The sequence below is a fragment of the Hylobates moloch genome, unplaced genomic scaffold (assembly GCF_009828535.3).
Source record: "Hylobates moloch isolate HMO894 unplaced genomic scaffold, HMol_V3 SCAFFOLD_13, whole genome shotgun sequence".
NCBI classification, from domain to species: Eukaryota; Metazoa; Chordata; class Mammalia; order Primates; family Hylobatidae; genus Hylobates; species Hylobates moloch.
This window is the reverse complement of record NW_026652288.1, coordinates 15,126,836-15,198,924: the sequence shown is the minus strand read 5'-3', so window position 1 is coordinate 15,198,924 and position 72,089 is coordinate 15,126,836. Positions and strand designations below refer to the sequence as shown.

Below are 72,089 nucleotides of genomic sequence, written 5' to 3'. Positions count from 1 at the left end.
CAACCCCACACTCTGCACTAGAGTTTCCAGCACAGATTGAGGATAGAGTCATTTATTCATTCAAAAATGATGTATCAAGTGTCTTTTTTGAGATAGGGTCTCACTCCATCACCCAGGCTGAAGGGCAGTGGCATGATCACAGCTCACTTCAGCCTTGACTTCCCAGGCTCAGATGATTCTCCCACCTCAGCCCCGCTAGGACTACAGGCGTGGGCAACCACGCTCCCACCCCCAGCTAATTTTTTGTAGAGATGGGTTTTTGCCATGTTGCCCAGGCTGGTTGTCTGCCTTCCTTGGCCTCCCAGAATGCTGGAATAATAGGCATGAACCACTGCAGCTGGCCCTCAAGTGTCTATATCACACCAGGAGTTGGCTGACCATGGCTGTCCTGGCAAATAACTCAGTTGAATCCAGGCAGGTCAGCCCCTACCACCAAGCCATGGGACTGCATGGGATCCAATAGTGTGATGCTGGGAGGTAGCAGTGAGTAGTAAGAGCATAAGCTTTGCAGTCAAAGAAACCAGGGATCCAGTCACCACTTGCCACTCAGCGCTGTGGATGCTGGTTATCTAACCTCTTTGAACCTTATTGTCTTCATCTGTAAATGTTCACACCAATACCTTTTATACCGACCAATATCTAGTAGCAGTGGATATGTGTTGTTTGGCCACCCAGTCTCCACACCCCTTTCCTCTAACCGCAGCTCTCCAAATCCCTTTCAGGGACCATCTTCCAGCCTCATCCTTTTAGTTTCCAGTGGGGCTCCCAGCTCTACAGATGGAGTGAGCATCTGGCCTAGGTCTGGCCAATCACACACCAAATTCCCCCAGCCAGAGTGATTGGTCATGACTGGACATATGATCCAACTCTTCAAACTGTCATAGTATATCCTGGGTCTTCTATGACAGCAGCTCTCAGTTTTTGCTGGACTGAAAAGCTCTGAGCCTGAGACTTAGAATGAAGCCAACACAGAGAACAGCGGACTAGGGAATCCAGAAGGCAGTGAAACCAAGCTCCACTGTCACCACGTGACACCCTGGATTAGGGCCATCGGAGGCCTGAGTCTGGGCTTCTCCATTATGTGAACAAATACATTCCCTTTTTTTGCCTAAGACAGAGTTGAAGTTTCTGTCATTTGTAATCAGAAGGTCCCTAAACTGATGCAAATCAAAGTCTCTCATTTTCTCTTCACACCATCTTGGTGAAGCAAGAATTGCTCAGAGGGCCTTTCTGAGAATTTTTTTGTCATGGTGCATGCTAGCAAAGTGGATTAGTTGACACACACCTGCTTAATTATGCCAGCATTCCTATCTCTAGATACTAACTCCTGCTCATCCTTCAAGGCTCACCATTGTCACCTCTACCTAGAAGCCTTCCCTGAACCCCCAAGCTGGGCCAGGAGCTCTGGGTCCTCTGTGCTCGTTCCATCACTGCACTTGTGACTCTTACTTGCACGCTCTCTCCCATCTACTCCCATACACTAGGGGGAAAGGGGCCTGGTATTCATTTCTTCATTTATGTGTGCATGGCACCCAGTCCAGTGCTTTACAAGCAGATTCCATGAAGAGTAACTGACTAATGAATGAATAAATTTGGTGAGAAAAATGCACATGCCTGGACATGAGATTCACATGACCCCATCATCATGTATTTACACAATGTGTATGCTGCAGAGACCTTTAGTTGCCTCCTCAACATCCAACTTTGCATTCTGGCTTAGACACAGAACTCCAATCTTCCCAGACTTAAAAAACAAAACAAAACCAAAAAAAACCACCCTGCATATTGTAGCCTCTCTTGAGGAGATGTGGCCCCAAGTTCCAGCTAATGAGCTGTATATAGAAGTTGTTGCATCCAACTTCTGGGAAGACTCTTTAAAAGGAGACAACCAGAAAGGGAGCTCCTTTTTGGCTTTCTCTTTTTTTCTCTTTTCTGCTGTCCTTAATGCAGATGTGTTGGCTTGTGCTCCAGCGGCAAGTGAGATCATGCGGCATCTCTGAGGAAGGACGTCATGAGCTACGCATGGAAAAGCGGAAAGCCAGAAGGAGCTGGGATCTCTGATGATGAAGGGCTGATGTTACTAGCTCCTAGCTCCAGACTGCCTGCTCTACACCTTCTTTCTCTTCTTCTTTTTTTTTTTTGGTTTATACCCTATCTGAAAACTCCCAAATACACCTTCTTTTATATCAAAAAGAAAATAAATCCTTTGCATTTGAGCCACCATATTTTGAGTGCATTGCTGTATGTAATTGAACCTAATCCTAACTGCTGTGTCACTAAATGCTATATTAATATTCACTGATAATATTTCTCTATTTTATTCTAATCATAAAATGAAATTTTTAAACCCAACCTTTGGAACAGTGCATGTGTGTCAGATATTGTGGCCGCATACAGCTGGAGACACAGATATAGGGAAGGAGACATTTTACAACTGGTTAAAATACACGTACCAGTTCATCACTTTCTATGGGAAAAAAATATTATTTTACTCATTTTTTGATATGAAAATTAGAGGTTGTTCATGTTAAAGTAGAATTCAAGCTTGTATTTCTTTATTTTTAATTCCAGCTCCACCCCATCATACTGCCTTAACAGCAGCGGGGAGGGCTGTGGGTGATCAGGGATTCCTCCCTGTCTTCCTGCCACAGAGCCTGAGTAGATCAAAAGGCCAAGAGCATGAGGAGACTTTGCTCCTTCAGAATAGCTCCTTGGCCCCCTGAAATGAATGACCAGCTTTAACAGACTTTTCCCCCCCAGCTCACATTCCCCATGGTTGGTGAGGCAGAAAATTCACAAGAACAAAGCTCTTGCCCTAGAAAGATCTTCTTTTCAATTTAGGGTCAATTCCACTTTGGGGACTTCCAGAAGAGTCACCTTTAAATTAAGAAAAGAGAAAAAGAAGCTGTTGCCTATAAGCCAGGGAAAACCACACACGAATGTGAACAGCACCCGCATTCCACCCAGCAGCACGGATTTTTTGTGGGAAACTTATACAGAGCCCCGTAAGCCTCCAAGGAGGTGGGAGGCCGGGGGGCAGAAAGACATTGGAGTCCAAAAAACTGGATTCATTTTTCTACCAGCTGTGAGTAGGGCAACTTCTAAGGGCCTCATCTTGTCCTTCTGAAAAATGGGCAAGCAGCCTGCACCCTGCCTTCCTCACGGGGCCATTGTGAGGCCAAGAAGAGATGGCGTTTGGTGAAGGTTCTGTGTCCTCCCCTGCCCCCCAGGACAGCTGGCCATGTCACTCCAGCCTGAACATGTGGTAGCATCCTGCTCTAGAATCTACCTGGGCTCACCTTCTCCCAGCCTTTCAGGACATATCGACATGTACTTGGGTTAATGAAAGTCAACATTCTTTACATTTCACCCCTTGCGAAATATCAGGAAGCTAGGCTCCATGTGGTCTGGCTCAGCTGGGAAGCCATCACTGAACCCTTGTTCTATCAGTCTGTGGACGAGATTCAGTGTCTTGAGCTCTGCGGGATCAGCTGTCCCTCTGAGCAGAGCCAGCCCTCCCATGAGTGGTGTTCAGCCTCCGGGGCCCGGGACCGGGAACAAGGGCAGACCAGCCTGCGCTCTGCATGCAGGGGCCAGGTCAAGGTGATTGAGTTTCTCTCTCCAGTCACAAACTCCATCACCCCTGGCTCCAGGGTAATAAACCCAATCTCAGGGCTTGAGCTATAACACGGTTCATTTCTGGGCCAATTCTCTGAAGCTGAAGGGTTTATTTTTAAGGACAAGCAGTTTGCTGTTTTCAGCTTTTCTCATCAGAAATAGTGCAATTCAGCTTGATCTGCATTGGAAGCATAATTTATCATCTCACACAGATGGTTGCTAAGGGTGGGGAGGAGGTTTACTTTTCATTTTACTTCAGCAAATATTTCCTGAGCCCCTACGTGTGCCAGGCACACAGCAAAGCACTGGGGATGCACAGATGAGTAAGACAAGCTCCTGATCCTTGAGACTCTCCTAGTCCAGGTGGGAGACAAAGCTACAACCCCAGATTTGACATTAGACAGTCCTGCTTTGGAATCTTGGCTCTGCCATTTGCTATTGGAGTCACCTTGGGAAAATTACCTCACCTCTTTCTAGCTAAAGGTTTGTCAGCTTTGTTGATCTTCTCAACATACCAACCTTTGGTTCTGTTGATTTTCTCAGCTGTTTTTCTATTCTCTATTCATTAATGTTTGCTCTAATCTTTATTATTTCCTTCCTTCTGCTTACTTTGGGTTTAGTTTGTTCTTTTTTCTTTCCCCCAGTGCTTTAAGGCGGAAGGTTAGGTTATTGATTTGGGATCTTTCTTCCTTTGTAATATAGTCATGCATAGCTATACATTTCCCTCTAAGCACTGCTTTACCTACTCCCATAAGATTTCCTATGTTGTGTTTTCCTTTTCATTTATCTCAAAGTATTTCCTAATTTCCCTTGTGATTTCTTCTTTGACTTATTGGTTGTTGAGTAGTATGCTGTTGGTTTTCACATATTTGTAAATTTCCCAAAGTCCTTTCTCTTATTGACTTCTACACATAGGGTCTATCCTGGAGAATGTTCCATGTACACTTGGGAAGGATGTGTATTCTGCTGCTCTTGGGTGGTATGTTCTACAGATGTCTTTTAGGTCTAGTGAGTCCATAGTGTTGGTCACATCTTCTGTTTTCTTATTGATCTTCCGTTTGGTTGTTCTATCCATTATTGAAAGCAGTGTATTGAAGTCTCCAAGTATTATTGTTCAATTGTTACCTCACCTCTTTGAATCTGTTTCCTTCAAGTAAAATAAATATTCCTGACTTGCAGAGGAGATGGAGTGCAAAGCCCTGAGGCACAGCCTGCCTGCCACCTGTGGATGTTGCTGCTGTGTCTCAGAATGAATTGACAGAATGTAGGACAGCAGTGGTGAGGAGATTTCCTTCTAAAGTAACCAGGTTGTCCTGGGTTAAGCCAGTACTGCTTCAGCCTGAAAAACACAAACCCTGTTTAAAGAGAAAGACAAGGCTTAGAACCTGTCTACTTCTGTGGCCTAATTTTTAGGATGTGCAGATCTCCTGCCCAAAAAAGAAAAATTAACTAGCTAACAAATCGTTACTTCTCACCCTAATTATGCTAGCTGGTGTCTAAAATCCCTTCACAAAAGTTTCTTGTGATAATTTACCTGTCCATCCATCTAAACTTCCTTCCAACTCAACAAACATTTACCAAATCACCTTTTCTCAGCCAGATCTGCCCCAGGTATTGAGGATACTGAAATCAGACCTGTCCTAAACACCCTACTCTATCCAGAAAGAGACACTGAGGGAAATTTTATTATGTATTTGTTATTATTTAAGCAGTTAAATAAGATATCGGAAGATAAATGCTCTAATAAAAGAAGGAACAAAAGGTTTTGAGGATACAGAAGAGGCAAGTGACCTGCCTTGTAGGAGCAAGACGGGGGGTAAACATGGCTTCCCCAAAAAATGTTAACCGAAAAGAAGCCGCCAACAGTGGCTTGAGTTCCACAACCCTCTCTGCCCCTACTGATCTCCTAGGTGGGAGGGGGCCCCGGGGAGGAAAAGGAGGAAAACAAGAGGATGTTACACAAAGTGAGTCATCCAGCCTCAAATAACCAAGAGCTGCAAAGGCAGAAAGTTCTTGACTTGGAAGTTTGCCAACTCCAATGCTGCAAAAATAACCGTGATGAATTCACATATTTCTGTGCAAGTGTCGGTCCACCATAACACTGAATACTCAGCCATAGCAAACTGGAGCTTTGGGCCCATATGCTCAAAATCAGGCTCAGGCTTTGGTCAAGGTTTTCTTGAAGAAGCCAAAACCTGTATTTTCCCATGGAAAATCATCCTGGTCTTCTATCCTGTCCTGGATAGGACCATGGAATAATGATTCCTGCTCAGGGTTAAAAGTCAGGTGTTTTCTGTTTTGGGTCTCAGTATCCACAGAGGAACTTTCATTTCTTCCAGGTTAAGTTGATAAACCCTCCCATTTTACGAAAAACTAATCATAATATTTGTTGTATGCCCACTGTGAACACTGTAGGGAGAGAGAAAGAAGGCCATCCAGAAACCCTTCACCAAAGCAGAATTTAACCCACCTGGAAACACAGAGTGGGAAAAAAAGTCATACAGCAGTTTTTAAAAATTAAGAGCTGCAGGCTGGGCACAGTGCCTCATACCTGTAATCCCAACACTTTGAGAGGCCAAGGCGGGAGAATTGCTTGAGCCCCCAGGAATCTGAGACCAGCCTAGGCAACAGAGAGAGACCCTGTCTCTACCAAAAATTTTAAAAATTAGTCTGGGTGTGGTGGCATACACCTGTAGTCCTAGCTACTTGGGAGGCTGAGGTGGGAGGGTCACTTGAGCCCAGGAAGTCCAGGCTGCAATGAGCCACGATCGCACCACTGCACTCCGGTCTGAGCAACAGAAACGCCATCTCAAAAAAAAAAAGAAAAAGGAAAAAAATTAAAAGCTGCATCATAAAGTATAAGGACAAGACAAAGGGTGATGTACAAGAAGGCTTTCCTGGACAGAGAGCAACAGAGCAGAAACACACAGGCTCTGGGGCCTAAAAAACTCAACCTAGGGCCAGGCGTGGTGGCTCACACCTGTAATCCCAGCACTTTGGGAAGCTGAGGAGGATGGATCGCCTGAGGTCAGGAGTTCGAGACCAGCCTGGCCAACACAGTGAAACCCCATCTCCACTAAAAATACAAAAAATTAGCTGGGCGTGGTGGCACATGACTGTAATCCCAGCTACTCGGGAGGCTGAGGCAGGAGAATAGCTTGAACTCGGGAGACAGAGGCTGCAGTGAGGCGAGATCATGCCATTGCACTTTAGCCTGGACAACAAGAGCAAAACTCCATCTCAAAAAAAAAAAAGCATGATGTTCTCATGCCACCACAAGGGAGGTGGCAGTGACTCAGGTCCCTAAGGATGGGTGGAATTTTGACAGGCAAGAGAAGGCAGGAAGGTCTTTGAGCAGCAGCAGGACTGAGCAGGGAGTAGTGGACATGTGCCTGGATTCTAATTCTGGCTCCACTGCTTCCTAGTCACATGATCTTCAGCAAATCACTAATTTCTTGGTGCATCAGTTTCCTTATCTATGAAAATGGGAACACCAGTAAAATTTGTTTTCTGGGGTTGGTGTGAGGATTGAGTTAGGATGGGCAAACACTTAGAACAGTACCTGATATAGTGAAGGGTCATGAATTTTATCCATTGTTATATATGGAGGGGAGTAAGGAGTCCAGATTTGATATGAATTGAGGAATATGGGAAATAGGAATAGGAAGGCTGGAACTAGATTTTAGAGGGCCCTAACAGCCCAAATTAGTCTGGACTTAAACACAATCAAGGCCCATCACAGGCTCTTGAATGGGGGTTGACATGGATTAATAACAAATCTTAAATGGTAGAGGCCAAATGGGCTCCTGTCATAGGTATAAATTATACCAGAAGAGGCTGCTCTTGAACAGTGACTCAAGTCTTCTCCTGCTCCCACCCAAGAAGCTATTCTTTGGAGAAAAGCAGAAGGCAGGACAGATCACGTCTGGCTGTTTTTCCACTTACTATCTCTTAATCCAAAATCCAAAATCTCCGTTTGGCTAGCAGGGAGATTGTGGAAGACTATCACTTGGGGTGTCCAATCATCACTTATGCTTTTCAAATAAGTAGCCATGAGCTACTATTTGAAGTGATGAGGTTCATTATTTGGTCTGTCTAAGCCCACACATCCTGCCCTCACCCCCACCCAAACCCACCCCCAAGCAGGCAAAGTCAGTTGAAGACCATTCCACAAACCTCCAACATGCTTTTGAAGGGCAATGCCATAATGCCTAGGATCCACTGTGTAAGTGGCAGAAAGACTAGCAGGCAGCAGTGACTTGTTGACATGATACTCCACCTGATTTCATTCCATCTGGGCTTTCAGAGACAGGCAGAATCAAAGGAAATGACTGAGAAAAAGCATTCCGAGTTCTGGAGATGTTAATGAGCATAGCAATTAGCATAAAGGCAATTTTGACATGTGTGGAAGTTCTTTGTACACAGAAGTCCCCAGTGCTGAGCCCAGGAGCAAGCTGGTGTGGTGGATGTGCAAGTGCTTTGTGACAGGAGAACACAATGGAGCACAAACTGCACGGGGCCAACTCACAGAAAAACAAAACCCTCATGCTCATTTCTTGGCCTTTAGGATCCAGAAAAAAAGACCACAGCCTCTGTCAAATGTAATGGGAAATAATTCCTTTGAATCTGTGATTTGCTCAGATGAAAAAAAAAAAAGGAGTTGGGTAATCCTTAAGTGACCCCAAGTGGTAAAAATACACCAGCACAGTGTTCTTTGTGGGTATTCCTGTGACACTGGCGCCACCTGGTGCACTCAACTGGGAAATAATGAATACAACCCCATGAAGGCTGGCGTTGAGGGGCCCCATGCATTTGAGTTATTTTGTAAGTAAGTATTCTCTTGGTGCTGGGTTAACAACAGTGGGAAAATGAATAGTAATTTATGGGCAGAAGCATACGACAGAGTTTATTACAACCAATAGAATTAACATCAATATTTTAAGTGAACAGAATTTCATGGTATGGGTATAAGCAAGTCAATGTCTCCAAATTGCTAGCCTTTAAGAACCAAACAAAATACCTCAAGCTTTCAGCCTGTGTGTCTGTAAGTTAGCCAGTTCTCTCCCCAATACATCTAAGGATTCTTGAGAATGCTTACAAAGCCTGGTTGCCACTAAGCCTGATTGTCACTCTTCTGAGCTTTAGACTACTACTCCAGAGAAGTTGCTTGTCCCCTCTCACCATTAGGGACCAATTTCCCACAGAACAGGATCCTAACCAGTTCCCACACCCTGTTCCTAGCATTACTTTGTCTAAACACAGAAAGAGCTTTCCCTTTCATACCCAAGTCATACTGACAGACCTACTTGCCGACCTAGGTAGCAAACATCTGAAGGTATTAAGAGAATCACAATGTAGAAAAGGAAAATCAAAACTCACTATCAAACAACATCGCTCCAATATTCAACTGACCCAGTCCCTACCGGCCTCTCTTGACTCCTGTTCTGATCAGGATTTCTATCTCAGAGTGTCTTCCCCAAGACTCTAATCCACCACAAAAAACTGGAAGCCCTTCACCCCAATTATTGCCCTGCAGAGAAACATCCTCTGGCTGCCTCTTCAAAGCCCCACTTTGGCAGCAGCAAATATTTATCCTTAGATTGGGATTCAGTTCAAGGAAACACAAAACTAGCAACCAACCAGAGTCTTTTCAGGTGAGCAGAATGAGTTACCCAGCTGGAGAACAAGATGTGAGGTAAAATACTGGGTTAAACCAGTGATTTTTAGAGTATCAACTGGTCCTGTCCAAAGCAATGGCAATGTTTTAAATAAAAACAAAGTAGCAATGTCTAAAACAGAGACAAGGCCAAATGGGTTTTGAAAAATTGAAGCATCCTTAAAAAGACTTGCCTCAATCCCCAAAGTGACTATTTTGAAGGGAATTAAACTCACTTGGCTACAGGTGAGTAGCCTCTGAGTAGACTACAGGTGGTGAATAATCTTACCAGTTTCTTGAAAAATGACATATGTTACAATTTCTATCAGTGTTTCTCTATGATAATCCCCACTACATAATATTTCAATAAGGGCTCCAGCTTGAGTCTAACTATATGTAACCTTAAGATACATTGGCTTGGGCGGCTGCAGAGGACACAAGGATTTGCAATAGGACCAAGAAATATCTAGGGTCAGACTCAGTTTAAGGCAGCTGCTCCTAAGCCTGGCAGCACATTAACATCACTGAGGCCACCTAGGCCCTACTCCAGAGCAATTAGATCACAATTTCTGGAGGTGAAGTGCAGGCACTGGTATTTTCTTTTAAAGTACCCTAGGGGACCTTAATGTGCAGTTGGGGTTGAGAACCACTAAGCTAAGGAAACAGAACTCGAGGTGGACATCTTGGGTCCAAAGGCAGTGGACCAGGATACATGATTCTAACACAGCAAGCATCTGTCTTTCAGATGTCATTTTAGATCTTATCCAAATCCTCAAGTAAAATATTGCAGTGAGAATAAAAGCTCTAAGAGTCATTTCTCTATAACAGCGTGTCTTGAATTGTGGTTCAAGGTCCATCTGCATGAACACAATTATTTGAGGAATTTGTTAAAATGCAGATTCCTGGTTCCCACCTTATACCTAATGATCTCTGCATGTGATTTAGCTCTAGAAGTCAGTAACTATTGTTGGGATCAAATCCAGGCCTACCTGAGGATTTGTCTTTCAAATTCCCCTCAATACTTTTGACCAGAAAGAGTGGAATCTATCAGAAAAAAGTAGACATTTAAACAAGTTTAAATGAAAGGTAATGATTTAAAGCAGTAGTAGAATGGAAAACAACTGCAAAAATTCCCTCTCCACTCCTCCCTCCAAAGGAATCCTCTATCAATTACTTTGGAGTAGCAAAATAGTATCCCTCCCTTTCCTTCCTGTTCCACTACATTTTTTCCCTTCTGACACATATTCCTTTTTCCTCCCAAATAAGGTCACTTAGAAAAAATGCCTGGTAGGACTTTAGAAACTGTCAACATCTATAGAGAAATGAAAAAATTACTGCAAGAGAACCTATCAGGGATCTCATTTTATATTTATCTGTATTTTTTGATATTTTACAAATCTCATTCAAATTGAAATAAAGTGTGTCGTTCCCTTTTAAGTCAGAACGAGGAGAGGAATGTGATTAAATAGCTTTACCCATTTGGAATTGGCCAGGAACCAATATTTTTTTTTTTTAATCTGGGCAGTTCCCAGTCATTGCCACATGCACTTCTACCTTTAAAGACAAAAATCAGGAAATAAAAAAAAAAAAGCCTGCACCTTATTTAAAACAAGTCTAGGTCCCTGTTTATCTGATGATGGTGGGACCAGGAGTGGGAGCCCATGGGAGGCAAGAAGTTGCATGTAAGATGTGAGACTACCTCTACTCACCAGCACTAATTCACACACCATATGAAGAGACATCAGGAAAGCAAACTTTCAGCGCAACAAGCTATATTTCAGTTTGTAAAATCAATTGTACAGACTTCTTCCTATATTGTTAGTGTTAACGTCAACCAGCTCAACCCTTTCAGAAAGCAATCTGATGACTCTGAAAAATGTTCATAACATTCAGACTCTTTAATCAATAATTCAATTTCTAGGAATCTAGTTTAAAATAATTCAAAAGACAGAAGATGTTCACTGCAGCATTTTGTGTAACACAAAAAATGTAACTACTATAAATACAGTACACATGCCTCCTCATCTACTAGACATTTTGCTGAATGCTTAACATGATCCTGAATGATGTGAATTTTCACCGTTTTCATAAAGAAATCAAAGCTCAACGGACCTTGCCTTCTGTCGTATTTATAGTATGAGTTAGAGCCAGATTCAAATCCAAGACTAATATTATAAAGTTCACATCCTTTCCAACTCCCCTCAATGCACCTGAGCAGTAAGAGTGCAATGGTTACACAAACAATAGTACATTCAATGTATTATGTAGCCAGTATAGTATTTATAAGAAAAATGCTTATGTTAAATAAAAATACAGAATCATATATAGACCAAAACATTTACAGAAAAAAGAAATGAACCAAAATGTTAGCGATGACTTTCTCTGGAAGTGGGACTATAAATAAAAAGTAAGGAGGAGTGGGGATTACTCTAGTCTGAAATTTCCATGTATCTAACAGGAAAAGATATGTTAAGAATGAGGTATAAATTAGCCATATGTGGTGGTGCATGCCTGTAGTCACAGCTACTCAGGAGGCTGAGGTGGGAGGATAGCTTGAGGCCAGGAGGCAGAAATTGCAGTGAGCCGAGATCATGCCACTGCATTCTAGTCTGGGCAACAGACAACAAAACAACAACAACAAAAATAAAATAAAATAAAATAAAATAAAGAGGTTACAGAAATGTTTTAGCAATCTCATAACTAAGACCACTAGTTAGAATCCTTCAGAATCAATTCTCTTAAGGCAAACATCCTGAGGCAATGAAAGCATTTGGTTCCTTTATTTGGTTTTCTATGCTCTCTTAAATGAAATATAACTTGTTGCGCTTAAATGAGTCTGCCCTAGCAAGGGACTCAAATTAGCAATACAGTAAAGACATAAACCTGAGTTAGAGCAGAACACCTAAGTTTATTAAGATATGAAACAGCCTTTCCCCTAAACCACTTCAGTCACTATGAAAGTCAAGTTCTAGCAATCAAAGCTTGAAGGTAGCTTTGAAGAGAATGAACAGTGAAAGACTAGATTGTGAGTAAGAAGGAATGCACCGAGGCTCCTAAGATCTCAGGCCATGTCTATCATGTGTTGAAGTTGGGGCAAGTCTTGACATTTCTGTTTACAGAGGTTCTAAGACTGACATATAACTACAGACACCAGATCTGTGAGTACACTTAAAAATTCCTGCACTAAAGAATGGACAAGTGGAAGCTCTGAATCACAAATACTATCATATGAAGGTTAATATTTAGCATTTTCTGGACTTTGAAGGGCCTCTAGTGTTTTATATATTAGTTGGGGTAGAGGCTAAAGTTCTGTAAAAAAGAGCCCTAAACATGAGCAGCTCAGATAACATCAAGTTATTTTAACAGGCAGTTCGGAGAGGGTGGGCAGCTCTCTTTCCCAAGGCCACCAGGTTCCTCTGTCTTGTTCTGCCACTCCCCAAGTATTACACTTTTCTAATGGTGGCAATAGGCTCACTAATATCACATCCAAGTTCTATCCTGAGAGAAGAGGGACAGGGCGAGCAGGACAAGGCCCAGAAGTCGTACACATCACTTTGACTCGTACCCCGTTGACCAGAACCTGGGAAAGGCAATCCCGAAGGAGGCAGGCAATTAGCATCTCTCAGGCCCAGTGACCACATCTTAACCCGACTTTTAAGTTACTTGCATTCTTGGCATTAATACGACGGCCTGAAGGAATCAGCATCTGGAAGCAAGACTGAGAATAAAGGGAAGAGTTAATGGTGAGATGAGTAGGAAAAAAGAGCAAGTCAGGTCTCCAAGCAACTCCTCTGCTGGTCTGGTTACATGTGGCTTCTTCCTTTGAAACCTCTTGTTCCCTGGGTAATTCCAGTTGGACAGTAAGTAATTAAAGAGGAAAAACAACATCTCCACCGTTGCTAAGCTCTATCCAGGATTCCTCTCTGGCCTCGCAATTTGGACCTGAGAGTCATCCTCCAAAGGTAGCCAGCCCAGAGTAAAACCTGAAACTGAAGAAACCCGACTTCTATTTCCAGTTCTACCCACTAGGCCATGTGAATATGCATTCCTCTAAACTCAGCTTTCTCTCTCATAAACAAGGGCATGAACAAGGTGATTAGAAAGTTCCCCTCCATTCTAGTATTTAAATGTCTGAAATTCAGTCTTGTCTTTGCTGTCACATCAATTAAAAGTTCATTTCTAAACGAGTGATTAATGTGCGTGAAGACTGCACAGAGCTGTCATCACATAGCTTTGAGTTTGGTTATAGTAGTTCTAGGACATCTCCAAAGCAAGTGGTCTAGAGATAAGTGAAAGACTGGTATCCTCATAATCATTTCACAGAAACTCTAAACTCAAATATAGAAGATAATGGTTTTCTCACTACAGCTTTTATCTGTTTATATATAGTTTCACTCAAGGTTTTTCAATGCTAAAAGGTTTGAAAACCATCATATAAGAAATTATAACACTCTGTGCTCTTAAGGAAGCTCTCGGACAAGAATAATTTCCCCCAAAAAACCTTATAGACTAAGAGTCAAAAGGGACAAAGCAACAATTCAATTATACGTATTTACATTTTCCCCTTTCCTTCTGATATTTTAGGCAAGAGCCAGTGTTTAAGAAAATATATTCCAGGGCCAGGCATGGTGGCTGACGCCTATAATCCCCGCACTTTCAGAGGCCAAGGTGAGTAGATCACTTGAGCTCAGGAATTCGAGACCACCCTGGGCAACATGGTGAAACCCTGTCTCTACAAAAGAAATACAAAAAAATTAGCCAGGCATGGTGGCGTGTGCCCGTAGTCCCAGCCACCTGGGGGGCTGAGGTGAGAGGATTGAGGTGAGAGGATTGCTTGAGTTTAGGAGGTTGAGGTTGCAGTGAGCTGTGTTCACGCCACTGGACTCCAGGCTGGTGACAAAGCAAGACCCTGTCTCAAAAACAAAAACAAACAAACAAACAAAACCCTGAGCTTAAGTTTGATTTTAAGACCTGTAGGGACAGCAGATTAGTTCTACTTTAATGGGTATGCATCATCTGGAAAGAAAGGTTCATAAAAAGAAGATACATTTTCACTGTCACCATCACATCAGTCATCAATCCTTAGATACAGAAGCTTTACTGACTCCCTCAAAACTTCCATGCTTCCAAACTAACCAAGCAGTTCTTTCACGTTGGGATCATCCAATTTCCCTTCATGTTCCAACTCTCCTCTAGCTTCAATATACACACAGACAACCTTAACCATCTGAAAACCTACTTTTAGAATATTCCCAAGTGGTTCCATGTAAGTCCTCTGCCAGATTCACATACCCATAAATTCTACTTCATAAGCCCATACTGTTCTTAAAAAAGAAATAGAAAAAAATATATCAATATAACTTTAAAATAAGACACAAACCTTCATGAAAATATAGTCATCAAATTTATTTTCATTGGGATGCCATTTTTTGAAGAATTCCTAAGACTAATGTTTCTTGACATGCAAGAGTTAGCATTAATAGCTTACGTTACTATAAATACTGCTGCTTGGAAGCAGTACAACTGTTTTAGAGTTTTAAGACTACAGACTTTCATTACTCAAATCTTATTCAGTAAATGTAAAAATCAGAAGGTTCTGAACAGCTGGTTAGGAAGGTAGCCAAGATGCAGGAAAGATGTCTGCGCCTCCTTTTCAAGGGCAGCCAACTCTTGAACAGTAGGTGCCAAAATATCCACATGGCCTTTATAGCTTCCACCTGCATCACACACAAATAACAAAGTAATGTAAATGACACGCTTGAAATAACTTGTCAGCAATACTTTGGCTCAATTATATCACTTTAAACATTGCTTGTAGCAATAAAATGTACCACTGGGCAAGTTATCTCCAGAATTTTGACTTTAAAAAATTGTTAAATCAATTATTTCAATATAAATAAATAATTAGGCCTCACTAACAGCTGTCTCAATACCCCTACCCACCCTTGGCTTGGAAACAATTAGTTAGGCCTGAGTCTTACAACTTTTCAGGAACAAGCTAACAAAAGGGCATCTCAGGCAGAGGAAATAATATGCTGAATTACCACCTGAATTAAGTCAAAGGCTTCTGATTCCTTGTTCAAAATCACCTATTATGCTCTTGTTTCCTAATAATTCCACAAAATGTTCAACTACTCTTATGATATTAATACTTTAAGAGAAAAAGCTAAGCTGAAGTCTTTCATTCACATAAAGATGACACAATTTAAAAATGCTACAAGGCAGGTATGGACAAAGTACTATGAGGGTAATAAGGAGGGAATGATTAACATGCTAAAAATATACTCCTAACCTAATGAAATGAAACTACTGCCTTCCCAAACTGAAGTTCAAAACAGTTACATTTACATTTAAAATTGTATTTAAAATAATTCAAAGCTTACCACCAGCAGCCCTTTTTTGACCGTAGGTAACTTTCCCATCAAATTCATCCACTGGTACCTTTATATCTGGCTCAACCTGAGAAATGGTACAGTTCAGGTGTTCTTCTATCTCAGATAGTAACTAAGTAAGGGAGAGAAAATTTCCAAATAAAAATTTCATTTAGAAAGAGTTGTATTTTATCATCATTAAATAAAGCTGGAAAGGCCAGAATGCTTGGTATAAATGGAAGTCAGATTTCTGAAGAGAGAAATTCACAACTTACAATTAACAAAGTGCAGATAACATTATAACCAACTACGACTTTCCCTTATAAGTGACAAACAGATAAAAGCCAAGATATAATTTTTGAAGATAAATGCTTTCTATTTTACCATTTTAATACATTATTGGTGAGCCTAACTCGAAGTCTAACCTGCATCTCGTTGTACCATATGGTACAGCCTCCATCTTCCTTGAGTCTTGTGTTATAACACCCTTTTCCACGGCTGCTACATACGTGGTACCAAACCTAAATTTAAAAAGGAAAAAATATTAACATGCACGGAGATAGAGACATGCTAAATATCTTATTCTAAATTTGTTTTTAAGTGTTTTCTGTCCTCAAGGCACTAGAAAGATAGATTATAGGTATGATATATCATCCAATTACTACTACTATTCAGTAGCTCATTGAATAAATAGGTCTTCTGAAAAAGTTCTTTTTGAGAATAATCCAAGTTTTCCTAAAATGGGTGTCAGATATCAAAAGGAATTCTCAGATAAAAGTAGGATGAAAAAGTAAATATTAATGCATACTATGTCAATATTAACATAAAAAATAAAGTTCAAAAGAAAAATAAGTTCAAATCTTTTATATAAGAGAATAATAAAGCAAATAACTTGTACAACTACTGAATTTTGGCAATGAGTATATGGGAGCTCTTTATGAATACAACTTTTCTATAAATTTGTAATTATATCAAAATAAATCTCCCCTCACCATGAAAAGTCTTCCATGGCACTATGCCAGAAAACGTTTAAATATTTTTTGGTGGAAGTGAGTATAATAAAGCTAGTAGGAAAAATTATATTTTGCATTTTTCCTTTCTAAATTTCATCCTATTATTTGTCCATTCAATGAATACAGGAAAAAAGATGCCATTAAAAAGTTCATTTGTATTCCATATGCAGCTGAATTAAATTTAAATGGGAAACTTGAACTGCTTTTATTTCCAACATCTAAAATCACAACACACACAATGAATATAATAGAGCCCTACAAAGATTACCTTTTCTTTTTCTGTTGCCACCAGGGAAATTGCCAGACCCATCCTGAAAGATGTTAAAAGCCTTCTATTAGATTTTATTCCTAAAGCATACAAGCTTAAAAATGGGGGAAAAAATTATAGAAGTACCTTTCAGCTCTTCCTACTCTGCCAATTCGATGTACGTAGTTTTGCTTTTCATCAGGCAGAGTGACATTTATAACTGTAAATAAAAACCATTATTAACAATTGCCAGTAGTTTCTAAATGATTCAAACATATTAGAAGGCTTTACTTTAGATTCCATAACAATCACACTGCAGGCATAAAAAGTTGCTTTTTACCATAAGGAACACCATGGATATCAATTCCTCTAGCAGCTACATCTGTGCAAATCAAGAATCTTACGTCTCCTTTCTAAAGAGAACAGAGGAGAAAGAAAGGAGTTTGTTAGCACATATACTAAACCATAAAAACAAATGCTATCCTTCCACTAAATGAGACCTCTAAAAACTCAAGTGTTACCATCAGATTAGAGGTGCACATACTCCTAATTTACTGGACCAAGTCTTGAAGTTTTATGTCATGATCTGCTGAAACGTGACATTTAAGGTGATTAAATCAGAGAATGGGTTCATTTTTGCTTTTCTTTTTCTACTCAAAGATATCAAACTATTGCTAAAACTTGGCTTAATCTTTATAAATATCTTTAGAAATTGAAAAGAAAGATAAAACAGAATACAATGTACAGACATAAGCATTATCTTTACTTTTAAATTCAAATAAACCCAGAATACTAGATATTTTATCTGGAGGCTACACTTTTTGTAACAGACAAAATTCTCAAGGGGAGGAAAATGAGGGTAGGCCCCTGGTGCTCACCAAGAAATACAAATTAGCCTTTCAATGTCATTTGTGCCTCAAGGCACAGCAAAATTAGAGATCTGGGGGAGGGAAGAAGGGTATACTGACTTATGGTCCAGAAAAATGCCTACGGTCGAGAAGGGAAGTGCACATTCAAATGTGGCCATGCGATGTGTTTTCACATCTGCATCGATTATGCCCAGCATGGAAACATAAGCCAAAGTTCTTCGACCCAATACTTCCCATCTTTTTTCTTAGAAAATGATACTTATACTACACACTGGGGTCTATTAAATTAGTGAGACTGCTCGCAGGTAGAGAGGTTACTGATCTTTAGCTCTAAATGGCTCAAGCCCCACCCACCTACACCAAGAGCTATATGACCCGTTCACATGTGTTGCAAGCATATAAGTGGAAAGGTCTGCCCCAAACAGTATCAAAATACCTTTAATTCTACACAGCCATATTCTGATACCTGTCTTAATTAATCTACAAATTAAGTTCCTTACGGCTATTGCTGGAGGCTATTTTTAAGGCATATAGACACGGCTTAACTATCCAATGATACGTCTCCTAAAAATATCCACCTGAAATAATTTAACTAAAATTTCTGAAATTGAAAATTCTTGTTATAGTAGTGTTGTGCTGATAGAGAATGTATAATCTACCATTTGAGTGTCAACAATGACTAATTCCTGTCATGATGATGACACATTAGTTAGGGTAGAAACATTTTGAAATTTCTAGGACAATAACTGCTTTAATAATATTAACTGGAACTGCTTAAAACTAGATATAACGCCCCTCTTAAGTACTAAGGAAACAATCAACTATATATCAGTACCTTAAATCTTTCCAAGTTTTGCTTTCTCTCATGAGGCTTTCTGTCACCATGAAGACAAACACATGAGAACTGGTGCCCTTTTTTATCAGGTCCTAGTGAAAAGCACATTAAGCATTTAACCTTGGAAAATCTTCTGCCTAAGACTACGTAAAAAAGCCAATAAAATTCAGACTACAATAGTGCCACACAATTCCATAAAATTCTATGCCCCGACTTGCTATAAACCATGGTTAACACAATTTATGTCACAAATGAAGTACCATTAAAATGAACTCTATGGAGCATTAAAGTTGTCCCACTTTTAAGGGCATCTTAAGTTACCCTTCCCAATCTGTAGGCGGAGTGGATCAAGCAGTGTGCCAACTAAAATGCCTATGTGTACACCAGGAACCTCACTGTCCTCCATAAAGCTAAGACTCAAAAAGGCAAAAGAGATCATTCTTGGAGGAATCAAAATTAAGCATCATCAAGTTAATGTGCTTTCTAAACGGCCATGCCCATAAGCCTGCTCTCTTCTCAAGGTATTTTAAGCAACATAGTTATCTAGTTTCACGGCCACAGAAGATTCAAAGCAGGGAACTGTAAAGATGGAGAGGTGCTATTTTAGAGGCAGGTGCAGTGGCAGCCAACCCCCCAAAAGAAAACTCTTCAAGTAGACACAGTAACAAAAAGAGTAACTACTGGGAGGTAACAAAATAACAATTATGCCATTTAACTATTCTCCAAGGTAAATTAAGTTCAGTAAGTACACTTGCAAATTCAAGGAAACAATACATTTTGAAAGATATCTATTCAAAATGAATAACACAAAAATTAATTATGCAGAGGTGAAATAACAGCTAACCAGAACTTCTAGAGGCATACAGCTGAGATTTTATTGCATCTTGAATTCAAGTGGTTTAGGGAAGTATCAAATACACACTATAACTCTCTGGTTAGGGTATGTGTGGAGGGGACAGGGATCCTTTGAACCCTTCTTTTAAACCCCTGTAATCTGGTATATATATTGTTTGAGTGTTAGTAATGGTGTAGTAAACTTGTTTTCTAGGCAGAAGTAACATCTACATCCAGAATATTTAGGGAAAGAGGATCAAAGTAACTAAAGGGATATTATTACTACTTAATCAACAGTACTCCTTACTACATAATCAACTCCTCCATTCAAAACATAGACAGGAAGAAAATAAGTACTACAAAACAGTCACTGTAACAACCAAGCAAGTCTGTTTGCCAGGACTTGAAAAAAAAAAAAAAAACGTTACTTAAGTGCTCACTATAATGAACGGTGTAATGTATTCTTTATATGACTATTAGTTCAAATATTCTATATCCGTCTTGAGTTTTCTATTTCCTTGATGTACATCAGTTATAAGAAGATGTGTCTTTCCTCAGTACAATAACGGGATTTGTATGTTACCTTGTGTATCTGCCAATTTTTACTTTTTATGTTTTTCCAACATTTATATTTTCAAACATGTAGCAACACTGAAATAATTTTAACGATGAACAGTTGTATAGCCACCACCTAGATTCAACAATTAACATTTTATTATACTTGCTTTAACCACATATCTACCTACACCTGTATCCATCCATCAACTCATCTTTATATTTTTGTACATTTCAATGTAAATCGCAGACATCAGTACAGAGTTCAGCATGCATATAATTAACTAGAATTCAGTATTTGTTTAGTTTTTTCTTTTGAGGTAAAAGTTGTATTCAAGAAAATCTACAAATCTTAAGTAGATTTGCTGAGGAAGTCCCGTCAGGATACAGAACATCATTATCACACCAAAAAATACCCTCATATCCTTTCCCAGCCTATCCCCACTGCCACCCTTGTGGGGACTACTACTGTTTTGACATTTTTTCCATCATAGATTAGTTCTGACTTTTAAAAAATGTCATATAAATAGATTCATACAGTGTATATTCTCGTGTAAGAATTCTTTCACTTGGCATAAGGTTTCTGAGATTCATCCATCGTTGCTGTGTTTACTCAGCAAGGAAAAGTCTGTTCCTTTTCATTGCTGAGTAGTATTCCACTGTATTTCACACTTTATTTTATCCATTCTCCTACTGATGGACACTTGGTGTGTTTTCAGTTTTAGAATATTATAAATAAAGCTGCTATGGCCATTCTAGTATCTTTTTGTCAATATGTGTTTTCATTATCCTTGGTAAACATCTAGGAGTTTAATTGCTAGGCCATAAGACAGCATTTTTAGTTTTATAAAAGACTGCAAGACCCTTTGCTAAAGTGCTCATACCATTTTATATTCTCACCAACAATCTATTCTCACCAACTGTATGCACTTGCTCCATAGCCAAAATTCGGTGTTGTATTTTAGTTTAGCATGTACAATGGTATTATACTGTCATTTTATTTTGCATTTCCATAACAACTGATTGAGAATTTTTCCACGCTGGTTTATGATATAATTTGGCTGGGTCTCCACCCAAATCTCCTCTTGAATTGTAGTTCCCATAATCCCCACATGTGGGAGGGACCTGGTAGGAGATAATGGAATCGTGAGGGTGGTTATCCTCATGCTGTTCTCGTGATAGTAATGGAGTTCTCATGAGATCTGATGGTTTTATAAGGGGCTTTTCCTACTTTGCTCAGCACTTCTCCTTCCTGCTGCCATGTGAAGAAGAATATGTTTGCTTCCGTAGCTCTGCAGAACTGTGAGTCAATTAAACCTCTTTCCTTTATAAATTACCCAGTCTCAGGCAGTTCTTCATAGCAGTGTAAGAACAGACTAATACAGTTTACATTCTCGAAGTTATAAGAAGCATAAAATCTGAACCCTTACACTTTCATTGTAGCTTGGATATTTTATTACATAGTGACTCTTTATTTCTAGTAATATTTGTCTTAAAGTATACTGCCACTCTTATTAATATAGCTAGACTGGCTTTCTTTGAGTTAATATTTTAGCTGACAAGTGCATAATATTTTTTCATTCCTTTTCCTTTCCATCTTTCCACGTCCTCAGATTTTGGGTATGCTCCATGTAAACAGCATATTGCTAGATTTCATCCAGTCCAACAATCCATGCTTTATAACATGGACCTTGTCCACTGATACTTACAATGTTTACTCATACATTCAGATTTTTCCAACGCTGATCTTATTCTATAATTTCTAACCATAATTTTTCTCATTTTATTCCCCTTCCTTTCTTGCTCTTGTTTAGGTTTTTTTCCCTCATTCCCCTTTCCCCATCTACTGGTTTAAAAGACATACATTCTATTATTTCAGTGATCACATTTTAAATTTTAAGACTAATAAATTACTTTATCCTTCTTCCATATGACATAAAACCCTTAGAATGCTGTGATTCAGGTTTACTGTAATGAAAATGTACCTATGTGGAAAATTCTCTCTTGTTTTTCCCAGGGCTTATCATATGGAAAAGTATTGAATAAGCATAGATACTTAAAACATGCCATCAACTGCTTTAAATTCTGTGCATATATTCTAGATTACATCAACTTGAGATTAATAATCTATTACAAGAGGAAATAAACACAATTTATTTCAAGTGAGAAAAAATTACCTCCTCCTTGTTGTATAAAGTACTGCTCCAAGTTATCACAGTCAATTTTGGTTCTACAGAAGATAATTGCTTGATCCATCTTATGTTCCTTGATTGCCCGGACAGCATACTCCCCTTTCAGGATTTTAATAGCTTCAGACCACATCTCTTGAATATTATAACAACAACAAAAACCAACAGAATTTCAATCTGAATTTGTCATGAATACACATAATTATAGTCACAGACTGCTTACTTTTCCTAAAAAAGAATACCTGTTTTAATGAAAGTATTATATATAGATAAGGACAAGAAGTAAAGATAGAGTAAAACAGTGAGTTAATCCATTCATTCATTTATCTTTGTTTCTGTTAATATTTTTTATGCTACTTTATGGGGTATACAAACACCCATAACCATACCCCTTATGAGGGAACACACACATACACACGTACAAATTAACAGAAATACATACAGCAAAACTGTTCTTATCCCTCATGAAGAACAAATCATATTCTGCCTTGCATGAACTTCCCTAAACGCTCAATAAATGGTTTATACAATTATTTTAACTCCTTTTAAAAATAATTAATGTACTTTCTGAATCAATCTAAATACCGGAAAGTTCATACTTCACTCTACGCAGTAAAAACCTTAACACAAAAATCTAGTAATTTCTTAGTCACCATCCTCCAACTCTCTATTTCTCAGTGTGAAGCTGTGCTATAATTGTTACTCCTCAACCACTGAATGTAAGACTTTAATTCTGTGACCCAACATATTTCTACGGACTCTCTGATCATCTCTAACTGTAGTCTAAACTAAGCAAAACGTTTGCAAGAAAAATATAAGAAGCAATAAAAACTGGAATTTTATAAAATGCATTCTCAAACAGTGGGATGACAGATTTTCAAAGTGTCTCTGCTCTTCTCCAACAAGGATAACTAAGTATGTGTCTTGTTAATTTAGAGCTACATATAAAACTGAGTTCAAATCTTTAATCAAGATTTCAGATAATTCACTATTTTGATATAGTTGAAAACCTGCCCGTGAATTCAACCATGAAGCAAGCAGAGACCGACCTTCACCAATGAATGATCCACCTGAAACATCTGATGTCAGACATGCAGCCCAATGGGTTTAAGATCCATTCTTCTAGGTTTTCTAAGCACCACCCTTGTATCATGATGTACCTTCCTATATTTTCAAAACACTATTTAACCTGAAACAGAGTCTCAGCTCTCCATAGAAGAATCTTCATGAGGTGGAATTTAATGTTAGGCTTTTTAAAAATTGATAAATATTTAATGGTATAGATTTTCAGTTTAAGAAGATGAAAAAGTTCTGGAGATGGATAGTGGTGATGACTGTACAACAATATGAATGTACTTAATGCCAATGAACTGTACACTAATAGTTAACATGCTAAGCTTTATGTTATGTATATTCTACCACACACAAAAAAGTCAACAAACAACTATTTCAAAATCATTTTAGTATCTTTTGCAAAGCTATAGCTAAAGAAAGTTTTCTTTCTTATGCAATATTCCTGACACGAGAAACTTACATGATATTTCTTATGGAATTCAAGGTCAATATAAAATAACCTCTCTAGAAAAATTTGCTGTTTTCCTATGACCAATGAAAATTAGATAATCAAAAATATTTGTGGCTGGGTGCAGTGACTCACGCCTGTAATCCTAGCACTTTGTGAGGCCAAGGCAGGTTGATCATTTGAGGTCAGGAGTTCAAGACCAGCCTGGCCAACATGGTGAAACCTCATCTCTACTAAAAATACAAAAATTAGCCGGGTGGTAGCGGCACGTGCCTGTAATCCCAGCTACTCGGGAGGCTGAGGCAGGAGAACTGCTTGAGCCTGGGAGGCAGAGGTTGTGGTGAGCCGAAATCGCACCAGTGCACTCTAGTCTGGGTGAAAGAGTGAGACCCTGTCTCAAAAAAAAAATTGTGATTTAGATGCCAGGAGACTAACATCTAAATTCAATGATTAAGGCCAGCCATGGTGGCTCACGCCTGTAATCCCAGCACTTTCGGAGGTTGAGGTGGAAGGATCACCTGAGGTCAGAAGTTCAAGACCAGCCTGGCCAACATGGTGAAACCCCATCTCTACTAAAAATACAAAAAAATTAGCCAGGTATGGTGGCGGGTGATCCCAGCTACTTGGGAGGCTGAGGCAAGAGAACTGCTTGAACCCGGGTGGTGGACATTGCCTTGACTGAGATCATGCCATTGCACTCCAGCCTGGGTGACAAGAGAGAGACTCTGTCTCAAAAAATTAAAAAATTAAAAATAAATTCAATGATTCATATTCCTCTAAGTTGACTAATATCAGCTTTTTCCCCATTTCTTTTTTATTATTTTTGTTGCCTTTATTTCCAAATTTCCTGTTGTAATTTTGCAGGTCACCTCACATCCTTCATGAGAATAGGTAAGGTATAATTTCATTTTCAAAATCTTTCAACACGTTTGACTCTTTTAACTCACCTGGACTATTAGCACCAGGTCTTGTGTTATCTTTTGCATGTACATCATCAGTCTATCAAAAGCAAGGAATAAAAACAGGATAGAGGAGTGGTTAAATAATGACTCAGAATAGATGTCATGTTTTAAAAGGGAGAATTATATTTGTCTTTAGACTGCATTTCAGATATATGTCTTTATAATATAATCTGTAGGTAAAATCACTCTTTAGATTCAGAAAAACCTTTCATTAACTACAGATCTAAGACCACTTTTAAAGGTAATAATAATAATGAAAATGTGGTTTCTAAAATATTGTATATTTATAACAAACATAACCTTACTAATAAAGGCAAATCTAATCACAGTGAAGAAAGTGACAAGATGACCACATGAAATTGATTTTTAGAACAAAGTACATCAAGAGGACAGAGATGAGGGCTCCTACTAAAATACTACTAAAAATGGAAATCATTGTGTCTGAAATTAGCTATATGTTATTTACTTATAAAAACTGTATCAAGGAAGCTGATCACAAAAGTAATATTATGAAGAGAGAAAAATAAAAGATGGAGTCCATCACTTATTCAGTGCTTTTTAAAGGTCTAAGGGTCTACGATGTATTGGACTTTTCTCTGATACAATAACTGATTGCCTTAAGCATCACTAAGAGCCCAAGGCTGACCTAGTTTATAAATTGCTGTATTTTACATAAATGTTAGTATTATAAACCACTTACTCTAATGTGGTTTTTTCCAAGCCTTTCCCAGAGTCTGTCAGTTTTGGGATTTACTGGGACAACAACATGGTGTACAGTATCTGGAACAGAATCTTCTCCTTTTAAGTCAACCCACGTAGGAAAATGCATTATCTTCTCAGACAGTTTCTTCACATCGAAAGAATGCAAAGTGGCAGAGCAAACAATCACCTAAGAAGAGGAAACTCCAAATTGAGATGAACTTCTATAATAATAATTATTAAATCACACAAGCACTGATATGAAACACAAAGTGTGCTAGCCTGGACTCCAAAGACAAATTCAACACCTTACTCTATGTAGCAACAACTAGAGGTATGACTTTGGGCAGGTTAACCTCTCTGAGGTTCAGTCCTCTCACTGTCACATAGAAATCATGCCATCTCTTCCTCAAGTTCCTATAAAAACTAAGTAAAATGAGACATTTTTGTAAGCCAAAAATCCTATATTACTATCTGTCCCCTTCTCTCAAAAGCTTGTCCTTCTTAAACGTTTCCTAAGAAAGAAGGATATAACTACAGAGAAGACAACAATTTTTCAATAGCTGAAGTGATTTTTCCTTCAAACAGGAAGCAGTACTAATAATCTGGAATACAAACCCTAAATGTTCTATAGGACAAAGTAACTAAGAATTTTTACTTATAGTTTTCTGCAACACCCAAGTAATTTCCTCAAATTTCCTTCTATTTCTAAAACCAGCTTTTAAGACTGTTACCTTTGAGTATACTATTTCGTCCAGTAACAAAAAGAAAACATTTTACATAGTAATAAACTTAATGAGAGGGGACCAAACAAAAACCCTTGGACCCTGCTCATAAGCATTAATGATGGCAGCGACAGGCCGTCAAGAGTGGCTGCTGCCATCATGCTGGCTGCAGTGGGGAGACATGAGCAGCGGCAGCAAGAGCGGCTGCAGGAGCTGCAGTGGTGGTGGTGGGTTGCCTGTGCCCCGCATCCCCAAGGCAGCTGACTGGGCCACCCCAACCTTCACGAAGCTGGGCAGGACCCACTCCCAGGCCCAGAGTCTCCACCACTCTGGACCCCGGCCCCGTGTTGCTGCTCTTGCCTGCCACCGCTGCAGGAAGGGCACACAGAGGAGGCAGACAGTCCCCAGAGTCCACCCCTGGGAGGACCCTGGAGCCCACTGCCCTGGGAGTCACCTCAATGGGGCTGGGCCGAGTCGCCTGCCAGAGGGGGAGCAGCGAGGTTGGGCACAGAGGGGCAGACAGAGAGGAGCCCTGAGATGGAGCTGGGCCCAGGGTGCTGGTGGGAGCCAGGAGCAGGCAGGAGCCCCACCATCCCAGGCATGGCTGCAGCTGCCCGAGTTATATCTGCACTCGGGGGCCCCTAAAAGGCCCTCCCTTGCCCCCACAGGTTCGGAGATATCTGCTTCCACTGCCTGGCCTCTCCCTGCTGTCAACACCCACTCCGATCACAGAACAAAGTTAAGGCCGAGCTTGGGCGCTGTCACAACCCAGCTGGGTGTGCACACTTGAGGTAGCACTGATACACCAACTCCCTGCCGCTTTGGCCCCCTCCAGCCTTTGGGCACCAGCGAACACGGAAGGAAGGCCAAGGCAGGGTGAGGATGGCCCAGTGCTGGCCTGCAGGTGGTCCCTTGGCATGAACAGCCTGGGCACCATGAACAGCGGCAGGAGGCAGACAGGCTCCTGGGCTTAGAAGGGGGGCTAGTCCCCGGTGAAGCCCCACCTTCAACTGGGGAAGACCTGAAGCCTGGGGGCTAGGCCACCAGCCCCACAGAGAGCCAGTGCCCATGCCAGTGCCTGGAGCTACCCGCCCTGCTGCAGCCAGTGTGCCTGGCTGTGTGCAGTGGCCAGACCCCACATTCACTCATACACCCCTCGCCACTCCGCGCCTGGCTCACCCTTGGAGGGCATGGGGTCCAGGCTGGTAGTGAGAGCTGAGCACAGCCTGCCAGGCCAAGTGGGCGGAACTGAGCAAAACCCAGGCAAGGGCACCACTGGCTGCAGAGGTTTCCAGCCAGAAAAGCAACACCCTCTAGGATCCTGTAACATTAATACATAATAATTGTTTACATGTATTTTAAGATGCACTGATAAATTTTATACCTGAAGTCTTTTTCCATCAGAGGTAACCTGAGGAATCTGATTGTGCATCCTATTTATAAAATCAGAATAACCTTGAGAAAGAAGCCCATCCTGCATGAGAAGCAAAGAATAAATTAAGTTTTTAATCAGTATAGAAAAAAATGTAAGTTTTAATCAGTATCAAAAATCTTTTTTCTAAATTAAACAAAATATAAGGAAACTAATTCATACATATACATAGTCCTATATTTTCAAAATTATTTTGTTGGATAAAGATAAATTATAAATTCAATTTTAAGTTCCTGTGACTCAAATATGAAAAAGTGACAATAAACAATCCAAAACCATAATCTAATAATCTAGAATGAAAATTCCAATCAACGGCTTCTAACATATATCCCTCAATAGACTTTTCATATAAAAAATTAAAAACCCTCAGTGCTGAGGAACTAGGTAACCCAACCTGAAAATGATTTGGAAGTATGTCTAAGAGCCTCAAACACATTTACGTCCTTCCAGATGGTCTACATTTTGTATCTCTGACACAAGGAACAAATTTATAGTATGTAGAAAATGTATGTACAAACAAAGCTGGTGATTTGGAGCAAAAATCAAACATACCTACATACCTAGTAATAAGAAATAGCCATATAATAGACCACTAGAGAGCATTTATAAATTATTTACAATTAAGTAAATAATACCATATAATAGACCACTAGAGAGCATTTATAAATTATTTACAATTACAGGAAATATTTATGATATTACATTTTTAAAATTTTTCCCAGATTCATTAAGAAAATGTGGCACATATACACCATGGAATACTATGCAGCCATAAAAAATGATGAGTTCATGTCCTTTGTAGGGACATGGATGAAACTGGAAATCATCATTCTCAGTAAACTATCACAAGGACAAAAGACCAAACACCACATGTTCTCACTCATAGGCGGGAATTGAACAATGAGAATACATGGACACAGGAAGGGGAACATCACACCCTGAGGACTGTTGTGGGGTGGGGGAAGGGGGAAGGGACAGCATTAGGAGATATACCTAATGCTAAATGAGGAGTTAATGGGTGCAGCACACCAACATGGCACATGTATACATATGTAACAAGCCTGCACATTGTGCACATGTACCCTACAACTTAAAGCATAATAATAATAAAATAAAATTAAAAATTTTTTCCCAGATTCCTCATATCTTGATTTCAACTATATAAAATAATATATAAATAAAGAGTATATGAAAATATACCAAACTGATAACAATGATTATCTCTAGGTAGTAGGATCATGACTGAATTATATTTCTTCTTCATTTTATATATTTTATCTCAAAAAATATAAGTAAACTTTTAAAAAAGCATGATTATATTTCAACATACAGCTTCATCCAGGACCAGGAATCTAACTTGAGATAAGTTCAGTTTTCCAGTTGACACCAAGTCATCTAGTCTTCCTGGAGTACCTACAACTATATCGACCTGAAAAACAGAAAACCAACCACTTAATGAAAACTAAAGAAACAGTATAATTACCTTAAAATAGCAACCAATAACTGTCTTTTTAATAAAAACATGCATATTGAAGTAGTCAGTCAACTCTAAATTTATAAAAAAAAAAAAAAAGAGTTACAGATAATGCCATATGTTAAACTGATATTTGGTTTGAAATTAACATGAAGATTTTCGTATTTTGACCAAAATTGATTTTGACATCCTTAACTGATATACATTCTAATGTATAAAATTTATATTTTCCAAGCAAACATCAGATGAATTTACTGGAACTCAATGGAACCTAGAGCTCAAGTCCCAGTTCCACCACTACTCTGCTCTGTGACCTTAATTTATTTAATCTCCTCTAGTACCAATTTTCCCATTTCTGAATTGGGGGAATACCTTCTCGTTTTCAAGATGGTTGTGATAATTAAGAGACAAGATGCGTAAGGCACTAAATGCAGAGTGTCCCAGGTGCTCAATAAATTTGGTTATAGTTAATAGTAATGGTGATCAGACTGTCCAGGAAAACACTAATAGTTACTATTTGTCAAGTGCTTATAATGAACAGGCACTCTGCGAAATGTTTTACAAGTACGTTTTATTTCATGTTACCACTAAGGTAAATACTACTATAATTATCCCTATTCAATGAGAAAATGGAAGTTTAGAATACTAAATAAAATTTTCAAACATACATAGAAGAGAACAGTGAGCCTCAATGCCAGTACAAACAGTTAACATTTTGCATTCTCCCACACACATCTTGTAGTCAAGTCCGTAGGTATGGTGATTAGACACATAGGTTTCAGAGTAAAATTCTACCTATGAGTTGTACGATCTTAGGTAAGTTACTTAATATTTGATATAAGCCCTCTTCCTAATCTGTAAAAATGGGGAAGAGTACCATCTCAGAGGATTATTGTAAGTACTGAGTAAGAACATGTTATGTTTTTAGTATAGTGCCTGACCAATTTCTAGAAAGCAGTCAATAAAGATGAGGTATTTTTAAAGTCTGTATATGGGCCGGCGTGGTGGCTCACACCTGTAATCCTAGCACTTTGGGAGGCCAACGCAGGCAGATTGCCTGAGCTCAGGAGTTCCAGACCAGCCTGGGCAAAATGGTGAAACCCCATCTCTACTAAAATACAAAAAAAAAAAAAAATTAGCTGGGCATGGCAGCGTGCACCTCTAGTCCCAGCTACTCAGGAGGCTGAGGCAGGAGAATTGCTTGAACTCGGGAGGCAGACGTTGCGGTGAGCCGAGATCACGCCACTGCACTCCAGCCTGGGCGACAGAATGAGACTCCGTCTCCAAAATAAATAAATAAATAAATAAAAATAAATAAAGTGTGTATATGATGTATTTATGTGAGCACAAATAAGGTATTACATAAGATCATTCAGTAAAGTAGACAATTCAAAACCTCTACTCTTTAATTGACAGGCATTAAAAAACAACAATTCCATTCTTTTTTACCTGTTTTCTCCACCCTGTACTAAAAATACAGGTTTCTACTAGCAAAGTTATTCCTCTAGTTCCATTACTTCAATATCTCACCCCTCGAATAAACAGAACATTGTGCTGAATGAACTTTTAACTTGATCCAATATGAGGCACTTATTATCCCATGAAAAACAAAGCAGACATTTCTGAAGCTATTGTTTCATCTGCACTAATAATTACAAGTAAGTTCAACCTAGAAAATATTGTCTGAAAATGTGAAGATAAAATCTGTCCAATGTATTAGGAATCTACTATGTGCCAAACACTGAGACAGGTGCTGTAAACAGCAGTGAACGAAATACCATCTGGTTCTATGACATCAGTTTAGTATAGTATTCTAACCACGTGAGCTTCCTCCTTCCTAATTTCAGCAGGTAAAGTGGGCATGAAGACAGACACAAGGCCTCTCAGGGTTTTGTTTTGTTTTTTTAAGTCAGTTATATCAGAAAAGCCTGTGAGATTTCTTTATTTATATGACCTCAATGGCACATGTTGCATAATATTGCAAGACTAAAGGATTAGAAAACTAAAATGCTTCTACTCTCTCACTGTCAAGCTGACTTCCGCCCCAGCATAAGACCCAACACAGGGCTAAGGCTGAACCAGAGTGTGGTAAAAGATAATAGAAGCAGAGAATGTAAGACAGAGAGAAGAACAGAAAAAGATCATATTAGATCCCCTAAGAAGTAGAGTAGAATTGAATTCTGCAAAGAATGCTGTAGAATAACACTACCTTTCCAATTGCTTCAAGTTAGTACCAAATTTTGAGACATCCTGATGAAAGCAGATTTAATTCCCTAAAAGATCTATAAGCTTTAGGAAAATAGGAATTGAGAAACATATTATCTTATGGGAAAAATGGGTTTGAGGAAGCAAGACTGGGAATAAACTTATTAAATCTCTCTTACAACCACTAAAATAAAATAAAATGCACTAAATGTTTCAGCTCATTTTCTGCTGTTTTAACAGAATATCACAAAGTAGATAATTTATAAAGAAAAGAATATTTCTCACATTTCTGGAGGCTTGGGAAGTTCAAGAGCTTAGTTCCAGCAGCAACTAGTGAGGGTCATCCCATGGCAGAAGGGAGCAAGAAAGAGAGGAAAACGGGCCCAAACTCCTGCAATAACTAACCTGTTCCTACAGCAAAGGCATTAACCCCTCGTAATCTAATCATCTGTTAAAGGCCCCCACCTTCCAATACTATTACATTGGCAATTAAATTTCAAAATGAGTTTTGGTGGGGACATTAAAACCACAGCACTAAATAAAAACATATCAAAGCAATATTACTCATCTTAAAACAGTATTAACAAGTATGGTAATATGATTCCTTGCTCTTAATATGGCATACCAGGTCAAATGTAAAGTCCAGGTGGCACAAAATGTAGTTTGACAAGAGTACCAATGGAACTGGAGAAAGGACATAATTGTTTGTCATGACTCAATATCGGATAGTTTAGCTTTAATGATTAAATATTTAGGAAAGGAAATAAAAGAGAAATTTATAAGCTGTAAGTTATTTCACATACGAAAAATATTTCATGAAGTCCTACCTTCACAGAATTGATAAACAGTTAAAAATTTCCCAAACGTCGGCTGGGCGCAGTAGTTCACGCTGGTAATCCCAGCACTTTGGGAGGCCAGGGTGGGCGAATCACCTGAGGTCAGGAGTTCAAGACCAGCCTGGCCAACATGGTGAAACCCCATCTCTACTCAAAATACAAAAAAATTAGCCAACGTGGTGGTGGGTGCCTGTAATCCCAGCTACTCAGGAGGCTGAGGGAGGAGAATTGCTTGAACCCAAGAGGCAGAGGTTGCAGTGAGCCGAGAACATGCCAGGCAGGAGAATTGCTTGAACCCAAGAGGCAGAGGTTGCAGTGAGCCGAGAACATGCCATGGCACTCCGGCCTGGGCAACAAGAGTGAAACTCCTTCTCAAAAAAAAAAAAAAAAAAAAAATTTCTTAACTTCTTCTCCAATAGTGGAGATCACTGGAGATCACATCCTCTTAGCTTTGTCCTTCGTAATAGCATGGCTGAGCACACCCTTTGCGACTTCCCCTTACACATAACTGAACCCATCTCTCTCCTCACTAGAACTATTACCCACTGTCTTATCATTATTCATCCTTCCCAAGGGTCACTGCAGGAACTTCTATCCTCTGCAATCTATTTTACCTCTACTTTTGTTCTTAACTCCAGTTTCTTCTTTTTCACTTATCTCCCCAAAAAGAATGACTCTTTACCCGTGAAGGCCAGAAGGAAATTCTCAAATGTTCAGAGGGTAAACAGCAAAAAATCATGTATGCTGGACTTTTGCCTGAGAGGTCTGGGACAGACTTTGTATACTTCCAGGAGAAGAAAAGGCACACTTGCAAGATGTCTTTGAACAAACATACTCTTCTGACCTTGCTCTAATTTCAGCCTCACTTAAATTTTCTTGAAACAAAACAGAGCTGTATTGCTAAAACGACAGCCCATGACATTATGTTTTAAAAATTAAAACTACAACTTACCCCATTTTCCAAAACAGAGAGCTGATCCCGGGCTGCAACACCTCCAATTATCAGAAGCTCCCTGAAATAAATATCAAGATGATAATGTAAAAAAAAAAAAAAAAAATTAAAATCTGCTTTACATTGTTTGATCTGCATCCATTTATTTTAGTTGGAAATTAAGGCTGAGAAAGGAATTGAGGAAAAAAGCCTATAATAAAACAAGTCTGGGGAAGGTGCGAAACAAAGCAGTTAAATCCCCGTAGCTGTATCCATTGCTGAAGTGTGGTAAAGTCATGAAAGAGAATGTGTGAGCTTGTAACATGGAAAAAATTATCCTCATCTACATATTCTTCTATATTAGGATAATTCAAGGTCCTTTAAAACCTGGTTTCAATCTGTGTTTTCAGATATATGTACTTGTATGTATATAAAATGCCCTGAAGGAATATACAAAAATCAATTTAAAACGTTGCCTCCAGAAAGGATAACTAGAAATTGGGGAATGGAGTGAAAGAAGACTCACTTTTCACAGTACGCTTTTGTGTTGGAATGTTTCTCATTTCAACAACTGGCCAACTGGCACTGGGATACATGGATGTGCACATGCAAAAGACTGAAGTTAAAACCCTTCCTCATGCCATACACAGAAATTAACTCTAAATGTATCACAGACCTAAATGTAGAACCTAAACATAAAACTCAGAAGACAACACAAATAAAATGTTCATGACCTTGGGTTAGGCATAGTCTGCCTTAACTACAACATCAAAACACCATGACAAAAGAGAAAAATAGATGAATTGGATTTCATCAAAATTAAGACTTCCTAAGGATAGTATCAGGAGAGTAAAGGCCAGATGCAGTAGCTCACACCTACAATCCAGCACTTTGGGAGGTGGAGACACAGGATTGCTTGAGGCCAGGAGTTCGAGACCGGCCTGCACAACATAGCAAGACCATGTCTCCACAAAAAATAAAATCAGCCAAGCACTGTGGCACTTGCTTGCAGTCGCAGCTACTCTGGAGGCTTAGGTGGGAGGACTGCTTGAGCCCCAGAGTTCGAGGCTGCAGTGAGCTATGAGGCATCACTGTACTCCAGTCTAGATGACAGAGTGAGACCTCGTCTCAAAAATAAAACCAAAACCAAAAAGAATCACCTGGAGGAGCTGCTTTTCTTAAAAAACAAACAAATACAAAAAGATTCTAATTCCTATTCTCTGGAAATTCTGATTCAGTGTATTCAGGGGAGGGAACCAATACATTTTATATTTTCAAATGAGGTCCTCAAGTTCCTAGGTTTGGACTATTGTCCTAAACTATCATTTTTTTCTCCAATAATACTTTTACTTTTATCCACATTTATAATCAGATGTATTTATCCCTATAAACTTGGCAAAAGGTAAACACACATACACATGATAATTTATGCTTGTATGCAAAGCACTGTCGGGTTGAGGAACATAGAAGAACTACCCCTGCTCTAAGGAATGTGAAACTGAGTTAGAAAGAGAAAAGCTTTGCATATGCAAAGCAAGAAACTTAAAGCAAGTATAGCTTTAAAAAGAAAAATTAAGAAAATTAAAAAGTAAGGAAAACTAACACATGACAGTATGTAAGGATCAGGGAAAGGCATGTACAGTCAGTGTATCAGAGGAGGGGCAGATGGCTGGGCTGGGACAGCCAGCTTAGCTTCATTCAAAGATCATGACTTCAGCTGGGTTTTAAGAAGAAACATGTCCATTTGTACCGAATACCAAACGAGTGGCCCATGACTTTACCATCTTAACCAAGCAATTGATTTTATTATTCATCTTCCCCTCTAACTTTTGTCTATAATCATGTTCATTTTTATACATAATCACAGCACAAAAATCAATTCATGCTAGCATTTTACATTCTTCCCAAATCCTTTTATAAACAGGTCCCTGAGTTTCTTACACTAAGCAGACACCCTGGTTACATGGTATGCTCAAGGCGTTTATTCTATTTGTTTTGTTTCTCTCCCCTCCACACTATCCCCACACTTTCACACTCAATTTTGTGAAAGGAAGCTTAATTCTCATTGTTGAAGCCCTGGCCCCCAGCCTAAAACTTCACACATAGAAGGTAAATGAACATTTGCTGAATGAGGAACATGCATCAATCTTCAAAACAAAATTAGAAATTATTTTACCTAGTATAATTTATCCCTAAATAAGTTTGTTCAACCTGTAAATAAGATCAGTATTAAAAAGACAGGCCTGCCTGGCACAGTGGCATGTGCCTGTAGTCTCAGCTACTCGGGAGACTGAGGCGAGAGAGAGAATTCCTTGAGTCTAGGAGTTCAAGGCTACAGCGTAGGAAGATTGCACCTGTGAACAGCCACTCACTTCAGCCTGGGCAACACTGCGAGACTTCATATCAAAAAAATAAAATAAAACTTAAAAAAAAAAAAAAGACAGGCTTTTGTGACGTCAAAATATTCAAAGCTTCTGAAATTTGATAGTGGTGACAGTTACACACCTTTTGAATATACTAAAAACCAATGAATTGTACACTTTTTTTTTTTTTTTTGAGACAGAATCTTACTCTGTTGCCCAGGCTGGAGTGCAATGGTGCAATCTTGGCTCAATGCAACCTCTGCCTCCCGGGTTCAAGCAATTCTCATGCCTCGGCCTCCTGAGCAGCTGGGATTACAGGCCTCTGCCACCAAGCCCAGCTAATTTTTGTATTTTAGCAGAGACGGCGTTTTACCATGTTGGCTGGGCTGGTCTTGAACTCCTGACCTCAGGTGATCCGCCCGCCTCGGCCCCCCAAAGTACTGGGAATACAGGCGTGAGTCACCGCACCTGGCCGAATTGTACACTTTCAAATAAGAGTTGCTGGTGTGTGGATGTTTCAAGTTTAAAAAGTAATTAAGGCAAAATTAACAAAAATCAAGTGTCAGATTGACTAACAGAGTGTATTACTTATATGGTATAGCCTTCTTCAAAGTCAAAGGGTTTGCTACTGAGCAAGGTCACTTAATTTATGGTATCCCTTCAATGGTAGGAAGAGTCTTATAGCTAGACAGTGACCAATCTGAATGCCCAAATGGAAGAAAGCCACCACCGTGATGCAGTCTAGAATAAACCTCGCTAAGTTTACTAACATGCGAGAGAGTGGCACATTTTCTATACAGATTTAGGGAAGAAATAAATTTGACATTGAATGAAATGCTCTCTTCAAAAAATTGTTAGAGCCAGGCATGGTAGCTCATGCCTGTAATCCCAGCATTGTGGGAGGCTGAAGCAGGAGGATCACTTGCACCCAGGAGTTTGAGACTAGCCTAAGCAACACAGTAAAACCCTATCTCTACAAAGGTGGCAATGTGCCTGCAGTCCCAACTACTCAAGTGGGAGGATTGCTTGAGCCCAGGAGGTCAAGGTTGCAGTGAGCTACAATCATATCACTACACTCCAGCCTGAGTGACAGATTGAGATCCCCGTCTCAGAAAAAAAAAAAAAAATTAGATTTTTACTCCAATGCTGTTTGACTAACCATGACTTTTCATGTAAGAGACATGGGAAAAAAAATCTCAATTTTAAAAAAATCATATTTATCATTTAGCAAACAAACAGGAGTTTTATATAAAAATTATTACAGTACATTTACACACACACGCATATTATGTATACACACTGAATTTCTACTTCATTTTTCTCTACCTTATTCTTCTTCCAAAAAACTTCAAACCAAAAGACAATAAGCATTTCAGCACAAAAGGAAGATTTACCTTAACTTAGGATTATCAATATATTTCTTAAACTGCTTGATGTTATTCAAAGTTTGTTCAGCTAACTCCCGGGACGGTTCAACAATGAGAGCTTTTGGAGCATTGGGGAGAAACTTTGTTTGTGTCACCTGTGCATTACCTTAGAGAATAAAAAAGATGAGAACACATTCAAATCACACTTTATAATACTGTTACTTATAAAACATTAGGACGGATATTCTAATATCAACATTTTACATAATAATTGTCAAAAAGCAGAGAAGACAGTCAAACAAAATAAAGCTTAGATTTCTAAAACAAACTAAGGCTACTTTAAAACTATTTGGGCCGGTGGGGTGACTGACACCTGCAATCCTAGCACTTTGGGCGGCCCAAGGTGGGACGATCACTTGAGCCCAGGTATTCAAGGCTGCAGTGAGCTATGATGGCGCCACTGCACTCCAGCCTGGGTGACACAGCGAGATCTCCTCTCTTAAAACAACAACAAAAATCTACTTGGAATAATTCTAATTGATTGATATGTCTAAAAAAATGACTTGCTTGCTTTGTGACAAATAGGTTATGAAATATACTTTAAATATTAGATACACAATGGATAAGAGTATAAACTTTGAAGTCAGACCACATAGATTTGAATTCAGTTCTGCCACTTATTTGCTCTGTGACCTTGGGCAAGTCACTTAAAGTCCCTATTCTTTAGGTTGCCTGTAAAATGGGAAAACTACTACTTTATAGGGTTGTTGTGAAGACTAAACCATGTAAAGCACTTAACGTGGTGCCCTGGCACTGAAGAAGCACACATTCTATAAATATTAGATATCATTACCATTATGAATGGGATCCCAAAATGCCTACACTGAAACCAAATACTTAAGAGTTTACGAATTAGGTTTTAAAAATGAATTTTACTGGTGTGTTAAATAAAGATGTGTGACTAAACCAGCAAGGAAAGTGTATGTAACTCACTATGCGAAGGCTTACTTACTGGAGTTCTCACCAATTATTTTCACTATTCTAGAAATCCTTACTCTTGCAGGTGTAATACCTGAGTGCTGCGATTTGACAATGTAACCATCCGGTGCCTTGGAAAGAGCAACAAAGCCATCTTTTGGTGGAAACTTAAATTCCTCTTCACCAAAGTTAAATTTCAGTTCAGCATTCTAGCATTGAATAAAAGAGAAAATTAAAATTCTTACCCTAACTGAAAACCATCGTATACAAAATAATGAAGAGCAAGCAGCTTAACAACCACAGCAAATTTTTTCTAACTAGATTCCTGATTACCTTCAAAACACAGGCAGGAAAGAGGGCTTGGTTTTTCATATGTGGTGGTATTTCAAATGCCAGACCAAGATCTTTTCCTTAAAAAACAAAAAAGAGAGAAAGAGAGAGATTAGAACAATCAGAAAAGACCTTCCTCATGCTGACAATGTCAAATCTACCAGCTTACCTGCATTCATGCCTCTCTCCTGTCACTATGGATAAACTGTGTTGCCTAAGGCCAGCTTCTTCATTTTTTTACTTTACTCCTGAAACTGTCACCTCTACCCCTCTATATTTTTCATTATTCCCTGTCTACAAGTTCATTTCCATTAGACATTCCAAAGCATATAAACATACTCTCACAGTAAAACACATAAGAAAACCTCCCTTGAACTCACCTCTCCCTCCATTTACCTTCCATTTTTCTTCTCCCTTTTGTAGTGAAACTCCGATTTCCATTTACACTGTATCCACTTCCTTTCATTTCATTCTCTATTGAACTGGCTCCTTATTAGGAGGCTCCCCACCCTCACCCCTTTGCTCCACCAAAACAGCTCTCTAATGCTTCCCACTTGTCAAATGCAGCAGTTAATGCACATTCTTCATCTTGCTAGACTAGACCCATCTGCAGTACTGGACACAGTGATTGCTCCCTGATCCTTCAAACACTTCCTTCACCGGGACTGCAGGACCCATGCTTTCTTGGTTCTCCTCCTGGCCTTCCTCCTCATTCCCCTCTGCTGGATTCTCCTCAATTTGCTGACCCCTAACCACAGGAACCCAGGCCTCAGATCTCTTCTCTTTAACTACCCTCATTCCCTAGGTAATCTCACCCCACCCTCCAGTGTGTCTTCAACAAAGCAGCCAGAATGGTACTGTTAAACTAAAGACAGATGATGCCACTCCTCTGCTCAAAACCCTCATGGCCTTCCATTTCGCTCAAAATAAAAACCAAAGTTTAGATCGTGGCCCATATGGCTCTCCATGGCCTGGCCTCACCACCTCACTGATCTAACATAAGGATAAGTCCTTTATCCCCAGAGCGCTCTAGATCCAGTGGCTTCCTCACTGTGACTCAGACATCTCAAGCACATTTCCATCTCAGGGCACCCACATTTACTATTCCCTCGGTCTGAAATGCTCTTTGAAGAAATCTGCATGGCCTACCACCCAACTCATTCGGATCTCTACTTAAATGTCACCTTATCAAGCCTTCTGACTGCTCTACACAAAAGCACAAACCCCCAAACCGCTATGACTCTCCACTTCCTTCCCCTGCTTTATACCCTCCTTCACAGCACTTACTACCACCTAACATGGTATTATATGTCTGTCTTTCACCACTAGTGTGTAAGCCCCAAATGTCTATTCCATTTTCTTCTGTGCCTCCAGTACTTACCAGGGTACATCATACATAGCCAATGCTCAATAAATATTTGTTCAAGTGAAGGCAGGGAGGGAGGGACAGGGATTTGAAAAAGAGGGTGGGGAGATTTTTAAAAATCACAATTATTGAATATCATATATCTTTTCACTACTAAGATCCATATAGAGCTTACCATTTTTGGAGAACTTGACATGTCCTTTATCTATATCTAGGTAACATCCAATGGTATCATGCATAGTGAATTCCTGGAACACCAGAAAGTCAAATGCCATTAATAGAAAGCAAATTCTTAAATAAAGTTAAAATATAGCTGCATCAAAAGTATGTGTATTTCAAAATAATTATTTAAATCAAAAATGCCTATTGGAGCATATGACATATACAATAGTACAAGCATTTGACAGGCCTGTTAGAATCAAGATATTTAGGCTCATTCACACTACTGTAGATTTCAGCTCACCAGACGAACTATATTTAGATTCACCATGATCAAAAATGAGAATAACATGTATCAAAACCAAAATCAACATGAGGTGAAAAGAGAAGACAATGTAATGTATTTTGGAGGGGATAACAAATGGCATAAAAGAAAAATTATAACTACTACATATTTATCTAGCTTGACAATATTTCTTCACTAAAGTCCAAATCCAAACTTTCTGTGGAAAATATACAGAAAATCTGCTCATTTTGAGAATCATTTCTATACCCTCATTCTGTCATGAGTGATTAAGTATGCAAGAAAACTTACTTATGCTATGTTGAAGTCATAACATAATTGCTTACCTCTCCATAATTATCAAACTGTTTATTATGGGATTTCTTTCCTGTTCCACCAAAGCCAAATCCAAACTTGTCAGTACCTAGATTTAAAAAATATTTTACTTTTCTGGTGAGAGAAAATATACAATTAAATGACCTGTAAAAGAAGTAATTTTATTCACACAGTATGTCCATTTCATAAACCCACAGTAAAACTATTCCTTAAGTTTCTGAATCCTACAAAAAACTAAACAGTGCTTAGGCAACAGAGCATGTGTGAGACTAGGGACACCAGTGATACTGCATCCCTTTCTGCTTTGGCCACTAAGAAATTCAGATGCAAGTTTACAATAATGTGAAGCATCTATATGGTACTGTGTGGTACAGATTCACACACATTAACTTTACCCTGACTCCATTCATATTCTTATCCCTCATTTCATACTGCTATAATAGCTGTACTTTTTGTAAGTTCCTTCAAATCATTTTTGGAACAGGGTGGGGTACAGATAAATATTATTTCCACGTCTTTAAAATAAAAACTTTTTATGGTTAAATTTATTATTTTGCTTCTCCAAATAATAAAATGTTAACTCCCAAATGTAAACCAATCAATTCAGTTATTTTAGAAACACTTACCTAGGTCCAAAGAGGCCTGCATGGTAGACCACCCGACCCTGCATAACCCTTGGTCATGGCAGGATACTTCATAGTAGTGTTTCCCTACAAGGGTAAAATACATTGAGATTTATAAAAATCACACACACATGCTTCATTTACCATGAAGCCATCTTCCCATTGTTTCTGAATTACGCTGGTATGTATCAAATGAAGAATTATAGGTATATTTGTACCATCAAACACCTTCCCAGATCCCTGACTTAAAGCTATTTTAAAAAACTCATGGGCCAGGCATAGTGGCTCATGCCTGCGGCCAGCACTTTAGGAGGCCAAAGCAAGCAGATCACCTGAGGTTAGGAGTTCAAAACCAGCCTGGCCAACATGGTGAAACCCCATCTCTACTAAAAGTACAAAAATTAGCCAGGCATGGTGGTGGGCGCCTATAATCCCAGCTACTCGGGAAGCTGCGGTAGGAGAATCGCTTGAACCCGGGAGGTGGAGGTTGCAGTGAGCCGAGATGACACCATTGCCCTCCAGCCTGGGCCCTCCAGCCCGGGCGACAGTGCGAGACTCTGTCTCAAAAACAAACAAACAAACAACAAAAAAACCCTCATGTATTAATACATTGCCTCAAAAGTTTATACAAGTGCAGATGCTGTTCAAATACCTTTCATTAATCCTTTAGTAGCTCTACACCCATGCCATTCCTTTACTTCTCTGCTTTGACAACAAAGACCATCTGACCCAATTGCTGGATTTGAGAAGAAAACACAGAGAAACACGTCAGTACAGGTTTTATAAATCATACATTCCCATCCCCCACTACCAAAAAAAAATCATTCAGTCTCACTAACAAGATAATTCCTTCATTTGTTGCAATGTTCCAGAGACTGAGACTTACTGATTCCTGAGTGATAGTAGTATTTCCCAAGAGTAATTAACCATTTCATTCCCTGGGTGTCCTTGGCTATGTTGGGGGCTATTTTCTATGCTGCCATCTGTTAACTAAGGTAAGATTTTACAGCAACAAGTCTAGAAAGGATTCAACACAGCTCTTAACCAGACTTGCACTAATAGTAGTTGCACCATCAATACAAATGTGTTTAGATAACTATTCTCTGGAGTCCTTTAAAGAAACGTACTCAAGGATGATGCACCACCCGCTCATCGATATTTGTCCTGATTTTATAGAGCTTGAGTGACTATATAACTAAAAGATAACAGAACTGTCTCTAGCTTGTTCCTCAATCCATGGAAGAAACCATATGGGAAACTAGGAGAAAGCATGAAAAAATAAGCATGTATTTGTTACTTGCTAGTATTATAAGAGCTCTAAAAGATGAGGTATATTCTATACTATACATCATGATCAGTCTCAGTGATGTCCACATAGTAGGTGCTAAATGGTTTTAAGTAAAGATTCAGCTTTTTGTCTGTACTGGAAAAAAACTATAACTTCTGTCCTGGTTCATCTTTCCAACTCATATTCTGTACTTGAAAGTAGAACAAACTGTTAAGCACCTCAACACACATCTTCCTACACTTTTCAGAAATTAAATTATTCAAAGTATGAATTCTTACCCATATGGGTACTGAGTCATGTAAAACTGAACTTTTAAAAAGTTATCTAGGAGCTTCCAGGATAGGTGAACACATGATGGTTCCTGAAGAGTGGCATGCCCAGGGAGGGGAGAAGCTCCAAGCCCCTTCCCATACTTCAGCCTATGCATCTCTTCATCAGTATTCTTTGTAATAGCTTTAAAAATAAACCAGTAAACATATTTCCCCGAGTTCTGTGAGCCACTCTAGCAAATTAATTGAACCTGAGGAAGGACTTGTAGGAACCCTGATTTACAGCCAGTTGGTTAGAAGCATAAGCCACAACCTGGGCATCAGATGTGGGGGACAGTCTTGTGTGACTGAGCCCTCAACCTGTGGGATATGATGCTATCTTCATGGAGACGGGGTGAGAATTGAATTGAATTACAGTCCTCAGCTGGAAGAAACCATAATGGGAAAGTAGGGGGAACCATGAATAAACAAACATGTGTCTGTTACTTACTCCGTCAGTTCTCAGCTGGTAAATGCTGAGAACTGACTGCTTGCTTGACTTGTGGGAAAAAAACCCCACACATCTGCTGTCAGAAGCATGCTGTGAGAGTATACAGGGAAAATGGAGTTTATTTATTTCTCTGTATTCTCAGAATTGGTGTCAGAATCAGGGTTTGCTAGAACTGCCTTGGCTCACAGAAATATAGTTTGAAAAGAAAAAGGATAAAAGGGTAGGGGATGAGGAACTTTTGGTTTCTTGGTGGCCACAAGATCACCTATGGTATGGAGCCACAGCTGTGCTACACTCAGTTACTAAAGGTAACAGTTATCAGTGGAATTTAGAGTTGGATCGAACTCCTGAGGAGCTGGTTCACTGGATGCATAAGAAAACACAAATAAGAACCCTCGAGGCGGAGCTTGCAGTGAGCCGAGATCGCGCCACTGCACTCCAGACTGGGCGACAGAGCGAGACTCTGTCTCAAAAAAAAAAAAAAAAGAAAAGAAAATGCAAGTAAGAAAGAAAAAAGTATACAGTCCTTTGGTTACTATTATCTGTAATAGCTAAAATGAAGTAAGAGTGCAGGGTCAGCCATTGATGTGAGACCACATTCAGATTTCAGTCCATCTGAGCTTTGGTCACCAGCTTCAAAGCTGACCCCCATGGGAAAAATTATGCAGGGCCAACAAAAAGTACTTCTAAGACCTGTGGTCTCCAAGAAGGCAGTCAATGTGGGGAAGAGCAAAACCAAAAAACTCTGAAACTGGAGGGTATAGTGTGAAGGAACTGTTACATTTTGTAGATCAGTATCATAAGCTTCCTGAGGAGCCTTTACTAAAATGCATTCTGAGAGTAACTACTTTAGGAAAGTATCTTTGGTTTTAAATGCAGCAGAATAGAAGGGCATATTTAGGCTGATGCAGGTCTCGTTGCTCACTATGGAACAATCACAGATGGATCTATGCATGATGGAGGTTATTCCCAAGCCAACAGCCAGCCTGGTGGATTGGATAAAAGCCACCGTAAGGTCTGTTAACTCCAAGAAGGAGGACTGTCCAACTCCACCTATAAATACTTTCTTTTATAATTTCTGCATTTTCTATTTGAGTTAGGAAAGTTTTGCCACAGCTAAATTATACATGTAGTTTTCTGTATTCAAATTCATACATACATATTTAAGTCCTAAATACATATGGAATTTATTTCTAATTATGATATGAGATAGAAGTCAATTTTATATTGCTCCAGATGGATCATCAATTGTGTCAGCACTCTTTACTTAATAAACCATCCTTTTTTCTCACTGAAATGAAATATAATTATTTTTCCTGTATATAACTTCTCATATATGCTGAGATTCATTTCCATCATATTCCACTGTCTATTCCTATGTCAGTTCTATACTGTTTAATGATAGTGACTAGATTCTAATATCTGGTAAATTAAATCTTAATCTTATTTACTTGGTGTTCTCATGTATTATTTTTTAAAGTTTCTGAATTACAAATGAGCTGATGGAAAGCCTATCCACTTACCAAAAGCAGATCCTCTGTCATATGGGTTCATCTGCCATTTGTTGAGCACTAAACAAATTAAAATAAGAAAAGTTACCCACAGATATATAAAATTTAAAATGCTTGGCTGGGTGTGGTGACTCACACCTGTAATCTCAGCACTTTGGGAAGCTGAGGTGGGCGGTTCACTTGAGGTCAGGAGTTCAAGACCAGCCTGGCCAACATGGTGAAACCTCATCTCTACTAAAAAAAAAAATACAAAAATTGGCCAGGCATGGTGGTGTGTGACTGTAATCCCAGCTACTCGGGAGGTTGAGGCAGGAGAACTGCTTGAGCCCAGGAGGTGGAGATTGCAGTGAGCAGAAATCAAGCCACTGCACTCCAGCCTGGGCGACAGAGTGAGACTCCATCTCAAAAATAAAGAAATAAATAAAATAAATAAAATGCTCTATTAAAAAAAAAGCAAGTATTTTATACATCTTAATTCCTCTAGACTCAATATGGTTTTATATATTATTTAGAACACACAAGTAAAACTTGTTTTTATTAAAAGCAAAAACACAATTGAAAAATCAGGCATGTTGAAGATAATCATCACTGGTCCATCTGGACCTAAAACCTTATCTCCTCACTTGCTTGCTTCAGTGTGCTCTGTATTAGATGATACTGATCTCTGTCCTTACCCCTATGTCACTATTAAAATGAAGTTTAGGTAACTAAACAAGTTGACTTCAATTATAAAGGAAATAACTGATCAACATTTCAGAGTCTAATTATCTTGTAACTATCAAAAAAAAAAAAAGCAAGTCCTTTATCTTAATTCAATACCACATTCAAAAGTCACACAATTTTTTCATCCTCCTTTTTACAGCATTGGCATTTTCCTTTTCTGACACATCTTAATAGTTTGTTAAGATGTATGTATAAACTAAGAATTGTGATAAAGAGAGCCCTACGTGCTTTCTAGCCCAACTTTCCACTCATGGTAGAAATCCTTTCTAGATTATTTCTGGTCAAAAGATATCCATCATCAGCTTAAACACTTTGAACATTGTAGAAACAACTTTGAGGTTCTCCCTTGCATTGTCGCTCAATGTAGCTATTACTTAGTACTCTAAGTTAAACAGAAATGTTCATCTAAGCTATTTCTAATTGGTCCTGGTCCTGCTTTCCAGAATAATTATTTTCTCTCTAGTTCTCTTCAATAATTTAACAATTATCCCATCTCCATTTTTACTTCTTCTCCATGTTTAAATTTCTACTTTCTTTATTCCTCATAGGATGTGACTTTTAGAATCATTATCCCTATGGTTATTCTCCTTTAGGAGTGTTTTCTTTTACCACCATTTCTCATAAATGACGGCACAGTTGTTACAAGTTCTGAAACTATTATATGATAGGCCAATAGTGTAAATAGTTACATCAATTATCTATCTCATAATTAATTTACATGAGTTCATAGATTCTACATTATACATTTTATGTATAACATTACTTTCAAACAACTGAAAAGAATATGTTAATATGACAGGTTCACTAGTCTTCAACTTGCTATTTTGTAACAATCCTGTTTTGTATAATGAAACAAGAGTGACTTAAAATATGGAAAAAATATTATTAAAATATAACAAAAGATTAATTAAGATAGAATGAAATTTAGAAACCATTCAACAGAAGCAACACAATTTAAAGATGAAGAAACTGCGGTAAGATTGATTATGGTAGAGACAGTATCAGAAACCTAATAAAAAGACCAATTTCCATGTAGATAGGACTGCACCTAAGAAACAACTTTAAAATTTGTATTTTAACTTCCTAGGTGGTTCCCTTCTTATCTTAGAGGAAAAAAATGCCTCTGTTCCCTGTAAGGCAATACTTCCCACCAGCATGGGTTTTTACTCCATAAATTATTTGTAAAATCCTTCCTTAATATTTTTGTAAAATGTACCTATTTTCCTTCAGTATTAAGCACAGAAAGTTATCAGGTTAAGAAAAACACTATAATATCGAAATGTAATCTCCAAAATGCCAGTGTTTTCTCAAAGGGAACACTATTAGTATTTTAGGAGGGACAACCTTGCAGTGTTTACGCTCTCAATGACATTTAGCATCCCTGGTTTCCAGGGTTCTGGATCCCAATACCGCCCCCCAGATATTGACAACATTTTAAAAATGCATACCCAAATCTCACTTTCCTAACTGCCAGTGATGAGAACCGATGATTTCTATAAAAGGAAATATCAATTTATAAAAATTACCTGAAGCACCAGTTTTAATTGTTGTTTTTCCTTTTTTGCCTTCCTGTTGGTCTTTCAGAGTTTCATAAACTATCTGGATAACTGGAATACTAAAAGCCTATCAAAGTAACAAAAAGTATCTATATTAGTATTCAGATATTAATGACAGTTTAATAACCAATATAAATGACAAAAGTTATACACATACATCAACTAATTATCATATTCCAGATTGCTACTACAATTTCATTTGCCCAAACCAAAAATACCAGTCAGACAACAGAGGGTGGACTAAATGAAGGAAATAGGACGCAGTTAACAGCACAAAATGATAAAACAATGGAGACCAGTAGAATGAACCTACACTAAAGAGGGAAAATATCATCCAGTCCGACAAATTATTTCTCTAGTCTAGGCCAGTAGGAGATCAACTTCTGTATGTAACCTTTTTATTTTAAGAGTCATCATATTAAAATTCAGAAGTGAGTATAAACACTAAAGCTACTGTAACTCTCTAACTCCCATTTAAAACTATGTTCTTAAGGTCATACTTTTTTGTAGCTCTTCATAATTAGCTGGTAACAAAAATATCATTTTCAGTAGCAAGTAATTAATTCCTTACCTTTAGGAGGTTGCTATTTTATTAAATATTTCAAAGTAAAAACTACTGTTCAAAGCTATTTTAAAATTGAAATTTTAGAGAGAAAGTAAATATAATTTATTACTTACACCAGTTTTGCCACTTCCTGTTTCTGCAGCCTGAGGGGAAAAAAGTTGATTTTACAGATTAAGTTGTCTATTAAAGAAATCAAACTAACACCATAATATGTAGAAATCTTTAACATTTGACCGGCTACCTTTATTTTCACAGTGCCTCCAGATATCCAGGCTTCCTCTATCAACTCTGACTACAGCCCATCTTGTTACCTTTCCCATACCCTTAAGAATCTTCTCTTCCCTTTCCTTTCCCATTGCTACCATTCAAACGGAAGCTCTCATAATTCTAATCTAGATTATTATAAAAGTATCCGAACAACATCTAATCCCAGAGCTATACTACAATCTGCTACTCAAATTAGTCTTCATAGAAGACTAATAATCAAATTCTTTAACAAGACATTTGAGAAAGAGCCCAAATAATCTGACCCATTACCTCTCTACCATTTTATTTCAAGTTTATCCCCCCTCAGACACATTATTTTATGCTACCATCCAACTGAAATATTCCGGGTCATATCCTACATTCTACTATTTGCTGTTTTGTTGATATTCTCTCTACCTAAAAAGCATTTCTCTTTTATCTTCCCTTGTCAAAAATCTGGCCTACGCTTATAACTCCAGCACTTTGGGAGGCCAAGACAGGAGGATCGCTTGAGGCTGGGAGTTGGAGACCAGACTGGGCAGCATAGTGAGACCCTGTCTCTACAAAAAAATACAATAAATTCGCTGGATGTGGTGGTGTGTACCTGTAGTCCCACCTAATTGGGAGGCTGAAATAGGAAGATTGCTTGAACCCAGGAGTTTGAGGCTGCAGTGAACTATAAACACACCACTGCACTCCAGCTTGGACAACAGAGCTTGGCCTTTTTTAGAAAAAAAAAAAAAAAAAAAAAAGAAAAAGGAAACCTACTGCCGGGCGCGGTGGCTCACGCTTGTAATCCCAGCACTTTGGGAGGCTGAGGCGGGTGGATCACAAGGTCAGGAGATGGAGACCACGGTGAAACCCTGTCTCTACTAAAAATACAAAAACATTAACCGGGCGTGGTGGCGGGTGCCTGTAGTCCCAGCTACTCGGAGAGGCTGAGGCAGGAGAATGGCGTGAACCCGGGAGGCAGAGCTTGCAGTGAGCCGAGATTGCACCACTGCACTCCAGCCTGGGCGACAGAGCGAGACTCCGTCTCAAAAAAAAAAAAAAAAAAACTACGTCCTCTAAGCAGTCCCTATGATCCTTCAAGCAAAAGGATAACTGGACTCCCACTTGAATTCTGTACTACTCTACATCTCTTATGAAGGAGCCACATTCTCTCTGACACGAGATTCATTCTTAAACATGTCTTATTTCCCTAGCTGGTTTAAGCTTCTCAAGAGTAAATACTTACCTGTTTGAAGCTTTTACCTAATAGTCTGAATACAGTATATGTATCATAAATGTTTGTGAATAAAGTATCATTTTTAAGCCTATGCAATTCTTAGAATGTGTCCCCAGCTCCCAATCACCTCATCAAATTTAAACTTACCATAAGTACATCACCTCCTCCTAAGATCAATGGGATAGATTCAGCCTGGATATCAGTTGGGAGGCTAAAAGAATCATATTTGAAGAATTTTAGTTACTGGGAAAAAAAATCACCTAAGCAAATTAAGTCATGTTAAACTTTAAGCCTAAAAGAAAATTTTACGTGGTAAATACGATCCATCTTATTCCACTAGAAATATGTCAAGGTTAAAAAAAGGAAACTTTCCACAATCTAGAAAATCACAAAAAAAACCTGATTTTCACTTACCCAACTAGACACAAAAATATTTGATAAAATCACTAACAACTGTTTAAATTATAAAACATCCTCTCCCAGGTACATTTAAGCTTTATGTACTTACAGCCAATCCATCTCTTCCACAGCTTGTGCAATCTCAGGCATTACACCCATCTCTGAAAGTAAAAATTAATTTTAAAAACCACATAAACTGAAGTGAAATCATAAATTGCATTGCTCTCAAAATTACTATTCATAAAACAGGGTAAAGATTTTGAAGGATAGCTCAGTTACATCAAATCTATTGAGCGTGGCACTGTTGAAAGAGCACAAGTTCTGGAGAAAGACTTGAGTTCAAATCTCAGTTCTCACTTATTAGCAAGTGACCTTAGGCAAGGCTATAAATCTGTTTTCTCCACACAAAATGGGGCTGATATTATCTACCTCGTAGGGCTATATGAAGACCAGAGATAATCATGTAATGCAGCTGGAGCATGGTTGTCACCTAATAAACTGTAGCCACTATAGTGCCTGTTTACTTCTCATGACTTGTGAAAAGTCTGCCAAGCATACACAAGGTTGTTGCATTTAGAGACAATGTGGCAGTTATGTGCCTTGGCTATTCCAGGACCATGTGAATATCCTCAGCAACTGGAGAAAAATGAATAGACAAGTGGAGAGCACCCACATTTACTGGCAGCCGTAATCAAAATTCTGATTAACTGAAGACGGAGGGGCCCGTGGTGAAAACATGGGCACCTGGAAATGTCAGCTGAAGAACTGCTCTGTTCTTAACTGTATACATATCTCAAAAATTCTACTTCAAGGCCCATCCTAAATGAATAGAGATGAGTTGCTCCTAACTGGGTTTTGTCATTTTATCATTTCTCATATGAACTCTAGAGGGTAATTATATATGGAGTAGTCAGTTGGATTACTTAAACTTTCCTTCCAAAAGACAAGTGATTTTTATTTTAAGTCTGTATTTATAAAATATAGCTTTTATTATTATAAAAATATATATTCTTATAAAAAAATACTGAAATATTCCCAAGCCCCAGAGATAACCAATTTTGAAATTCTGTATTTCTTGCCATCGTGAAAAGGCATAAAGCAAATGTACAAACTGAAAATACTCTTCATAAAATTATGTAGCTTTTTCTTTGCATCAGATGAGAAGGATCATCATTTTCAAAAAAGAAGGCTCTCCTAACCCTTTTTTTTTTTTTTTTTTTTTTTTTTTCGAGACAGTCTCGCTCTGTCACCCAGGCTGGAGTGTAGTGGCACGATCTCAGCTCACTGCAAACTCCGCCTCCCAGATTCAAGCAGTTCTCCTGCCTCAGCCTCCCGAGGAGCTGGGGCTACAGGCGCATGCCACCACGCCTGGCTAATTTTTTTTCATATTTTTAATAGAGACAGGTTTCACTGTGTTAGCCAAGGTGGTCTCAATCTCCTGACCTCGTGATCTGCCCACCTTGGCCTCCCAGAGTGCTGGGATTACAGGCATGAGCCACTGCACCTGGCGACTTTCCTAACTCTTAATCTCCTCAGGAAAAAAAAAAAATCCACAGATAAACTAATGAAGATCTAAAGTTGAATATCCAGGCAGGCCTTCCTAAGAATTAACCTGTATTACAGTCTATGTTCTCTCTCCTAAAATGCAAACTGCTTGAAACAAAGGAGTGGTGTGTTCTTACTGCATATTGAATACCGCAAGCTGAAGTTGTTTGCAAAATTGTTATACGAGAAACAACATATCACTTTCAGTAAATTCCAGACAACCTCTTGTACCATTCTGGTCATGCTCCCTGCAAGTTTTCTTTGAAACCAGACCTTAAGTATAATACTTTTAACAGTTAAGGAAAAATTAGAAACATTCATGAAATTCCAGTTTTGTCTTACTTCATATCAAAGACTCTTTTTCCAGTCCTTTATCTCTAACATTCATGAAATTTGTGTATGACTCCCAAAGATGTGAACCTATAAAATGACTACCTAGAACTATCCTACAGACCTTGGCTCTAAAATCTTGTTTTAGGAGAATGTTGGGAAAAGAAAAACAGCAACAACTCTGAGCAGATTTCCAATTGAATTCTATTAGAAGATGTAACTGAAAACAGTCAGAAATCCTACATGACTGTTGCACTTTAGGAGGCCGAGGTGAGTGGATCACCTGAGGTCAGGAGTTCGAGACCAGCCTGGCCAACATGGTGAAACCCCTGTCTCTACTAATAATACAAAAATAAGCAGGGCATGGAGGTAGGCGCCTGTAATCCCAGCTACTCAGGAGGCTGAGGCAGGAGAATTGCTTGAACCTGGGAGGTGGAGGCTGCAGTGAGCCAAGATCGCACCATTGCACTCCAGCTGGGGCGACAGAGGGAGACTAGGTCCCCCCACCAACATCCCCCTCCTCCCCCTCCAAAAAAGAAAAAAAAATCTTACATGACTGGAGACTTGGAATTCCTAATATTCTTACAGAAGAAAACTAAAAAATATAAAATACTACAACATCTGAAGTCATCTTAAAAAGTTAATAACATTAAAGGACATTAGGCTTAACGTGATACATTTATATAGCAATAAACGTTACATAAATGCTACATAAATGTGTCACGTTTAGCACATTTAAGGCTGATTACAGCTTCCTAAAACTGGATGCCTAACAGGAGGATGATAAAGCAAGAGGGGAAAATATCAACTGTAGGGTTCGATAAGCCACACCAAATCATATTTGGAATAAAGGAGGGTAGCAGACGGCAAATAAATATGAATTTTCCAAACTTATGTTGGACTGGAAAATGCTTTCCCTTTAGCTTCAACACTGAACATTAATGTTGATATAATAGCGTTTAAGAACAAATAAAGATCAGGTTTATGCCTGGAACGTTTTGGAAGGGCCTGAAAAAACTGGACAGAGGCAGGATCGTCATTTTTCCCCAATGACTCCTCCCCACGCCGTCTCGCCTCTCTGCCTGGCCAAGCCCAGACGAGCCGCGGGCAGAAAAGGGTTCCCAAAGGGTCACTGCCACGTTGAGGCAGGAGGCCCGGGCGTCTGGGAGCCGCTAGAGCAACGCCGCCACCTAGATTTTGCAGCCGAAGTTGCACTGGCCGGAAAGCCAAGTGGAGATTGGTAGAAGGGAAAGGTTAGGGAAAGGGACGTCCCGGCCGGCTCCTGGAAAGAATTGTCCTCCCAACCCGAGCTGCGACCGCCCCTGATCCCGCAACGCGGGTCCATCAGGGGCTGCAGCGGACAGCGCCCTTCTGTCTCCCTGACCCCTGTCCGCTCCCGCCCCTTTAGCTCCCCGCGGGCCCCCCCCCAGGGCTGAGGCGTGCAACAAGCCGTCCCACCACCCACAAAGTTTCCACAAACGCACCGGAGAAGGCCGCCATCTTCACCCCGTCCTCCGCGGCTTCGCCAGCTCGCTCCCTCCCTCCCGACTGACACGGCGCGCCAGTGGCGGCGCGCGCTTCCGGCCCCAGGTCTTCGGCGTTCGGAGTCCGGGCAGGGACTCAGCCCCGGGAGAACGGTTCCCATGGAAGGAAAGGCCCGCGGCGGCCCCGCCTTATGCGCCTGCCGCTGAGCGGACCGCTGGGACCCAGGGCCTCTGGAAGCCGCCTTTGTTCTGGGCACCATGTGTTCGGAGCACACCACGCGGTATCAGGGTCACAGCCACAGAGAAGGAAGCAGATGTTTGGTGATTAGGGTCATCCAGTGGGCTCAGGTCGACACCACACCGTGCCCTCCCCACTCAGTCCCCCCACTTTACAAAGATGAGCAGGGCCTTGGTGTGTGAATGACCTGGAGAGATGGACTGGATTCATCGCCCTGAGCACCAATACTAGTGAGTGCCTGGAGGCGGTAGGTATTTGTTACTTTTTTTTTTTTTTAACTAAAATAAGTAATGATTTAGGTCTCCCTCCCTTCACCCATGTTTGATGTCGCTTTTATAATTTCGGGTTTGACTTCCATGCAATTTTAACTCCTTTCTCTTTGCAGAGAGATGGGGAAAGTAAATGAGGAATCCTCCCAACCAGACACTCACTCTGTCAGGAAGGTATTAGAATCTTTAGATGAGGACTCTAAAATTCGGGAAAGTTAAGTCACTTATCTAAAGACACACATCTACCGAATGGCAGCGTGGGATCTGAGCCACATCTGCCCAACGCGAGGGCGCGTGCTGTGCTATCTGTAGCCTGCCCCAGAGTGTCATGGAGAAAAGTGGAACCCTCAGGCAAGATAGAATAGGGTTGCAGCGGCCGGGCGCGGGGGCTCAGGCCTGTAATCCCGGCACTTTGGGAAGTCGAGGCGGGCGGATCACGAAGTCAGGAGGTCAAGACCATCCTAGCTAACATGGTGAAACCCCTTCTCTACTAAAAATACACACACACACACACACACACACACACACACACACACACACACACTTAGAAGCCGGGCGTGGTGGCGCATGCCTGTAGTCCCAGCTACTCGGGAGACTGAGGCAGGAGAATCGCTTGAACCCAGGAGGCGAAGGTTGAAGTGAGCCGAGATGGGGCCACTGCACTCCAGCCTGGGAGACAGAGCGAGACTCCGTCTCAAAAAAAAAAAAAAAACAAAAAAAAATAGGGTTGCAGCTACTCGGGAGGCTGAGGCATGAGAATCACATGAACCTGGGAGGCGAAAGCTGCAGTGAGCCGAGATCGTGCCACTACACTCCAGCCTGGGCGACAGAGGGAGAGTCTGTCTCAAAAAAAAATAAAAAATGAAAAAATAAAAAAGATAGAATGGGATTAGAAGTACAGATTTGGGTACCGGATTCTGAGTTTGGATTCTAGCTCTGCCGCTCGCTTGCTGTGTGACCTTGAACAAGTCATGAAGCTTCTTTGGGCTTCAGTTTACTTACCTGTGAAATAGGTATGAACAACAGTACCTTTCTCATACCATAGTTATGAGGATCAAATAAAATACATAAAGCACCTAAAATAGTGCATAGCACATGGTAACAATATAACTAGCTCTGTTATTACTATTACATGTAACAGGATTCACCTGAAGCTCCAAAGGCCCAGGACAATACACTCAGCCCTGCAGCTTCACACTTCCAGGGGGCACTATTCACATTATATTCTCTATTCTTGTTATATTTTGTCTAAATAATACCCTGAGAGTTATGCAGTGTAGCAGTTTTGAATGGATACCAAGTACCCCCACTTTCCAAGGAGAGATACAAGACCCATATTATGCAGGACTTGCCAAAGGGAAATCTGAAATCTAATTTTTGTGCCTTTAGCCAATGCCCACCTTTAAAGTATGAAAAATCGGCTGGGCATGATGGCTCATGTCTATAATCCCAACATCTTGGGAGGCTGAGGCAAGGGGATCACTTGAGCCCAGGAGTTCAAGACCAGCCTGGGCAACATAATGAGACCCCCATCTCTAAGAAAAAATTAAAAATTAGTTGGGCATGGTGCACACCTGTAGTCTCAGCTACTTGGGAGGCTGAGGTGGGAGGATCTCTTGAGCCTAGGAGGTGGAGGCTGCAGTAAGCCATGATGGTGCCACTGTACTCCAGCCTGGGTGGCAGAGCAAGACCCTGTCTCAAGGAAGAGATAAAGTATGAAAAAATTAAAGATGCAAATTAACAGAAAAGATTTCTGTGAAAAGAATGCGTTTCAGGGAACTACTCTGAGAACTTTTGATCTGAGAGTTTGGGAAGCGTAAGGACTGCTCTGAGAAGCTGTCCCTGGGACGACCTGAGGTGGCAGGGCAGAAAAAGAGACAGAGAGAAGGAGAGAGAAGCTTGCTGCAGGAGCTAACTGCGTTTCCAACAACTGTGGGGGAATCGTGTGACATTTTTTCCCCAAGGGATAAATAGATCTGTGGAGAGTGGACTGGAAGTTTTCTTCAAAGGGAATGTGCCCAAGAGACTTCCTGGAGGAGCTAAATGATTCAGCACACAGGCCCCCAAGGAACGCAGTGGCATCCTTACCTTCCAAACTGGAGGAGAGATATCCCTTGTCTCATGGGAGTTACATGTGGAGGATGTCAGCAAGGAGAATCTCCAAGATACCACAAAAAGTTCCCTCTGAGAGAAACAATCAGCCTTGAGCATGTGTAAGCCAGAGAGCACCAGAATCAGATCACCATAACCCCAGCCAGATAAAGGTGTGTACCCACCCCCCACCCCATCCCCTAGACTTTCTCCTTCCCAGGAGTTGGAAACAACAGCTAATGGGAGAGGTGAGTGCAGAAAAGAGACTAACCCCATCCTCCATCCCACTGCAGGCTTCTGGCGTGGAATAGGCCAAGCAGGAGAGGAGGAAGCCATGATGTTGGTTGAAGTCGTGAATTTCAATCATGATACTGAACATGATAGTTTACAGAAACGAGGGTATAATTAGATGAAAGTAACCAGACAACTCTTCATTGTCTCAGAGTGACCAGAAAAGCTCTAGAAGATGCCAGAGACTTCATCTAGGTCAGGGGAAGAAATAATCCATAGAGATGATTTCAAGGTAACGGATAATGTTTTCTGTTTGTGCCTTATCAAGTTCAGCTCACTTAATATACTGCTTTAATAATTATAGATATTTGTATGTATGTATTGCAATGTCCTCGGTAATGCAAATTAGGATATGTGAATTGGGGTATGTGATTGGCTCCTCTCCTTGGCAGGAAGAATAACACCAGGCAGAGAAACAGCAGCCAGACCCTTCACCAAACCAAAAGATAGAGGATGGGTGCCTTTCAGTCTGGTATTTTGCTGGTCTAGTCTCCCCAAGAATAGGTTGATTTAATGGTTGCCTACTAACTGGGAGATTCCTAGGAACCCTGGCCTGGTCCCAGAAACCAGGACAGACACCACCAGGTGGCACCAAACTGTAGCCAAACTGAGAAGAGATTGGACTGGACCCTAAAAACTCCCAGCCTGGGCTTTTGTTCATTTGTCTGCATTTATACAAATGGACGTGAGACATTTAAGGTGGGTGATGGAAGTCTTCAACAGTTGGATTGTGGTGCTGGTTGCACAGGTCTGTAAATCATTGAATTGTACACTTAGTGAATTTTATGATATTTAAATTATACCTTAATAAAGCTGTTTAAAAAATTATAATTCAAAAACACCTATGACAGCGTAGTGTCTCATGCCTATAATCCCAGCACTTTGGGAGGCCAAGGTGGGTGGATTGCCTGAGGTCAGGACTTCAAGACTAGCCTGGCCAACATGGTGAAACCCTGTCTCTACTAAAAATGCAAAAAATTAGCCGTGCTTGGTGGTGGGTGCCTGTAATCCCAGCTACTTGGGAGGCTGAGGCAGGAAAATCACTTGAACCCAGGAGGCGGAGGTTGAAGTGAGCCGAGATCATGCCACTGCACTCCAGCCTAGGTGACAGAGCAAGACTCTGTCTCAAACACACACACACACACACACACACACACACACACACACACACTCCCAGCCTGGGCTTGCCCCCAATATTTATTTTTTTTAACCGCAGAATAACCCCACATTTTCTGTAATTGGGTTGTTTGGGCCCCACTAATCATGTGATAGGGAAGTTTTACTATGTTATCCATGGGCCCAAGATATTATGCTATGTATTTTCAAGTAAGCTATATTATAATTATATCCCACTGTGGAGCAAATGGTTTTGCAACTACTGAGGCAGACCTAAAAAAACATGCCTTCAGGTATCTGGGAAAGTGTAGAGAGGATGGGTCCTGGGAAGGCCTCTGTAGATGGACCACCCAAAAGCCATACACAGTTCCTAGGTTAGCTCATTCGTGCTGCTATAGCAAAATACCTGAGAATGGCTAATTTATAAGGAACAGAAATTATTTCTGCCAGTTCTGGAGGTTGGGAAGTCCAAGATTAAGGTGCCAGTAGGTTTGTAGTCTGGTGAGGGTTTGGTTTCTGCTTTTAAGATGGTGCCTTGAACACCGTGTCCTCCAGCAGAGAGGAGCTTTATGTCCTTACATGGCAGAAGGTACAAGGGCAAGAGACCAAATGCTCCATGAAACTTCTTTTACAAGGGCTTTAATCCCATTCATGAGAGCAGAACCTTTATGGGCCAATCACCTCTTAAAGGCCCCCCTCTTAACATTACATTGGCAACGTGAAGTTTGGAGGGAACATTCAAACCATAGTAGTCCCCTTTCCCATTGCCTTTCTTTATTATAGAAATCTGAAACAGGCTGGACGTAGTGGCTTATGCCTTTAATTCCACCACTTTCGGAGGCCAAGGTGGGAGTATGACTTAAGCCCAAGAGTTCGAGACCATCCTAGGCAACATAGAGAGTCCCTTTCTCTAACAAAACTTTAAAAAATTAACCAAGCATGGTGGCACACACCTGCAGTCCACCTATTTGGGAAGCTGGCCGGGGGAGGATCTTTTTTTTTTTTTTTTTGAGATGGAGTCTCACTGTGTCATCCAGGCTAGAGTGCAGTGGCGTGATCTTGGCTCACTGGAAGCTCCACCTCCCGGGTTCACGCCATTCTCCTGCCTCAGCCTCCCGAGTAGCTGGGACTACAGGCACCCGCCACCATGCCGGGCTAATTTTTTTGTATTTTCAGTAAAGACGGGATTTCACCATGTTAGCCAGGATGGTCTCGATCTCCTGACGTCGTGATAAAGGATCATTTTTGAGCCCAGGAGGTCAAGGATGCAGTGAGTCGTGATCACACCACTGCACTCTAGTCTGTGTGACACAGCCAGACTCTCCTCAAAAAGAAAAAAAAGGAAACTTGGAAGAAGAAGAAAACAATCACCTTTCCAGATTCCTTTTTAGAGAGACAGCCCAGAGACTCAGCTCTGCCTGGAGAGATACAACTGGCAGTGCCAGGTTGGGACTTCCAGGAATGCTTTTCAAAAGGGAAAGATCTGACTGGCATGCACCCTTTTTCGTTTGGAACATTGATATGATGCCTGGAAAGTCAGCAATGAGTCCCAAAGATAAAAGCTGCACACTAAGACTACTGAAGCAGAAATAAAAGGCTGGATCCTTAGTGATGGTAAGCCCAGGTCTGTCTACCTCTAGACCTCTCTTGCAGCTTGAGAATGTCCCAGTTAAGCCACTTTAAAATTTCTTTTTTCTGCAGCCCAACACATTGCTAAGAGGTACAGAAAAGAAAGGAAATAAAACACACATCATTATGGATATTCTGTAATGTATCTTTCAGGAAAATTTTTTGAATGTTTCATAATATAGCAATAATCTATTCTGGCTACAAGGAGGAGGAGACATTTGGCCTGAGTTGTGAGTGAAACATCCAAAATTATCCCTGAATATATGGCCATTTCCTCACAATGAAAATGAAGGTGAAATGTGACATATACAGTAGAGGATGTGACTCTGAACCCAGCCTAGGGAACATAAGTCAAATTAGGTTGTTTAGTTTGTCCTTTCATTGACATCCACCCTCCTTCTCAGTTCCTATTCCCAGGTCCTTCTGGAACAAGATAAAGCCAGCTGCTTAGTTTCTGAGGATCTCACCACCAAGAAGGAGGAAGCAGCTAGAGAGAGAATTTGTTTTAATCTAAAAGAAGTTGAGTAGAAAATATAATATCGTCATCCATAAACCCCCTCCCTACAAAGTCCTTCCTCACAATACAGGATACAAACCCACCCATCATTTCACACAAGTAACAGTAACCTTCCCCTTCCATAAATGCTGTCTGTGTAGGTTGCCCCAGATCTACCTGTTAGGAGGGAAAAAATGACTCAGGAGTACTTGCACTGGATCTTGAATCTTGCTATGGTCAGTCTTTCCATTAATACACCCTCCCCCTTCAACACAGCTCTTAGTTGGTAAGGCTCCTGAATCCACCCTCCGTAGGATGGTCCTCCATGTCCAGCCTCCTGCTTACTTCCAGCCTTATTACCTGCCACTCTCCTCCACAAATTTTACTTTCTAGCATATCAAACTGTGTAGAATTCCTTGCATATGCCACATTGCCTCTCACCACTGTAGTTTTTAAAATGCTATTCCCTCTCCCTAGAATGGCTTTCCCTTTTTAGTTTTAGCTATCTGTTGCTGTGAACAACTACACCAAAACTTAGAGGCATACTACAACAGCCAATATATCTTCTCATAATTTAGGGGGTCAGGAATTTGGGCAGGGCTTAGCTGGCTGGTTCTTCTTCTCCATGTGACATTCCCCAAGGTCACTCACTAGGTCACATTCAGCTGGTGTCTTGGCTGGGCTGGGAGGTCAAAGAAGACTTTACTTCCATGTGTGGTCACCCATTACTCCTCTGCATGATATTGCCCTGTCCACGTGGCCAGCTTGGACCTTCTCGCAGCAGGATTAGTATTAGGGAAGGCAGACTTCCTACATAGTACCACAAAGATGTGTCTCAAAAGTAGAAAGCAAAAGCTGCATATCTCTTAAGCTAGCCTTGGAAGTAATACAGTGTCACTTCTATTACATTCTGTCAGCCAACACATGTCATAGGACCAGCCTATGTTTCATGGGGAGGAGAAACAGACTCTACCATTCAATGCAGTAAATAGCAAAGAGTTTGCAGCCATTTATAATATACCATCTTCTGTAACGTAGTAGGTGCATTTACAATATAACAAACTATAATAACACCTATCTTCTTGGCAAACTCCTAATTATCATTCAGATTCAACTAAGCTAGCAACTTGCAGCAAATCATGCTTCCCCAATGTTTATTTCTCTTTTTCCTTAAATTTCTGACTTAGTTGGACATATGGCTGCTCAGAATAAAGACTCTATTTGCCAGCCTTCCTGGTAGCTATATATGGCCATATGCCCATATTCTGACCAGTGGTATATAAACAGAGATGTCAGATGTGACTTCTGGGAAATGTCCATAATGGAAGTGTTGTGTTCCTCCTTATTTCTTCCTTCCTGTTGGATGGAATGAGGATGTGATGGCTGGGGTTTGAGCAGCCATTTTGGACCATGAAATGAGAGCCATATACTGAGAATAGCAGAACAATAAGAGAAAAATAGCTTGAGTCTCAGACACCTTTGGACCACCATACCAGTCAGAAATTGTGACTCTATATTTCTTAAATGAGAGAGAAATAAACATCTATTTTCTTTCTTTGCAGGAAGGGGAGATGGGGGCAGTCTGTCTCACGCAGCCAAACCTAATCCTAATTTATATGCTCTCATTAGTTATCTATTGCTACAAAACAAGTTGCCCCAAAATCTAGTAACTTAAAACAATAAACATTTATTATTACTGCCAGCTTTTGTGGAACAGGAATTCAGAAGCAGCTTGGCTAGGCAGGTTCCACTTGGAGTCACTCTCACAGTAGTAGCCAAGCTGCTAGCTGGGATTGCAGTCATCCCAAGTCTTCGCTAGGGCGGAAAGATCAGTTTTTAAAGCTTGGTCACTCCCCTGTCTGTGCTGGCAGTGAGTGGGAGGCCTCTACTTTTCTCCACATAGATCTCTCCCTGGGCCACTTCAGTGTTCTCATGATATTGCAGCTGGGACCCCCTCACCCTTCCCCACCAAAGCAAGCCATCCTAGAGAACAAAGCAGAATGAGTATTATCTTTTATGGCATAGCCATCAAAGTCACACTATCACTTCTGTGATATCTTAGTGGCCACACAGGCCTATTCAGCATGGAAGAGAACTAATACACACATAGGTGTGAATTCCAATAGACAAAGATCTTTTGCAGGGCGGGCAACCCAAAGGCTGGCTACCATATCCCTGCTTCCCTAACAGACCCCCTTATTTGTTCATGTGGCAGGTGGTGATCCCTCAGTCTCAGGAAAAAGTATGTTCATGTCACATTCTCTGGGGTAAATTATGTTGCTTCTAGACTCGCCATTGTCATTAAATTTGTTAGCTTAGCTTTCTGTGTTTTTCAGAATTTACCAGACTCACAGAGCAGTTTGAAGATAGGGAGGCTCACATTTAAACATCCTTTTTTTCCCCCTATATTTCCTATAACTTCTGAGTTGGGCAACAATCATTGAATTTTATGCTTTTGTCAAAATAAGCTGTCAGAAACTGGTCCAGATCTATTAGAATGCAACATCATTCTCGCTGCCCCGGCATTCACCTTATGGTGCAGGGACCAGAGGGCGCCTGGCAAACAGACATAAATCCAGAGATCTATAATTCCGTATCCCCTGAAGAAGTGGCCATAAAGTCCATCACTCCAGATATATGGGGAGAGGGAGACAAAGGGCAACCCGGGTGAGTTTCAGAGGGACTGTAAAACAGAAAAAGAGATCTCACTAACTGCGTCACTCTCTGCATATGCAAGCCAGGCAGGGACACGATTTATGTCAGGGTGCCAACTGGCCGGCAGGCATGAACGTCCCTGTCTCCCACGCCCACCATCTTGAGTGTTCGTCAGCCTCTGTGAGTGATGCTGTCAGCCCTAGGGGAAATGGTGCCACATTTGGAGTCTGAACTTACAGGTGTTTAAGAACAGAATGTACATCAGACACATGTTCCAAATCCAGCAGGCCAGAATCTGCCAGGATCCCCAAATTCCATCACCTGCGGCAGAGCCATTTTGCACTTGCACACAGAGCTCAGGCTCACTTTCTCAGCCTCCCACCCAGGTTCCTTGCTTCGCTGCACCTCCTTCCTGTCTGTGAAATTGATCTCAGGTTTTCTTGTTAACAAGGTCTGTGATTTTTTTTTTTTTTACTAGACTGAAACAAAGCCACTTGCTATGTGAAAAAGAAGGGTGGGTAATAAAAAAGATGGTCAAGAATGTTCAAAATGCCTGGAGAAAACAATTCTGAATATAAGAATTTATATTGCCTGTTTCCTATGATACAATAATAAAAATGGGAGTTTATGAAGACTCCTTCCACTGTAGGTCTGAATGGTGGTGGTCCAGTTACTATGGCTGCATAACAAATTACCCCAATATGTTTTTGACTTAAAACGTGTTTGCTTTGCTTATAGATTTTAAGGGCGAGGAACCTGGGCACAGCAGGGATGGCTTATCTCTGTTCCACAATGCTCACCTTGTCCAGGGGCTGGAATCATGACAAGGTTGTCACTCTCATGACTCAGTTAATGCTCATCCTAGCTGGGATGAGTCCCAGCTGGGACTGTTGGCCAGCTGCAGCCTGGGCTTTTTCACAACACTGTGGCTTTATTCCAAAGGTGAGTATTCCAAGGGCCGTGTGGCTTTCAATGACCAAGCTTCAGAAGTCAAGTGGTGTCATTTCCTTCTCATTTTATTCATTAAGATAATTACAAGGTTGCTCAGATTCAAGGGGAGGGATCATAGATGCCACCACTTGAAGGAGGAGCATCAACATGAAATTTTTTTTCTTTTTGAGACAGGGTCTTGCTCTGTCTCCCAGGCTGGAGTGCAGTGGCACAATCATGATTCAATGCAGTCTCAATCTCCCAGGCTCAAGCCGTCCTCCCGCCTCAGCCTCCCAAGTAGCTGGGCCTACAGGTGTGCACCACCATACCTGGCTAATTTTTTGATTTTTTTTTAGAGACAAGGTCTCACTGTGTTGCCCAGGCTGGTCTCGAACTCCTGAGTTAAGCAATTCTTCTGCCTTGGCCTTGGAAAGTGCTGGGATTACAGGTGTGAGCCATAGTGCTCGGACTCAACATTACATTTTAAGAAAACATGGGACAAGGTATAAATTGGTGTGGTGATGTGTTACAGTTCTCCAGAGAAACAGAAGCAATAGGATGTGTGTGTATATAAAGATTTATTTTAAGAAATTGCCTCACATGATTATAAAAGGCTAGCAAGTCCAAAATCTATAGGGTGGGCTGGCAGGCTGGAGACCCAGAAAGAATTGATGTTGCCGTTGAAGCCTGAAGACCATCTGCTAGAGAATTCCCTCTTGTTAGGGGAGGTCGGCGTTTTGTTCTATCAAGGCTTTTAACCAAATGAGGCCTACCCACATTATGGAGGGCAATCCACTTTACTCAAAGGCCACCTATTTATTCATTTGATTACTTATTTATTTATTGAGACAGGGTCTTATTCTGTCACCCAGGCTGGAGTACAGTGGCCTGATCATGGCTCACTGCAGCCTTGACCTCTTGAACTCAAGTGATCCCACCTCAGCCTCTCAAGTATCTGGGACTACAGGCACATGTTACTACACCCAGCTAATGTTTGTATTTTTTATAGAGATGGGGATCTCACCATATTGCCCAGACTGGTCTCAAATGCCTGGGCTCAAGCCATCCTCCTACCTCGCCCTGGTCTCCCAAAGTGCTGGGAGTACAGGTGTGAGCCACCAATTTAAATGTAAATCTCATCCAAAAACATCCTCACAGAAACATCCAGAATATGTTTGTTTTTTGGGGGGTTTTTTTTTTTTGAGATGGACTTTTCTCCATTGCTCAGGCTGGAGCGCAGTGGCGTGATCTCAGCTCATTGCAACCTCCGCCTCCAGGGTTCAAGCGATTCTCCCACCTCAGTCTCCTGAGTAGCTAGGATTACAGGCGCCTGCCACCATGTCTGGCTAATTTTTGTATTTTTAGTAGAGACAGGCTTTTACCATGTTGGCCAGGCTGGTCTCCAACTCCTGACCTCAAGTGATTTGCCTGCCTGGGCCTCCTAAAGTGCTGGGATTACAGGTATGAGCCTCCGTGCCCAGCCCCAGAATATGTTTGACCAAATATCTGGGCACCATAGGCCACATGTATTCATACATAATATTAAACATCACACATGCATGCCTTGTCAACTTGGCACCCATACGCATCTCCTTAACCCATACTTAATCTCCAAATGAACACAATAGCAAGGTCATAATTCCACCTAAGATGATACAACTGTCCTGTGTACACTGGAAAATACACTAGCTCCTTCCCCAGGAGAGGATGTAAAAACTCTTGGATGATGTTTATTCTCCTTGACATTCTATTTTTATGTCAATATTTAGATATAAAATTAATAATACTTAGGTACTATAATATAAAATGAGTGTATCTTATGTTACATGAGGGGATAAGAGGGAAGAAAACAAAGATATTTGCAGCCAGGCACAGTGGCTCATGTCTGTAATCCCAGCACCTTGGGAGGCTAAGGCAGATGGATTGCTTGAGCCCGGGAGTTCAAAACCAGCTTGGGTAACATAGTGAGACCCTGTCTCTACCAAATAAATACATACATAAGGATAATTGCCATATATGTATGTACATACGTATAGCAAAACAGATGTATATATACATATATACATATATACAAACATATACATACATACACACATTTACACATATATACACACATATGCATATATATACATATATACATTATATACACACAAATACATTCATAACAAAATAAGGAAGAAATACTCATGGCAATTACAGTCCTTGTTTCTGTAACTAGTTATGTGGTCATATCTGGTATTTATAACTACTGTACCTTCTTCCACTATCTGTTCTGTATTCCATTTGCCCTAAGCAAGCACCACAGCTGGTCATGAAACCTGGATTGGTGACCCAGACTTTTATTCTAAAGGGTCTGGACCATTAGTCTTGCCTGGAATGGGCTGTTGTAGTTTTCCATTGACTTTAGTCATGGGGCATGGTAATAGTAGGAATGCCCTAAGGAATTTCCTATATTCCAGACATGCTCTTCCTTACCTCTCTTGTGCAAAAGCAGTTCAGTTTCCCCGGGGTGATCAGGATCAATCACCCCAGCCAGCACAGTCATTCTTTTCTTTTCCTGTTGACTCAGAGGCAATGCAAATCCCAAAGTGACCAGGTGGCAATCTTCCAGTTCAATGGAATCATTGTTGTGTCTCCTGGTGGAGATATTCCTGCCTTTAGAGCTAAGACCTCTATCTAAGTCAGAAGAGTGTAAGGTCACAGGAACTGGAAATAAAAATTTTGCTAGTGGCTCACTAGAGGTAATAATGAGTGGCACCATTCACATCTCTGCCCCTTGATTCCTGGACCTGGGAATCTTGGCTATGGGAGAAACGGTACCATATATTGGATACTGATTCAGAGCATATGGCCATCTTTGGAAAATGCAATCTGCCACAAGTGGATATATTGAATCTCCTGATTTGGAAGCTACTTCTGCCCTGGGAAGAAATGGAAACATACTGAGGCCTGAGAGTGGACAAGGCACTATGTTCTTTCCATGAAGCATCTCTAACAGCTTCACAAAGATCCTTCATATACTATTCACCTAACAAAACAGATGAAGTGCCTCCTATGTGCCAAAGCCTATGATAGTGCTGGGGATATGAGTAAGACAAATATGAATAAGACACACTTCTTTGCCTTCAAGATAATCTAAGTTTTTCAACTGAGATAAATGTAAACACATAATTTACACAAGGCAGAAATGCAACGGTAGAGATATATTCAGAGTATCATGGGAACTCAGAGTAGACAGCTAAGCCAGTCTGGAAGGGTCAGAGAAGGGATTTTGGGGAAGATAATATCTCAGATGAATCTTAAAAGGTGGACTGAATTTAATTAGATGAAGAGGGGCTTATGGGGGAAGAAAGGAGGGGAAGCTTTTCAGGTAGAGGGGACAGCATGGAGACTTACACAGTGGCAAGAAACAGGATGGTGTACCCTGATGTATTAATCATCTAATGCTGCATTACAACCACACCAGAACTTAGTGGCTTAAAACAAAAATATTGATTATCTTACATTGTTTCTGTGGGTCAGAAATCCAGGAATGACTTATCAGGATGGTTCTGGCTTGGAATCTCTCATGAGGCTGCAGTCAAGATGTCAACCAGGGCTGAAGGATCCACTTGTGAGTAGGCTCCCTCATGCACCTGGCGAGTTAGTGCTGGCTGACAGAAGACCTCAGTTTTTCAGCACTTGGACCTCTCCATAGGGTTCTTGAGTGTCGTCACTTATGGCAGATGTCTACCCCCAGCAACTGATTCAGGAGAGAGGTTGCTGTAACCTCTGAAGTCTCACACCATCATTTCCACAGTATCCTGCTAGTTACACAGGCCAGCCCTGTTCAATGTGGAAGGCACTGCATAAGTGCATGGACACTAGGAGCCTGGGGAATGGGGCAGGGGCAACATTTTGAAGATTGGCTACCATACATAGAAATAAAAAATATTCCTCCATTCCTCACATGTCAAGTTCAAAATTGAAGAGTAGACAGAAATAATGCTAAAGAGTTTGGACCTCAGCTGTATCAGGGGGAACTGTTTGCTGATCAAGATTGGTTTACTCTGGGAGGTTAGTGGGCCTCAGCCTTCAGTGTGTATCAGAATCACCTGGAGCTTGTTAAAACAGGATGTAGGAACCTCCTCCTCAGACTTTCTGATTCAGTAGTCTGGGGCTAGACCCATCATTTGCATTTCTCACAGGTTCCCAGGCAACTTGTGAGTACCATGCTAATACTCCTGGTCCAGAGACCACGAATTGAGAACCACTATGGTGGGTGGGACAGATATTAAGCAAGACAGTGAGATGATCGTATTTCCATTATATAAAACTCTTCCTGGTGATTGTGTGAAGAACAGATCTGTGCAGGCACAATTATGAGGCTATTATTGCAGCAGTATATATAAGATGTAATTGAAACTTGAATGAGGACAAAGAAAGTGTGTCAGGCAGGAGAGGACAGGGAAGAGAAATATCATCAACATGCCAGGGTTTGATGACTTATTGAATTTAATGGGGGTAAAGGGAGAGAGTGAAGGGAGAGTAATGAGAGGAAGAAAGGCGTTAGTGCAATGCCCAGGTTTCAGTATGGATAACTGGGTGAATGATATTAGCATCAGCTGGGAAAAATAGATTACAGGAGGGGCAGCTGGTTGGTAGGCATGGGTCTGTTGAGTTCGGTGTGAATATCATGGCCAGCAAGTAGTCTGCTATGTGAGACTGAAACCTGGAGGAGGTACTTTGGGTTGAGATAGAGATTTGAGAAACCTCGACAAATAGGTAGTGACCTTGGGAATTGATGAGCTCACCCAGAAAAGAGAAGAGCAGGGAGTGAGGACTGAGTCGTGGAGCTGCTTCTCACCCTTTGCTGTGCATGAACATCACCTGGGGATTCTGTTATATGCAGATACGGACTCCGCAGGTCTGGGATGGGCCTGAGCCCTAACAAGCTCCTGGTGATGCCAAAGCCACTGGTCTGAGCAGCACTGTTGTAGTAACAAGGTGTAGAGAACCCGAGCACTAGGGGGCAGTGTGGTGCAGAGAACAGCGAGAAGGCCCTAGAGGATGCAAATAAAGTCAGAACTGTAAGGACAATTCGAAGAGTCTTATTACAGAAACCAAGAGAATAGACATGCTGGAAATTTATGGGATGATTAGCATTATATGCTGGACACGTTAGCGGAGTAATTAGAACCCAGGTTATAGTAGGTTAAGGGCTAAATGAGAAGAGACTACTTCTAGTGAGCATAGACTCCTGTTGTAAGAAGTTTGGATGAGGTGAAAATAAACTAGATGGAAATGCAGGATGGATGTGTGGGTCAAGGGATGGCTTCATTTTTTTATTTTTTATTTTTGAGACAGTCTTTCTGTGTTGCCCAGGCTGGAGTACAGTGGCACGATCTTAGATGACTGCAGTCTTTACCTCCTGGGTACAAGTGATCCTCCTACCTCAGCCTCCCATGTAGCTGGAATCACAGGTACGTGCCACCACACCCGGCTAATGTTTTTGTGTTTTTTTGTAGAGATGGAGTTTTGCCATGTTGCCTAGGCTGGTCTCGAACTCCTGGGCTCAACGATCCACCTGCCTTGGATTCCAAAAGTGCTGGGATTACAGGCATGAGGCATCATGCCTGGCCAGTTTTTTTAATCATGAGAGAAACTTGAGTGTGGTCACAAGCTGAGGGGACATCACTAGTAAAGAGGGAATCCGCACAAGGATGCCCAAGATTAAGCCCAGCTTCAGAGAAGAAAGAAGGAATTATGATGGGTGAAGGGAATGGTTTCAATCAGGAGAAAGAGAGAAACTTTCTCTCTTAGCTGTGGGTACTAGCACAATAGAACTGGAAGACTACAGTGACAGCGATGTCCACAGGGACATCTCAGTTTGTGTCTCCCAGTCCAAAATTCAGCCCTAGAGAGACAGGGACTTCCCTTTCAGTCAGTGTGCAAGGGCAGTCAGGCCCTTGGAACTGGCTTAAATTAATTATGTCCACTCAAAGTCTTAAGCTCTATACATTTGGAATGGAAAACTTTATTTCTTATGACTGGTTGCAACCTCCAGGCTGGGAAGTGGAGCCTCTGGCTGAGATCAAAGCCTGCACTTTAGGCTGGGTATGGTGGCTCATGCCTGTAGTCCCAGCACTTTGGGAGGCCAAGGCATGTGGATTGCATGAGCCCACGAATTTGCTCAGCATGGGCAACATGGTGAGACCCTGTCTCCACCAAAAAAACAAAAACAGAAACAAAAACAAACAAAAAAACAGAAAAACAAAAATTAGCTGGGTGTGGTGGTGTGTGCCTGTAGTCCCAGCTACTCAGGAGAATCACTTGAGCTCAGGAGGTTGAGGCTGCAGTGAGCCACGATGGTGCCACTGCACTCCAGCCTGGGTCACACAGTGAGACCCTGTCTCAAAAAAAAAAAAAAAAAAAAAAAGCTGGAACTTTGAGGGAGGAAGGGTAGACAGGAGTTTTATGCTAAATGGGTTGGCTGAACATACATATTTAACAGGTTATAGGAGTTAGGAATATTAATGAAAGGGGGGTCACACATGAGTGTGATAAGCAAACGTATATACATCCCATGTTGACTTTGCAGTGGAGATGTATCATTAAAATGCAGTAATACTAGACTCCATATGTCAAAAGGAAATGTAGGACATGAAGGTGCTTTGTGCACAGTCTGCGTAAACTGGCCAGAACCATTCCATGGTGGACAGTCATTCCTTCAGTGGAAGGGGTGCTTTGGTCAGCTGTCATGTCAAAATCTTGAAAAGGGAGGAGAGTCTGGCCGAGACACCAAGCAACTGGTTGAAGTTGATGTCAGTGGAGAAGTTTTCTGTTCTTTGCTTTCCAGGGCTGGTTTCTGTTTAACTCTTAAGTCTAGTAGTGGTTAGTGAGGAAGGGGGCGTACTGAGGCATGACCAACCTCCCATCTTGTCTCGGCCAGGAAACAGTTTTGTTTTATTTTTTGAGACAGAGTCTAGCTCTGTCACCCAGGCTGGAGTGCAGTGTCGTGCTCTCAGCTCACTGCAACCTCCACCTCCCGGGTTCAAGCAGTTGTCCCTGCCTCAGCCTCCCTAGTAGCTGGGATTACAGGCGCCTGCCATGACACCCAGCTAATTTTTGTATATTTAGTAGAGATGGGGTTTCGCCATGTTGGCCAGGCTGGTCTTGAACTCCTGACCTCAGGTGATGCACCTGCCTCGGCCTCCCAAAGTGCTGGGGTTACAGGCATAAGCCACCACGCCCAGCCAGGGAAGTTTTTAAAGATTTTCTAGGGTCTCCTTGGCCGAGGGAGATCTGTTCAGTCTACTGGGGAAGAGGGGGCTTGGGAATTTATTTTTATTCCATGATTCTTATCTACAGTATAGTTTGAGGAACACTAGCTTAATAAATTATAAATGTGCTGCTGAAAAGTTTCCTCCAAAAAAGTGATCTGGGCAAAGCACATTTGCTATACGTTCAAGCCTGTTAATGGTGAGGCATAATCAATGGTACTAACGTCCAAAGGGAAACACATTTTTAGGAGGAGGATGATATGTTTTCAGGGCAGCTTCCTGGACTGCCCTCTGTGAGGGCTTTAAGGAGGCTGGGGCTGCTGCTGGGGGGATGTGAGGAGTACCCCGTGCTACCTCCTCCTCCAAGGCCTCTCCATCTGGCCTACCTCTCCCATACAGTGGCCTGGCCTTCCTGCCTTCACAGTAGCTCAGGAATCCAAAACGGAGGAAACTGAAGCTGCCAGGCCTTCTTAAAGCCTGGGCTAAAAAGTAAAAGCTTTCACTCACAGGCCCAGTCCAGATTCAAGGGGAGGAGACATAAGCTCCACATGTTTACCCACCAAAAGTGACTATCTCCCTGTGATGGTTGACACTGAGTGTCAACTTGACTGGATTGAAGGATGCAAAATATTAATCCTGGGTGTGTCTGTGAGGGTGTTGCCAAAGGAGATTAATATTTGAGTCAGTGGGCTGGGGAAGGCAGATCCACCCTTAATCTGGTGGGCACCATCTAATCCGCTGCCAGCGAATATAAGGCAGGCAGAAAAACGTGAAAAGAAGAGATTGGCCCAGCCTCCCAGCCTACATCTTTCTCCCATGCTGGATGCTTCCTGTTCTCGAACATTGGACTCCACGTTCTTCAGTTTTGAGACTCGGATTGGCTCTCCTTGCTCTTCAAGCTTGCAGATGGCCTACTGTGGGACCTTGTGATTGTGTGAGTTAATAAACTCCTTTATATATCTATACTATTCTGTCCCTCTAGAGAACCCTGACTAGTACATCCCCCCATCATAGAAAGATTGGAATACTTGTCCTCAGCCTAAACTCCCTTTCTTTTTACTGACTGCAAACTGATGAAATTCTATACCTGCTCCCTCCACACCCCACTCTACCCCCAATTTTTATATGTGACATCTGATATCAAACCAGCTTCATTTTGCTCATGGACAGCAAACCAATCATTGGGACTGTGGGTTTTGCAAAAGAGAAAAGATTTTATTTTGTGAGATTGCTCACCAGGCTGCTGAGCAAGGAGAAGGAGAAAAAATTGCAAATCCACCTTCCTGAAAACAAAGCTTAGGGGTAATTATGGGGATAGAAAGCAGGATGGTGTGAAGTATGGGTAAAGGTGATTGGCAGGTGGGAAGGGTGAGGTAATCAGGGTTTCTGCACAAGCGTAATTGAGCTACATGGCTCTTCATAGGATGCATATTCAGAAAATGGTTGAATTAGCATGAAAGGAGGGTGCAGGTTTTGGCCCTTTGACATCAAAAGGTCACGCTTTATGCACCCATGCAGGCTCAGTTGAAGGGTTGATGGTCTCAGCTGGCTTGAATTCAACAAGAACTGCCTGCTAGCTCCTGCAAAACATTAAGCACTTATTATTATGGTGACCCACTGTCAGAGCTGTTATCTATAAGGAGGCTAGTAGAAGTTTAGTTATGCATTGTTTGGCTACTATGACTTGCTAGTGGGAATTTTAAGATTAACTAGAGGTAAGCAATTAAAAGCAAGCAAGGCAGGTTAAATTAGGCAACCTTAATCAGGTTAGCCCTCAGTTTCCTATCTTGCTTAATACATGCTAAAGTAGACAGAATATGAGCTATGTCTTAACCACTTGTTTGGAAGAAATTTTCAGCAGCACATTTATATTTAGTTGTTTACACCAGTGCTCTTCAAATGCAAGTAGCTTAGAATTACTCCAGGGAGGCCAGGCACGGTGGCTCACACCTGTGATCCCAGTGCTTTGGGAGGCTGACGCAGGTGGATCACTTGAGGCCAGGAGTTTGACACGAGCCTGGCCAACATGGCAAAACCTTGTCTCTGCTAAAAAATATGAAAATATTAGCCGGGTGTGGTGGTGCATGCCTGTAGTTCCAGCTACTCAGGAGGCTGAGGCAAGAGGATTGCTTTGACTTGGGAGGTGGAGGTTGCAGTGAGCCAAGATTGCGCCACTGCACTCCAGCCCAGGCAACAAGTGAGACTCTCTCTTAAAAAAAAAAAAAAAAAAAAAAAAAAGAATTACTCCAGGGAGTTCTTTCCCCAGTGCATATTTCAAGGTCTAGCACTCAGGAATTTTGGTCTCCCCAATCCCAGGTGGAGCCCAGGAGTAGGCATTTAAACAAATTCCCTAGGTGGGTGATTCTAATGGAAGTGGGTCTCCTTGGATGACACATGTAGAAAGCTTATTTTAGAATATTATTGTTTTCAGTTTCACCAACATGGTCATTTTGATTTCATGGCTTTATTCTTAGATGTCATTTTATTTCCTACTTCTTGATCTGTTAAAGAGATGAATGTTAAAGTGGTAAGGACAGATTTTAATCAGTAATATACTATTGCAATAGGGAAGAGAGTCCAGCATGAACTAAACTCAATTTGGGAGGTGGTGGGGGGACTGCTGGAGCCTGAGCAGAGTCAAAGAAGTGAAAAATTAGAAAGGTTGGTCAGTGTAAATACCCATTAAGTCAGCTGCAATTA

General features: G+C 40.7%; 1 protein-coding gene and 1 long non-coding RNA gene across 2 annotated transcripts in view; both read right to left on the bottom strand.

Moving 5' to 3' along the window:
* Positions 1–14,665: 14,665 nt before the first annotated feature.
* On the bottom strand, positions 14,666–52,518 carry DDX1 (DEAD-box helicase 1). Its single transcript, XM_032172258.2, has 26 exons — positions 52,413–52,518; positions 49,163–49,214; positions 48,802–48,865; positions 47,294–47,323; positions 46,586–46,682; positions 44,349–44,396; positions 41,431–41,514; positions 40,782–40,865; positions 40,167–40,243; positions 39,553–39,625; positions 38,015–38,091; positions 37,776–37,890; positions 36,731–36,869; positions 32,995–33,055; positions 28,858–28,956; positions 27,480–27,569; positions 25,372–25,560; positions 24,657–24,708; positions 22,176–22,322; positions 18,610–18,701; positions 17,246–17,318; positions 17,053–17,125; positions 16,927–16,969; positions 16,071–16,166; positions 15,658–15,778; positions 14,666–14,991 (listed from the first exon to the last, which is right to left on the bottom strand). Exons 1-26 carry the CDS (start codon positions 52,426–52,428, stop codon positions 14,861–14,863), a joined length of 2,223 nt encoding a protein of 740 aa, XP_032028149.1. The 5' UTR covers positions 52,429–52,518; the 3' UTR covers positions 14,666–14,860.
* An 18,065-nt stretch (positions 52,519–70,583) lies between these two features.
* The window catches only part of LOC131380916 (uncharacterized), an 11,613-nt gene continuing 10,107 nt past the window's right edge, over positions 70,584–72,089 (bottom strand). Inside the window, exon 4 of the long non-coding RNA XR_009209212.1 lies at positions 70,584–70,969. This is a non-coding gene — a long non-coding RNA (uncharacterized LOC131380916). The remainder of the gene's footprint in view (positions 70,970–72,089) is intronic.

Coding starts and splice junctions, on each gene's coding strand:
- DDX1 (XM_032172258.2), bottom strand. Junction 38,092..39,552: donor TGTCAAGTTCTCCAAAAATG/GTAAGCTCTATA, acceptor TTGTTTTTTAAG/GAAAAGATCTTGGTCTGGCA. Junction 25,561..27,479: donor CTGATGGAAAAAGACTTCAG/GTATAAAATTTA, acceptor TCCTCTTCTTAG/GTGATTGTTTGCTCTGCCAC.